We start from the raw sequence: 60948 nt of genomic DNA on the forward strand, positions 1-60948 counted from the left end.
ATCCTAAATCTACAAACCCTTCAAAAATGGCTATGTCACTATCAATCTTTATGAATCATTTAGGAATTGTTGATCCTTGGTGTTCTTTATTCCCACACTCAGCATTTCTCCTTCTTTTCCCCTGTACAACATGCATATAGAAGGATAGATTACTTTTTTATTGACAGAATCTTTCTTCCCTCTGTCACAAAAGCCAAATATTCAACTATAATTGAATCGAATAACGCCCCAGCACTACTTGTTCTGGCATTCCCTCTTAACAATTTGAAATACCCACCTTGGAAATTAGACAAAACTTAATGGCTAATAATGCTTACTATTATTCCAAAATAATTGATAACTTTATAGAACCCAATAAGAAAGATAAAGTTTGCCCTTTACTGTTATGAGAGACACTGAAAGCTGTGAATGGAAGAGAGATAATATCACATTCAATTAAAATGAGTTAAGATGCAAAGACTTAATCTAGACCAGCTCATTAAATCAATAAATACAGTGGATGTTTAGTACTCTATTCCCCCCTCCCTTGAACTTTATGAGAAGAAGCTTGACCTCCAAACTAAAATACAATTTGTTATCAGCTGTAAAGACAGAATGACTCTTGTTAAAATCACATGGACATATACATGATCAAGAAAGCTAGACATCTTTAAGCACACCAGATTAAGAGCCAATCAGTTGTTGAACAAATCCTACAAATATGGAAACCAAATGTTGAATTAACAATTGACCATGGCCAAATTAATGAAACATTCACTTCATTCTACTCAAATCTGTATACATCACAAATAACAAATGAAAGCGCTAATATGGAACATTTCTTAAATAATCTTCAGGCTTTCTATTAACACAATGCATAAGGCTAAGACTGAACTCCCTCTACAACATACAGAGATCATCAATGCAATAAAGGCAAAGCAAAGTGGCAAGGCACCATGCTCAAATAGCTACCGCATAGAATTCTTTTAAAAAATTCTACAATTTTACGTTTAATAATATGTTTAATGATTTTATGTCCTGTGGGTTACTGCCAGAAACACTGACTGAAGCATTAATTATCCTCCTGCTTAAGCCAGGTAAGGATAATACAGAGTGTGGTTCATATAGACCCAGCAATGTGAAGATCTTACCCAAAGCTCTTGTCCTATGCATAGAAACCGCAAAGCATCAAGTGATTTCTGTTGATCAAAGTGGATTTATTTCAGGACAGAACTCTTTTACAAACATACATTGGCTTTTAAATATTTACACTCTTGTGTCACGTGGGGTACCAGAGATTGTGATCTTGCTGGATGCAGAGAAAGCTTTTTGATAGGGTTGAATGAGAATATTTATTAACATGCTTAATAAAATTTGGGTATGGTCTGAATTATATTTCATGGATTAAAGTTTTATACACCTCACCAAAGGCTTCTATAGTTAGAAATGGTAAGCATTCATGGTACTTCCAGCTGTCAAGACTGACCTATCAGGGATTCCCACTCAGTCCACTCTTATTTGCCTTAGCCATAGTGCTCTTATCCATAAGACCCAATTCACTGCTGTCAATAAGTGGAATTCATAGATGGGGAGTAGAGCATAGATTATCTCTATATGCAGATGATTTTTTATTATATTTGACAACCCTGTTCTGAGTATACCTCATATTATTTATGCCTTGAAGAAACTTTGGCACATTTTTGCTACTGAGCTGACAGCTCAGCTGATTCTCTGCTTCGCAACTTATTGGCACATCTCAAACAGGGCAGTCTGTCTAAACTGTCATATCCTGCTTACCCTCGCTGCTTCCTCTGCAAGCCGCTTTACTTTCCCACATGAGACTGACAAGACTGTTGGTCTGTGCGTTTAGTTACTCTGCTGCTCATTATGTCGATCCCCATCCATCATGAGGATCCATGGCAGATTGACTGCGTCATGGATTCTCAGCAGGTATCTGAAGCAGAGGAAGCCAATTCCAAAGAGAACACTGTCCCCATTCACCAAAGCTCTTGTCTGGCAAGTAAAACTTTAAATAAATACTCCCAGAATTAGGGAATGGCCAGTGCCCAGACTCCTGGAGGCTTTGTTCAGGAGTAACATTCAGGCTCCAATTGGAGCTTCTCATGAGGAGCTTTTTTTCATTGTTCTTGGGACACATCCACAATGAATAACCATCTGCAGGTCTTCAATTCCTCTTTTCCCAGGAGGGCTGCTGAGAAAAGGAAGAACTGCTCCCGTAACTCCATTGTAGTTACAGTTCCAAGTACCGCTCCGCCATCCAAACAAGCACAAGTCTCAACCCCTGTAGCCAGCTCCGTGGACCTGGAGAATGATGCCATCTTGTCAGCATTGTCCAACATTCAATCATTGCTTGCCAGCATGAACTCCAGGATTCAAGCTCTGGAGTCCAGTTCAGCACCCTCCATGAATTGGTTTCCTCCAGGCAGTCTGGCAGTTAGGTTTGCCAGTATGGTTCTACAGGGAGTCTTTGCTGCTGCTCTTCCTGCTTACAGCCATTCCATGTAAGCACATGGAAGAGCAGAGAGGGGCTCTCTCTGCTTCAGGGATTTCATGTAAGCACGTGAAAGGGCAGAGAAGTCCCAGAACCATGTGTAATTTATACTGCCAAATGTAATTTATGCAGTATTAACAAACATACTTTTAGTTAGTAAATTTGTCCCCAGCAGGAAAAGTAAATTGTATTAAAATGAATGTGCTCCACGAATGCCTTCATTTGTTTCTATCTATTGATAAAGCTTTCATTTCATTTACATGGAACGATAAGAGCATTAGAATATGAATAGAACTACATCAGAGGCCTAAAATACAGGGTGGTTTAGCTCTTCCAAATCTTAACTACTATTACTGGGCTGCAAATGTTCAAAAACTTATTTGTTGGCATCATACTCCAGATACCAAGTGGTGCCACTGTGATGTTACATCCTATATTTCAAAATCTCTTACAGCTTTGGTTACTTCCAGTCTTCCCCTCTCTATCTCACACTATACTAACTATTTAATAATGATCAATACCCTCAAGATATGGTTTCAGTTGAGACAGAATTTTGGGTTCAAACATTTTCTTAATAAGTCATACCATAATGACCTTTCCCCCCAGCTAGTTTAGAGCTAAACAAAGACAAAGATTAATTTCTAAATTTAAGGATATGTACATAAATGGTATAATTGAAAGCTTCGATGATTTACTACACAAATTTGGCCTTCCTTTGTCCATCTTATTTCTGTATCTCCAAGTCTGCCACTTGCTTCAGTGCCATGACCCCAATTTCACAAACATATTTTTAATTTCAGACTTAGATGATAAACTAAACATCCCTTCTGATTCAAGAAGACTCATCTCTAGAATAAATGATTCTATAGCTTGTCTTAAAAATGTAACCCTTACAAAGATTAGAGCAGATTAGAAGGCCAAGTTAGGGGAGGGCATGGAAGAGAACATTTGGAACAGTGCTCTGCAAAAAATTAATGACAGTACTTCTTCTCAAGTGCAATACACCACATCATTATTTAGTTTTCTCATAAGAATATTAGCAATAGTACTTTTTTTTTATAGCAGTAGGGTTTTTATTGCATTTACTATTTTTTATAATCTTTTTTCTATAATCTGTCCAAAGCAAGTGTCATAGTACCCCTACCAACTTAACCCATATGTTTTGGTCATGTCCTACTTTAGTAATTTACTGGTCTGTGATCTTTAAAACTCTGTTGGGGCAGTTAATATTGATTTCCAATCTAATGCAGCAGCCATATTTGGTATCACAGATAAAAAATACTTTTCAATAGGAAACGATATAAAAATATCAACTCTTTTCTAACACTGCTTGCATGCAGATGAATACTATTACACTGGAAATCAACAAATCCACCGTATTTGATTGAGTGACCTGATGCAATTCGTACAGTTTGAGAAGCTGTATGCATAAGCACACACACACACACACACACACACACACACACACACACACACACATATATATAAATACATATATTGTGTATGGCTAAATGTGACCTTGTTCATAAGTGTATAATACACTGTATATACAATATTTATTTTTTCGTTATTCATCTATGTATTTATTTATTTATTCATTCATTTATTTTCTGCTCCTCTAGTGTGGGTTGGGTGGGTTGATATGCTTTTTATGTTTTGTTTTTTTTACACAAAATACAAATAGAAATGCAAGTCTAAAGTTGTTACTCATGTATTTTTTGACTGTCTATCTATCTAAAAAATAGAGGGTGAGGAGCAGGCCTGCAAGATTCATGGAGGATGAACACAGGAATACTGAGTTCCAGTTGGGGGATGAAACTCAGCCAGTTTATTAATTTATGACCTGCTTTCATGTATCAGTCCAGGCACCGATGTACAACTGACCCTTTCAAGCACCAATATTCCATGATCTCGACTTCATCAAGACAAACACAGGGAACAAAAGAATTGACTTTGCAACGCAGAGCTAAATCTACACCAATCAATATTTATGTACCAAAAAGGAGTATATAAACAAAGTAACAAGTTTGTTGTTAACATGCCAACTTTAGAAGCCAGAACAGCAAAACACCAACAGCAGCGGGATGGCTCCAGAATTTCGAGACCGGGAATGTTTTTCAACAGATTTGATTGCACCCCCTTTTACCTGTCATTTACCTGTTTCACAGATCTTTTTCCCACCTGGGGCTAGCTGGAGTAGATTGCCACCGAGCTGCACGGAACATCAACTACCTCACCAACAGACCACAGCATGCAAAGCTTTGTGACTGTGTCTGATTTGGCAATTTGCAGTATGGGGGCTCCGCAGGGTACAATGCTCTCTCCTTTCCTCTTCACCCTGTATGCATTCGGCTTCAAACACAACACTGACAGCAGTCATATTCAGAAATTCTTCAATGGTACAACCATTGTTGAACATACTGTATATCACAGGGGAACAAACTGGAATACAGAGAGGTCCTCACCAGCTTTGTCGAATGGTGTGAACCACCTGCACATAAACACCAGCAAGACAAAGGAAGTGGTGATAGACTTTGACAGGAAGTTGCCACAGACTATGATGAACATTCAGGGATTGGACATCGTGATCATGGACGAATACAAATACTTTGGTGTTTACCTCAACCACAAACTGGACTAAAAACACAGATTTCCCTTTATAAGAAGGACTAAAGTCGTCTCCATCTGCAAAGGAGACTGAGGCTTGGACACGGTTAGGGGCATTTTATGACAATGTGGTGGCATCTGCATATAATTGTGCAATAACCCAAAGTTACTGTATTTTTGGCAATATTGCAATTTTAGTACTCTTTATATATATATATATGTGTGTGTGTGTGTGTGTGTATAATTTACAATTACAATTACAATTAGTCATTTGGCAGACGCTTTTATCCAACATATGAGTTCACAAACTGATGGCACAGCATTGGGGGCAGTTTTGGGGACTGCTGAGGCCAGGGATCATACCACCGACCTCCTGATTGGTGGACGACTGCTCTACCTCCTGAGCCACAGCCACCCACATATAATGTATATAGCCTTCTACAGTTGATTTTATTTATATCTTCTTTATTGTCTGCAAATTCCCCTTGGGGATGAATAAAGTATCTATCTATCTATCTATCTATCTATCTATCTATCTATCTATTTGTTGCACTTGTTCTATTTTTCTACATCTCCTTTTTATTCTGAATTATTTCAAAACTTTTTCCAAAACTATGCAACTCAAGTTCAATATTTTGGGGAATCAGCTTATCCACTTTCTGTTTGAGAGAAAAGTACAAAATCAAAGGATTTGTCCTCAGGGATCATGAATCTTCTAAATTTCATGGTGATCTGCCAATTAGAGAGTGGTATTTATCATGTGCAATTGGAAATCTGGCCCGATGATGGCATTATCAGAAATGTCTGACCATTAGTTTTCAGAAAACTTATTATAGAAGTGTTGGCAAGAAGGGAAATATGACTCGATAGTGGTGCAAGAACAAAGATCAAAATTGTAGATGCTGCTGGGAACTGAACCAAGAAAAAATTGTTTTGCGGCTGATTATTTTGGCTGATTTTCTGAAGAGTCCAAGGCTTACTATACTCTATTTGACTTGACCTCTATGTGTTTTTGTGCTGAACCTCCATCTATATATCAAGGGTTCATTTGCAAAAAGATGTATCTTTGTTTTGATTTAATTTCCTAAATCATGTGGTTATTTATGCACTCCTGGGAATATTTCATCAAACTGGTGTTGATTTATTCATTTTAGGAAAGGCTTTTATTTGTTTTGCAAACTAACTCTTGTTTTTTTTTTTTCTTTCCTTCTCTTTTCCCTACGGTATCGCTCTTTAACCCAGTCTTCCTCCCTCCTTCCTCTTTTTCTTTGTTCTCACTGATAAACAGAGCTGAAGTGGCAGAATGCCTATAGGCCAGGAAACCACTGACCCTCATAACCAGCTGTTACCATAACACATATGCACAAATGATCTTTAAATGTATAATCGGGTTTACTTGACTTCAGCAATACTGATCAACAATCAATAATCCTTCAATCAATAAACATCTATTGTCCAACTACAACCCCAACACAAACAGCTATAACACAAGCAACTACACTAACCAATGTAAAGGCAGCAAGCAAGCTTGTGGCACATGTGAATATGTTTGTATGTGTGTGAGTGTGTGTGAGTATGTGAGGTGGAAAAGGAGAAGGGACAGAGAAGGCAAGATGGCGGATGTGACTGCATCAGCGACTACATCACGTGAGGTTCAAGAGTGTGAGGCTTGACAAAGAAATAGCAAGAGCAATATGGAGACATGTTTACAGGTCAAGAAGGCACATTGTCAAGCTGAGTTATACTACCATGCTGTCTGTAGCTTTAAGGTGTGTGTGCCAGTAAAGGCACGTGGATGTGTTAGTGTGTGTGTTACTAAGAGAGAGACAGGTAAAGGCACTCAAGCAAAAGCAAAGGAGATCAAATTACCAAAATTGCCATACAAAGTCAGCTCAGGATTCATCAGCTGTGGTGCTGGTCTTTTAAGTGCAGTTTATGTTGGAGACAACGGATTACTAGAGATCATTAATCCTGTGCCTGTGCTTCACATTCACACGCTTAGAAGGTGAAACATGGTGAAATTATAACAATCAGATTGATGGAATCACCAAATAATTTTTTATCTCCCTCTGGCTGCACATTTGTGGTGTTGTGTATTCATGTTGAACTATGGTCATGCATCACTGATTGGTTCAGCTCTTTGTGTTATGATGAGTGATGAGACTAGTGATGTGACCGATTGAGAGTGTATTTATTAATTACTGTACCCTCTGATCTGTATGTCACTTCACTCATCCATTTTGCACTTCTACTTCAAGTACATGATACACCTTTTAGAATCTTGCCATTTACTTAATGTGTTTTACCCCTGTTTTAGGCACTGGAATTCTGGATTTTTAACAACACAACCTGACTACCAAGACCAGCACTCAGCCAACATTTTTTGGGAGCTTACCAAGCAATGGGGACTTAAGATACCCGGCATCAAGGTAAGCTATAAATGCCACACTGACCCCCAATTACTGCAGTGGGTCCACTTGTCTGACCCATGTCAGTAAATTCATCTGTTCTTTATGTAGATTTTACTGTTACTGTCGGTAGAAGCCATAAGAATGCTGTAGCAGCTGCTATCATTTACAGCTGGTCACTGACATTTTAAACTTTTATGCATTTTACTAGAACTCCCTACTTGGCTGTGTCAGCTGTGCCTGCCTGATTGAGAAAATAGCAGAGTTGAAAGGATGAACAGCCAAGCCATACCAGATCCAGGAGGCCAAAAAAGATCATGGACGCCACAATCTTCTGTCCAGCACAAACTGACAACCTGTGCCCACCTGCCGGATGCCACAGGTCTCTGTCCTGGTGCTGAAGATGCTAAAGCTGCCTCCCCAACAGAGTCTGTCACTGCTCACTGTCATGCCACTGATGCCCCTCCTTCAGTCACCATTCCCTATGACTCCTTGTCACGAATTGGGACAAAGCTGAAAACCCTGGTCATTTTCACCCCATTCCATCAGGAGACCTGGTCCCTGGTTAGTTCTCCTTGACCTCCATGACTTCTCTCCCTTAGTGCTTGAACACATCTCATAACAAGGCTTGCCACTGCCCACCCCTCTTCACACAAGCATCGCAGCAAGCTCATCTCCCCAGCATTGACAACTCCCACTCTAACCACGCTCATTATTGTAGACTCAATTGTGAAGAATGTGTAGTGACTTTGTTTCCCATGCACTAAGGTGTGTGATGTCATAGAAAAAAATCCCAATTATCTTGGTTGAAAACCCACACACCCAGGATGCTGTCCTGCATGTAGGCTGTCATGACTAATCTCCAAGCTTTCTTTTTGAGTAAATAAAACATGACTTCATCAAACTCCTCAACTCCCTTATGGACCATAGTAAATGGATCTTTATCAGCAGACCCATTCCCCAACACAACTGGGTCATTTTAGCCGCACATGAGTTTCCACACGTGTCTGAAATTAACTTGTGCAGCCTGCAACACGCCTTGTAATGACAATATTAACCTCTTCTGGAAACATCTAGCTGTTTTTCACCCTGATGGTATCCACCCCAATGCCCTAGGTTCACACAATGAACAATATTTTAGGCTCTATTTGTGACCTCTGCCTCACACTATATCCCACACTGTTCTTACCTGATCATTTCTGGTCACCGTCAACACACTTCTCTCTCTTCTATGAAGCATGCAAGCGTCCCTCCTGTTGCTAGGTGGGCATCCTACTAAACCCTATGTCTCTGTTTCTTGTTAAACCTCAACTCCCACACACACCATCATTCAAGACGGCGGTGCATGCACAATGCGAGGCTCAGTGTCTCATTAGAATTTGCGATACAGTTGTTATTTTCCTACTGGTTTCGAGCCTGTTCACTCATTACAGCTTTGCGAACACTTAATACACCAGACAGCAAATTTTGGGTTTAAGATTTCGATGCACAAGCAGTGTATTCGACAAACTTCAGCTCCCCCAGGAGATCGACTTAGCTACGCTGACCGGAGCTGAGGGAGCGGATGCCACACAGGCCATGCTGGACCCAGGATCCATTGACATGGACTCATATGCCTCCTCTATTCTGGATTACATTAACACATGTGCTGACAAAGTCATCACCCACAAACAGATAAGAACTTCCCCCAACCAGAAGCTTTGGATGAACAGTAAGGTTCGCCTCCTACTAAAGGAACGTGACGCTGCCTTCGGATCTGGTGACACAACAGCCTACAGCTCATCCAGAGCTAACCTGAAGAGGGGCATCATGGAAGCTAAACACGCTCACAAGCTACGTATTGAGGACCACTTCCACAACAACGCCGACCCCTGCCACATGTGGCAGGGCATCCAAGCCACAGACTATCAGCCAAAAAAGACAGCAATGCATCCCTCCCTGACGAGCTCAACGACTTCTACACTTGTTTCGAAGGGACAACAAACAACCAGCCATCAAAACTGTTCCCCACCCAGATGAACAGCCCCTGACGCTCTCCACCTACGATGTGCATTCTGCACTCAGCAGGGTGAACTTCCATAAGGCTGCTGGCCCTGATGGCATACCCGGCCGCATTCTCAAGGCCTGTGCAAAACAGCTGGCTGGCATCTTCACTGACATCTTCAACCTGTCACTGGCCGAGGCAGCAGTCCCCACATGCCTCAAGACCACCACCATCGTGCCAGTACTGAAGCTGTCAGCTGCAGTGGGCCTTAATGACTTCCACCCCGCAGTACTCACCCCCATCATCACCAAGTGCTTTGAGAGACTGGTCTTGGCCCACCTCAAATGCTGTCTTCCCCCCACACTCGACCCCCATCAGTTCGCCTACCGACCAAACAGGTCAACAGAGGATGCCATCTCCATGGCACTGCACTCCACCCTGACACACCTGGACAACAACACCTATGCAAGGATGCTGTTCATCGACTTCAGCTCAGCAATCAACACAGTAATCCCCTCCAAGCTGGTCAACAAACTCAGTGACCTCGGCATCAGCACCTCCCTCTGCAACTGGACCCCGGACTTGCTGACCAACAGACCCCAGTCTGTCAGGTTAGACAAGCACACCTCTGCCACCCTGACCCTGAACACCGGCGTCCCACAGGGCTGTGTGCTGAGCCCTCTCCTCTACTCCCTCTTCACCCACAACATGCCTGTGCATGGCTCCAACTCCATTATGAAGTCCGCAGATGACACCACAGTGATAGGCTTGATCAACAACAATGACGAGTCAGCCAACAGGGCTGAGATTCAGCAGCTGGTGATGTGGTGCAGCGACTACAACCTAACCCTCAACACCAAGCTTGTCAGATCTTGGTCAACTTCTACCTTTGCACCATTGAGAGCATCCTGACCAACTGCATCTCAGTATGGTACGGCAGCTGCACAATCTCCAAGCAGAAGGCCCTGCAACAGGTGGTGAAAACCACCCAATACATCACCAGTACCCAGCTAACTGCCGTCAAGGACCTCCAGTACAAGCAGTGTCTAAGAAGGACATGCAGCATCAGCAGTGACAGCTCCCACCCCAACCATGGACTGTTTGCCCCCCTCCCATCTGGTAGGCAGTTCAGGAGCCTCCATTCCTGCACCAGCAGGCACAGGAACAGCTTCTTCCCCAGAGCTATTACCCTGCTGAACTCTGTCCACCAGCAGCCCCCCTCCAACTCCCACCGCCCTCCCATTGACACTGACACGCCCTCTACCACCTCATGGCCCCCTTTTGACACTGACAGACCCTTTTACCACCTCGTCAGAGCAGAGATAATAGAACCTTGGACTTGGACCTGGGGTGGCTGTGGCTCAGGAGGTAGAGTGGTCATCCACCTATCAGAAGGTCAATGGTTCGATATCACATGACGAAATATCCTTGTGCAAGATACTGAACAGCAAAACCGACTCAAACACTTGCCGTGTGAGTGGGTAACACTCCTAATGACGCTGTGTATAAAAGTGCTTGGAGCGGTCCTCAGGGTAGAAAAATACTATACAAATACAGCCCATTTATCCATATATTTACTGTGTGTGAAGTCAAAGGACACTTACAGTTCTTCAGACAGTGGTCTGCTGGGACTGTGGAAGCTCTGAGAGGGATAGAAAAAGACTAAACAAACTTATCGTGAGATCCTGGACTGCCCTCATCAAGGAGGTAGGTGAGAGGAGGTTCCATGATTGATGTCGTTTTTAATGGAACACAACATTTTGATATTCTTTGGTCTGGTTTCCTCGCAAAGCACAGTACTGATTGTGCCCTAATCAAAGCCATGAATGACCTGCTGTTGTCAGAATCAGAATGCCTTTATTAGTCCCCCGAAGGAGAAATTCCATTCCATTGTTGTCTGTAGATACTAAAGATTGTGTAATATTATTGTTGTTAGATCTCATGGCTGTAGACAACTTCTTAAAAGTAAAGGAAAGTAAGACAGATTTTTTTTTATTTCTGGATCTCCAGGTTTTAAAAATGTAGCTTGTGGCCTAGGACCACTGTCTGGTCCTGCCAAACCATTTGAAACCATTTGGATTTGATAAACAACAACAACAAAACAGTTTCACAATAGATCAAGCACTTGGTTTTTGTGTGTTTGTTTGTTTTTGACATTTTGAGACAATTGAACTTTTATTCCTCTTTGCCTGCATTATTTCAATGCACTAGTCAGACTAATCTGTCTGGCCTTCAGCTAGTGTAAAATGCAGCTGCTCATCTGCTAACAGAAACTCAGAAATCATGCCATATTCCTCAAATTTTGACATCATTGCACTTGTTACCAGTAAAAGTTAAAATTGACTACAAGATTTTACTTTTTGTTTTTAAAGCTTTTTCTGTGACTGGGCCAATTTTGTGGAACAGCCACCCTCTGCATGTTCACTCAGCCTCCACCAATTAATATTTTAAATTCAGGCTAAAACCCCACTTGTTTTCTCTGGCTTTCAGTGTGCCTTATGTATGTTATTATGTGTTGTCAATTTCTGTACTTTCCTTTTTACTGTGTAGGAGTACTTTGGTCAGCCACTGGTTATTTTTGAACTGTGCTATATAAATAAACTGACTTGACTTGTGTGTGTGTGTGTGTGTGTGTGCTCTGGTGTGGCTGTGATACGCAGTCTCAGTCTGTTTAAGGGATCTGTGCATCATCTGCTACAGTGCACCAGGTTTATCTCTGACCTCTTCTCTTCCTGTTTAAAACTCAGTCATAGTGACTGTGGCTCTGGTCTTGAGGCTGTGAGCATGGAGGAAGGTGTGTGAGCATATGTGTGACTTTATGTATGATGTATATGTATGATGGAGTGGACACAGAACATGTCTGAAAAATCTGGTCAGTATTTGAAGAGCTTTTAAGGATTGGGATTTTCTCCATCTCCCTTCAGCTCAGATTGATGTTACTGAATTTTGAAATTTGTTCCCCCAAAATTATTCCTCATGTCCACTGCGTTTAATGTTCCATGTATCCATCATTGTTCAAATGTCCACTCGAAATGTTTCGGAAGCATTCAGAACAATTTCCATGGGGCACTTGGACTTTCTGTAAAGCTGTTCCAGGAACGGTTGCTGTCAGCCTTACCAACAAGGCCCGGAACCCCCCCTGACACTCTTCACATTCCACCTCGGACTCATTCTGTCACATTGAGTGATATAAATATAACTCTATGCGTTACATTAACGCTCAACTGGGACTTCTTTCTTAACAGACTTCTGTATATATATTTAAATTGTTATTTTTTATGCTCTTATTTTAGTAGATGTGTCATATTTTAGTAGATGTGTCATGCACCAATTTCACCAGAAAAAATTCCTCGTATGTGTAAAAGCATTCTTGGCAATAAAGCTTTTTCTGATTCTGATTCTGATTCTGATTCTGATCATCAGTGGTGATCTCTCTCTATCACTGATGCCTCCACTATTAGTTTGCACATTAGTTTATTAGTTTTCCAGACTGATCCAACACTCCACTAAGTCCCACCCCAACAATCTGTTTCAACTGGAATGGCATGATGTAACAATACCATTTCTTCACAGGGGGCCCTTAAAGATTCCAAACTTTCAAGGCACTTTAAAAGGCTCATAGCTTACTTTGTTCTTTTATACAACTGATTATAACAGCACTGGTTGTAGCAACATGTTTTGTTACATTTATGTGATGTCATATAGTGCTGTAAGAAGTATTCAGATCCTTAAGTTATACTAATATCACATTGTGAAAATACTAAAAGTATCATCAACACAATGTACTATAAGTATGAAAAATTTAAGTAATATTTATGAAGTAAAAAGGTTGCTGTCAGTGTTTTACTATCATATGATGTTTTTGGATTAATATTATTACTGTATTAGGGTGCCAATTGTAACTATATACTGCCGGGTAGTTTAATTTACAGCAAAGAAAAACAGCCCTGTTTTTATTTTTAGAGGGTTTTTAAACTGTTGCTATTGTGTCAGAAGTAGGACAGTCTTATAAATGCATAAAGGAACACTTCATTCTTAATTCCCCAGTATTTCTCCAAATTACTAGAGCCATGGTTGAGCTACACACCTGGCTGCACACCGCCATCATTGCCCTCCTCATGGACAGCTGAGTGGCTTTTAGCTTTTTAGCTCTCAGTCTTGAGATTTCATCTTTTAGCCTTTTAACTTAGTTTTAAAAGTTGGACTTGTAACCTTTTTTTTTTTTTTAGCTCTTTAATTTTTAAGTCTTGGACATTTTAAATGTTTTTAGTGTAAGGCCGGCCTTGTGTATTTTAACGATTTAGCTGAGATTACAATAAATGATTTTATCCCAGTCTGTCTATCATGTCCTCCTTGATCACAGTCAGAGCTGCTCTCACCCATGATAAATTCTCATAAAGACCTGCAAACTATAATAAATTTATCGCACCCTTTCTATTCATCAATTTCCACACCCATAACCACCCTTGGGTTGGTTTTACATGAGTCTACAGAGTCCAGTTGGCAAGATCGTTCTGTCAAGTTGAAAGTAATTGTTCAGCACCAAAAATTAAAACTCAGACGAAAGTGTGAAAGTTCAACCAAAGGCAATTTATTACACACACACGCCCACAAGCAAGGATTAACACAAGAGAAGGAAGAGATGGGGAAAAAAGTGACAAGAGTAGATATCATCAGATCCCTGAGCTGTGCAGTGCTGTAGGTCCAAAGGCTCTGGAGAGCCAGCTCCACAGTCCCTCTGTATGCCTCAGGCGTGTTAGGAGCACTTCCCTCTGCTGTTTGTTATTACTGTTTTTTTTTCTTAGCCTAGATGCTCCCCTGCAGTGCATCTGAGGCCAGACCTGGAAATAGCCAATGTATAAGTGCTTCTTAAAAGAAATGAACAAAAAAACATATTGGCTTAAATTTCTCTGGATTCTCATTTATTTCTTTCCTTTCTGGCTATTCTACAAGAGAAGCTTACATGTTCTTCATGATTCAAATAGGGAAAAAAGCACGCTACACATACACAGACACACATATGGGGAAAAAAATGGGAGGTGGAAAAAAAATGAAAAAAGGAAAGGATTCAAATATCAAATGTCTGGTTTCCAGCAGCAGCCCCATATTCCAGACTGCTTCCAGACTCCCTTTCCAGAGTGTTATGAAAACAAGCAGCATGAGGAAGATGGGGAGACAAGGGGAAACAAAATGATGGAGACCATTCATGGAGGAGGAATCTGCAGTATGTGTGCTATTTAAAGAAGCCACTGGGTGCCATAACTTCCCCGACACACTGTCTCCCTGTCTGGGAGCAAACTTGGGGGAGAGCCAGAAAAAACCCTGTGCAGATGAAAAACAACAAGGAAGTTTGTTAGTTATGTTTTCATTTCAAATGGAAAGGTGCAAGCTGTAGTTGTGAGTCCCCTTTTAAGTTGCTCTAAATGCACTTACACACAGTTCCAGGAGCAGTTTACAGAATCATCATATATATATATATATATATATATATATATATATATATATATATATATATATATATATATATGTGTGTGTGTGTGTGTGTGTGTGTGTGTGTGTGTGGTGTGTGTGTGTATATCTATTTATCTATCTATATATATATAGATAGATAGATATATATATATATAGAACAGTGATTTCCTTCACAAAAATATCACAAATACAACAATTTAAGCTTTTAGCAGCTTTTACAAATAGCCCTATTCTGTAGAAATCCATTCAATGAAAATCCACACAGTCTTTGCTTCATTTCATTTTATTTTTTGGCATACAGATGGTAGCTGCTTTCCAAGTTCGTAAGATTGTTTTCTGAGCAGATCTGAAGCCAGAAAATAATATTTTCCATTATATTAGCTGTTGTTGAGGATATGAATCATTTGGGAATCACAACATCATATTTGGCTAAAATATTTTTAAATGGAAACTTTTTGCAAACTCCTGTCTCACTACTCAGGAGTTCCCAGTTTTGCTGAGTGAACTCTGCTTCCCATGAAACATACAACCGTAACCTCCTGACTACCGGTAGTTCAAATTTGTCCTCTGTGGAGGACATTTGTAAACCTGAATATCTCCCACCAACTGCATACTACTGAATTAACTCCTTTTGCTATCTACAGAGAACATTTAGGGCTTTTCAATGATACCAGATGTGAAGGGGTGGGGCTTTGGTACCTTTCTTTTTCTAATTAAGGAAAATGGTGTCCATCAGTGTAAGTGCATTTTATGGGAAGAGAAAAAGTAAGTGCATAGTACTTTTTACTGAGGAAATTTTGGCTTGAAATGTTGTTGGCATGTTAGAGGTAAGTATCTTAGCAACACATTAAAACATTGTCTGAATTATTTTAACTGTATTTTAGCATAGTATTTAAATGTTTAAAAAGTGTTTTAAAAATTTATTTATTTATTTTAAATCCAGAAAAATGTATTCAGTATTCTAATTACCTTACAAAAATTGGGGAATTTAAAAACAAATTGTGATTGGACAATATTTTTTTTTCCTGGTAGTCAGAAGGATATAGCCGAATTATCTGTAGCATTCATCAAAATCAATCTAAATAGTTACTGTTTGAATGGTTAAGTACGGATAACCTGGCTGTGATGCAAAGCAAAGAGTGTTCCACCTAGCCTACACATACACATGTTTTTCCTCCTTGATGATAGCCATTGTACAACATGAACTCTTGCAAACAAAGGACACAACAGCAGACACTGTCGTCACAGGCCAAAAACGCCGTTTTCCCTGTCTACAACACTGCAATCAGAGTTTCTGAATATGTTCACCCTGGAAGGAGTTTTCCAGACATTCTCTTTTCCATGACCTAAAACTCTGCTTGTGTGTGTATTTAGGTTATTACATTGTTTTGATTCATTTATCATAATTCTAGTTAATCTCTTACAGTCAAAGTAAAGATTGATTCTCAACTATCAGGTCTTGGCAATACAGGCTTTAATCTAGCTTGTGTTACTTTACAACAGGTATCCCAAACACAGTCCCTTATTTGGAACCATTAGCCCAATGCAGCTTTTCATTTATAACCATCTGTCAAAACACCTGTGACTCCTGTGCTGCAGGTTAGAAAAAGGCATCCTTTTCTTGTTCATTCTATAAGCCATGAACATGAAGTAACAATATCTTAGTTCATCTGCAGTTTTACAGAAGATTCAGACTCACAGAAGATGCAACCTGAATATACAGTGTATATTTATATTCTTATTCAATTTGAGAGGTAAAAAAAATATGCATATTTATTTATTGCTGGCTTTGACAGATTCAAGCAGCCCTTTGTCCTTTTTTCACAGCCAGAGACAAGTCCTCGCATGACAAGTCACAGTTCATAAATATTTAAGTTGATTTTTGAACATCTCTGTGCTGCATCTGTTTCTTGAGTCTGACCATTTGATGGTCATCAGAGAGAAAATCCTCTCTGCAAAAGAATTTGTTCAGCTTTATGTGTTCCTCCTGGCAACACAGACTTCATAGAGTACATACTGACTGTCTTTGTCATTTTCAGGGTAGCCACCACCTGCTCCAGGTCAGTGAAGGAGAAGGCCAATAGGTTTGAGTTTCAGCATTATTTTTTCTGGTGAGAAATGAAGCCACTTGTCAATGTATGCAATGACAGAGTCATAGAACTTCACAAAGTCCTGGTACTGCTTGTTCGTCCTTGCTTGAAGCATTATTAGAATCAGAATCACATTATTGACAAGTATGTGTGTACATACAAGGAATTTGACTCCCTTGTAATTCAGTGTACTTGTTGAGGAAAAAGGGGGGGAAAAAAAAAAAAGAAAGTTAAGTGATGCAAAAATATAAAATAAACAATAAACAATATATACAAAGAATGATGAAATAAACAAATGCAATAAATAATATAAACAATATGTTAAAAACTGTGCATTAATGGATTATAAAAGGCCAGTCAGTGGATGTTTTGGTGTTAGAGGGTTAGTGAAACTGTATGACTAGCTGTTCATCAGGGTGATGGCTTGTGAGATGAAAGTGTTTTTGTGTCTGGTTGTTTTGGCATTCAGTGATCTGTACTGAATACCAGAGGGAAGAAGTTGGAACAGGTTGTGAGTTGTCTGCAGTGAAACTTCCTGCCCATTTCTTTAGTCTGGAGGTGTGTAAGTCCAGAATGGAAGGCATGTTGGCAATAATGGTTTTCTCAGCAGTCCTTCTAGTCCATTCCAGTCTATTCTTGTCCTGTTTGGTGGCAATCCAGATCCAAACCAGATGATGATGGATGTGCATAGAACAAACCGGATTATTCCTGTGTAGAACTGGATCAGCCACTGTTGAGGCAGGTTGACCTTCCCAAGCTGATCCAGGAAGCACAATCCTCTGTTGATCCTTCTTGATGATTGAGGCTATGTTTGAAGTCTACCTTAGGTCCTGGTATCCCAGAAACCTGAAGGTTGCCACAGTAGAAACAATGTTGTTCAGGATGCTGATATCAGGTAGTGTTGAGGGGCTTCTCCTGAAGTCCACTGTCATCTCCAAAGTTTCAAGCATGCTCAGCTCCAGGTTGTTCTGACTGCACCAGTGAACCAGCTGTTTGACTCCCCATCTGAATGCAGACTCATCACCGTTTTGGATGAGACCGATGACTGTTAATCACGCAAATGTCCGAATACGTATAGACCTATTTGCATGTGAGTAATTACGACCATAGAAGCATTCTGAATTTCCCCCTGATCAGTGTTAATTTTGACAAGAATTTTGAATTTAGTTTTAGTCTTAGTTGCTTACTGAAAATAATTTAAAATTTAGTTTTAGTCTTAGTTTGGATTCTTAGTTGGATTTTGAACAATGCATTTAGTCAGTAGGCTGAGAATGTGTTATAGACTTACCATACTTTTCTAAATCATGTAAAAACGAATGCCTTAAGTGTGCTAGACAAAGTGCAATAAAACAATTATATTTCCTCACAAGTCATCCTATTTATTTTCTGCATACATGGCACTGAGAATGGTTGTACAGTAAAAGTGAAGCAGACCCTGTAGACATGGCACACTGCCTTTTTCATTTGCATACAACCTCAAGAGATACAAATACTGTGAAATTATTTGGTCCAACTTATATTCCTACTCATTAACTGGGGGGGGGGGGGGGGGGGGGGGGGGGGGGTGTATGTGTATGGGGGGGTTAGGAGGCTGAGCAAAATGCATAGATTAACATGAAAAAGACATTCATAGCAACCTAAAACAGACTGGCAAAAGTGCTTAGATTGCTGAAAGACTGACTTGAGACAATGAGTGGCATTGACTCTGCAAACCGCTCCATCCGTATTGGAAATAATACACATAGTCTGCCCGAATACAGACAACTTTTTCGTCTCGTCTTTAGTCATCAGGGCACGATGAACAGAAATTTCGTCTGGTCTTCTCTCGTCAGGGCGTGATGAACAGAGATTTCGCTGTAATTTTTGTTACCAATGTTTTTTTTCATTTATATTGTGGTTGCAATTTCATGCAATAAAATGACGTCAATGAATACTTATCGTACTTATCCCATCAAATTTTCATTGACAAAATTAACACTGCCCCTGAGGATCATCTTATCCATAATATTACATCATAATTTATTATATATTGGATTTTGTGTCATTCATCTGAATCTGCAAAGCTACTTAAGTCATAAATTTAATGGAGTCAATGTTGAAAGCATTTACTCAAGTAAAACACAAGCCCCTCGAAATTGTGCGAAAGTACAGTATTTGATTAGTTACTTTCCACCCTGGTTGTAAATGTATTCTATGTTATGGCTAGTGTCCTTTCTCTCCAATTAATACAGAAAAACTGATTAATGCTGTTTCTCAACCACTCTCCAGGAAAAATGCTGTACTGAATATAAGTGTAGTCAATGACTTACAGTAATTAATGTACATAATGCATCAATATTGACTACAATTCCTCCAAATGTACTCCTGAGAGCTACATGAACTGCGTGACTGCAAGATCAAAGAGGGTTGCATCTCTTTTGTTCAATGCCACTGTTTTCTGTCAGCCAGTTATATAAGGATTCAGTCTGTGTATGGTGGAAGAAGGTGTTGGGCAGATCTGGTATACCTGGTTCAACGCAAAATAATGGTTTCTTGCGGAAACATCACATGGGACTGGTGCTTGTCCTATTTGTCCTCCTTTGCCTGCTTGGGCAAGCTAACAAGTTTCTTAAAAACTTCTGTTTCCAATTTTAAAAAGTAATTGCCTCAGATTTACAATTGTCTGCCCCAGACTTTGCTTTCATTTATTTTCAATTTACTGGTATATGGCCATGTTATGCCACACTGTTTACCGCTGAGGAAGCAATGAAGGTCATCAGACAGCAGCTAACACAGGACATCAGCTGACAAAATAGAATCACCCTCAACTTGGATCAGATCATCTAACTGCTAGAGTGGTGCCATCATGCCATCCATTTTATGTTTATATGTGAAAAGAAGATGGTAAGATGCTGTTCCAAGACAACTATATTCTCGTAAAGAATGACTGGAGCATAGACACCACAGTGTACACAAAACCTATTCACACAGACCAATAACTTAATTTGAACTCTAATCAGCACTCACAGCATCAAAGATCAGTGGTTCAAGTTTGCATCAGGTTTGGGTGCACTTCTGAAATGCCTCTTGAGCATTGAGAGAACACAGTGACGTAGCACACTTTTACAATCAAACTACAGTATCACCGAGAATACTGCACAATAAAAATATTGCATAGTTGTCCTACATAAAGATTTTACTCAGATGTGAGAGACCATGCATGGGAGAAATGCATCTGATTATATAGTGGTTCACCACAATTCAGTGTTGTGCAAGTTACTGAAAAGTAGTAATTAGTGAAAGTTACTAGTTCTCTCAAAAGTAATTGAATTGCTGTACCAATTACTGCATGTAAATGAGATACTAAGGAAGGTAACTGTTATGTTACTTTTAAATGTCTTTAATTCTTTTATATACATAGCCTTATTATTTTGTGTTGCTTTGTGTTGTGTTCCAACCATCAAAAGGTAGCATTAAGTAGCTTTGTGAGACAGTAGGATTTGGTAGAAGAGAATCCACACAATGCTGGATGTAACTGACCTTTACTACAGTAGTTAATAAAAAAAAATAAATACATTTGATGAAGTCATGTTTCTTCAATTTATATTAGAAACATTACAATCACTATGATGAAAAGCAAGTTCACATTGTCTCGACTGTCTGGACCTACCATAAGATGGGTGGGTGATCATAAATCAGAATATTGGAGGAATATGCTGCATTTGTCTGCTATTATCTGCAGGTGTGCTCAATTGATTTCAGGGACATTAATGCTCACAAACTAGTGGCCTGCATCCATCACAGCAGCACTGTCCTGGAAACATCTCCTCCCTATTTTGCTGGGAGCGGGAGCCAGTAAAACCTATACCATAACTGACCTCTTTTTGCTAACATATATCTAAGCAAGCATGTGAGAAACTAGTATCAATGATAATCACTGAAATCAAAATAAAATGCTGATTAAACAACAATAGTTCAGTAGTTCAAAAACACAGAACGAATAAATGTAATGTATCAATCAAAGTTTGTATATTTTGGAGTCATCTTCTTCACCCTCTATGGTATGTTTTACACACCATCACTGCAGAGAGATTCAAAAGCTGCTCCAGAATCAGAATCAGAATCAGAATCAGAAAAAGCTTTATTGGCAAGTACGATTTTACACACACACAGTGGTAATAATGAAGCGAAGGGTAATTGGAACTTCCTCACCTGTACTATCTTCAGTTTATGAAAAGAAGCTTATGCATAACTGGTGGTCTAAATTCATGGTGATTTATGGTGATATATTTAAAAGCAAGCACTGGGACAATTGTGTCACAAAACATCTGTCCTTGGTTTTCCAGTTCCAACCAGTCTGATGTGACAGGTTATTATTATTGTTATTATTAAAGAGGTAAAATACTGTAATCAGCTAGCAGGGTCTATAATTTGTATTAGCAATGGCCCTGATGCATACCACTATTATCCAGACAAAGTTTGTTGGATGTTTATCCTTCAAACATAATAAGAAATAAAGGCTTTGAATGTCTGGAATTAACTTTTTACATTTGCAAAGCACAGCTACTACTCATTGTCTCAAGTCAGTCTTTGTCAAAAAAACAAAAAAACAAATTACTGTCCATGCAAAGCCAAACTGTTCACTTATAAGAGCCAGTGTGTGTGTGTTGTGTGTGTGTGTGTGTGTGACACTCACAAGAAGTCCATTATCTGAGAAGATAGTGAATAGTGATTGGACAGTAAAATCATTCTTTTTGAGCTGGGAAATGTTCATTCCTACCTCCGGTGAAGTGCAGAGTGAAATCTTCCTGATTTCCATTTATATTTAAACAAAAACTTTTGTTTACTTTTGTGTGTTTGGCATACTGTAACTTCAAGTGATTTTTTTTTTTGTTTTGTTTTGTTTTGTTTTGTTTTGTTAGCATAAAACATGTTTGTTATAATGGTAAAAACATAATGCAAAGGTGGGTAGAAAAAGCAAAGGTAGAAGACAGCATCTGTTTTAGGTAAATGTTCAATTTTCTGCCCAACAAATATAGTTTGTAATAGTTAACCAGTTTGTTTATGTGGTACATTAATGGAGAAATACTAAGATGAATAATAGTATTTGTTTTCAGTAGTGTCTGGTGATATTTTGAGACATATATTTTTCCTACAACAGCAAATGCACAGATCCCATGTGCAGAGCCAAACCCAGACTGAAAGTATCCAGCTGGAGCCTATCCCAGCTGTCAATGGGCGAGAGGTGGGGTACACCCTGAACGGTCGGCAGTCGATTGCAGGGCAACATATAGAGACAGACAACCATTCACACTCACACTCACACCTAAGGACAATTATTAGTCACCAATTAACCTAATAAGCATGTTTTTGGTCCGTGGGAGGAAGCCAGAGTGCCCGGAGAGAACCCACGAATGCACGGGAAGAACATGCAAACTTCACACAGAAAGGCCCTGCCTTTTTCTTTGCTAAGTGTAAAAAAGGTCCAGCGGTTTCATTCAAAATTTGAATAAGATCAATAAAAACCAGATTTATCACAATTTTTGTTTTAATGGGTCTAGCAGGATTCTCTCATCCTCAGTGTTTCTGCTGTTCCCCCCTTTCTAATGTGTCAAATTTGTTCCCTGTTTGTCTCTCTCCATGATTGAGTGTAGCGAGCATCAACATGTGATTTCTTGGTTAAGAGGAAAGGCAACATATGTAATGACTGCAGGGCGTTGTGAGGCAGTTCCCGCCAACTCAACTGCACATCAGGTGTGAATCCATTCATCAACTACACCTGAAGCCTGCAGTATACAAACCAGCCTTTAACTCTAGTCTTTGAGTGAGTTGTAGTGGTGCTACAGTCGGGTGAGTCTCCTCGTTCTTTGCAATGTCCTCTTGCCGTCTTGAACCTGTCGAAGCCTATTTTACCTGTTGTTCATGTCAATTGTCTCCTGCTTTCCTAGTTTGGCAGCTACGCCCTGATCCTTGTCAGTCTCCACCAGGGGCAGAATTGGCCCTGGGATTTTGGACCAGACCGGCCCACCACATTTGATAACGCACACCTTTTGGTCGTTTCGGTCTCTTGAATGTGTAAGCCAACTGTGCAACTCTTTAAAACCACATACCTTAAGCCATGCAATGAGTTAACGGGAATCAGTGAGAGTGGACACATTAAATACTTCCAAAAAGTGTAATTTATTAACACTACAAAAAAGTATACTCCACCACCCCATTACAGTAATGGATCTTTAAGCAGAATTCATCCTATTGGGTGTACCTATGTGTTTCAGGGAGGAAGAAAGGGGCAGACAGCCGCCCGCACCAATAGGCTACATAAACACTGAGTAAACGCAGCAGCAGTGGGCCGTTGCAGAGTAGAGCAAGAGGCTGAAGGCTACATACACAATGTCTTATAAATACCTGCGTATACAGGTATTACAAACTAACTAGAATACAAACTAACCTGGCCATGGAACATTAGCCAAAAATGTTATTGATGTTTTATCATTATCAGATTTACTAAGGGGTTGGGTTGCTTTACTCATTACAAGTGTTCTGAAAGCAGTCCAGCTTACCGCAGGTTTTACTGCATGTCCATGTTCAATGTCGCCACCACCACCACTGTCATCGGCCACAAGAGCTGATGAAGGCCCTGCTGTGGCAAACATATCAGAAATTTTTGTGCATTTGGCAGCGCTGGCTTGAAGAGCAATGAGGGGGTGAGTTTGTCAGTGTCAATCAATGGGAGGATGGTGGGGGTTGTATAGGGGGCATGAGGTGGTAGAGGGGATGTTAGTGTCAGTGGGAGGGTGGTGGGGGTTGGAGAGGGGGCTGCTGGTGGACAGACTTCAGCAGGGTAACAGCTCTGGGGAAGAAGCGGTTCCTGTGTAACTGCTGGTGCGAGAACGGAGGCTCCTAAACCTCCTAGCAGATGACAGGGGGGCAAACAGCCCATGGTTGAGGAAGGAGCTGTCACTGATGATGCTGCATTCCCCTCTTAGACACTGCTTGCACTGGAGGTCCTTGATGGCAGGTTGAAGATGTCAGTGAAGATGCCAGCCAGCTGTTCTGCACAGGCCTTGAGAATGCGGCCGGGAAAATACCATCAGGGCCAGCAGCCTTACAGACATTCACCCTGCTGAGTGCAGAATGCACGTCGTAGGTGGAGAGCATGAGGGGCTGTGCATCTGGGTGGGGTGCAGTTTTGATGGCTGGTTGTTTGTTGTCTCTGTTGATGCAAGCATAGAAGTTGTTGAGCTTGTCAGGGTGGGAAGCATTGCTGGTTGGTAGGGCTGTCATTTTTGGCTGATAGTGTGTGATAGCCTGGATGCCCTGCCAGATCAGAATCAGAATCAGAATCAGAATCAGAATCAGAATCAGAAAAAGCTTTATTGCCAAGTATGCTTTTACACATACGAGGAATTTGTTCTGGTGAAATTGGTGCATGACACATCTACTAAAATAAGAGCAAAAAATATAACAATTTAAATATGTATACACAAGTCTGTTTTTTGTTGTTTGCTATTTTCCGGAAACACAGTCTGTTTTTTCAGAAAGAAATCCAAGCTGAGCGTTAATATAACGCATAAGGTTGTGTCTATGTCAATGTGACAAGGTGAGGCAGAGGTGGAGTGTGAAGAGTGTCGGGGGGGTTCCGGGCCTTGTTGGTAAGGCTGACAGCAGACGGGAAAAAACTGTTCTTGTGGCGTGAGGTTTTGGTCCTGATGGACCGCAGCCTCCTGCCAGAGGGGAGTGACTCAAAGAGTTTGTGTCCGGGGTGAAAGGGATCAGCCACAATCTTTTCTGCACGCCTCAGGGTCCTGGAGATGTACAGGTCCTGAAGAGATGGGAGATTGCAGCCAATCACCTTCTCTGCAGACCGAATGACACGCTGCAGTCTGCCCTTGTCCTTGGCGGTGGCAGCAGCGTACCAGACAGTGATGGAGGAGGTGAGGATGGACTCAATGATGGCTGTGTAGAAGTGCACCATCATTGTCTTTGGCAGGCTGAATTTCTTCAGGTGCCGTAGGAAGTACATTCTCTGCTGTGCTTTCCTGATGAGGGAGCTGATGTTCGGCTCCCACTTGAGGTCCTGGGAGATGATAGTTCCCAGGAAGCGGAAAGACTCCACAGTGTCAATAGTGGAGTCACAGAGGGTGATGGGGGCAGGTGAGGCTGAGTTCTTCCTGTTGTCCACAACCATCTCCACTGTCTTTAGAGCATTGAGCTCCAGGTTGTTCTGATTGCACCAGGTCACCAGATGGTCAACCTCCCACCTGTAGGCGGACTCATCGCCATCAGAGATGAGTCTGATGAGGGTGGTGTCGTCCGCAAACTTCAGGAGCTTGACAGACTGGTGACTGGAGGTGCAGCTGTTTGTGTACAGGGAGAAGAGCAGAGGAGAAAGAACACAGCCCTGGGGGGATCCGGTGCTGATGGTCTTAGCGTCAGAGAAGTGTTTCCCCAGCTTCACGCACTGTTTCCTGTCAGACAGGAAGTCTGCGGCGTTGTTGTGGAAGTGCTCCTCAATGTTTAACTTCCCTGATGCCCCTCTTCAGGTTAGCTCTGGATGAGCTGTAAGCTGCTGCGTCGCCAGATCTGATCACGTTCCTTTAGTAGGAGGCGAACCTTACTGTTCATCCAGAGCTTCTGGTTGGGGGAAGTTCTTATCCGTTTGTGGGTGGTGATGTTGTCAACACAAGTGTTAATGTAGTCCAGAACAGAGGAGGCATATGAGTCCAAGTCAATGGATCCTGAGTCCAGTGCGGTCCGGGTGGCAAACAAACTCCAGTCTGTGTGTTGGAACTGGTGCTGGAGTGTGGCGTGGATAGTGGATAGCAGCATACAGTTCTTTCATTCCTACTTTAGCATTAGCATCTGGGGGTATATAAGCTGCAATTATCACAGTGGATGTGAACTCTTTAGGCAGAGAAAAAGGCCTGCACTTGATCATCAGATATTCCAGATTAGCAGAATGGTGGCTTCCAGTGATAACAGAGTCCATACACCAAGTTTTGTTCACGTAAATACACAGTCCTCCATCCCTGGTCTTACCAGAGTGCTCTGCATTCTGTGAGCTCTGAAAATGCAGCGTCCATGCAGCCCTATCATGTTGTCTGGGATGCTGTTGTTAAGTCACACTTCACTGAAGATCATGATGTTGCAGTCCATAAACATCCTTTGTGATGTGATCCAAAGTCGTAGCTCGTCCATTTTGTTCGCCAAAGACCGAACACTGGCGAGGAAGATAGTTGGCTGCGGTAGCCGGTGCGGTGTTAGCTGTAACTTAGTCCATAGACCTCTGCGCTTCCCTCTCCTTTGTTTACAATCTTGACGCTGCCGACAGTCGCTTTCGGTCGGCATAGCTGAGTTGCTCGGTCTCGTCCTGGCGATTTCTTGGGGGAGCTGAAGTTTATAGAATACACACTTGTCCATAATGAGTTAAGAAATTTCAACTTAATTTAATGAGTTCTTGGTATTCCAACTGAAGTGCTTAAGCCAGTTCAATGAAATGGAAATTTCAATGTGTCAACCTAACTTGACAATATGAGTTTTACAATGGTAACTGGATCATGAACTGACCGTGACTCTTGGTGTGGTGGCAATATTAATGCGCCACAAAAATAGTGCTTGAAATTTCGTCTTGATCTGATAAGGGATTAATAATTGTCATATAAGATCTTTTAAAATATTTCAAATCAAATCAAATGAAACTTTATTTATATAGCACTTTTCATACATAATGCAACACAAAGTGCTTTACAAGAGTCAAAAACAATATAAATACAAACAGAACAACACCAAAAACCCAACCCTCCCACTCTCCATATGTACTAACACAGCAACCAACAACAGACATTCTCACCACAGACAGTAGCAGGAGTAACAAGACATGGCAAGGCACTGAGGATTGAGGAGAAAGCCACCTTTGGGGCCGTCCACACCGAGAGGAGTCATCACGGACTATGAGCATCATGGACTATGAGCACAGGGGGCACCGGCACCCGGGCCCCCCCGACCCTGACATACCGGCGAGTCCCCACACCAGCGTAGGGAGCCCCCCCACCAGCTGGGCAGAAGGGGCCTGAGGACAGCACCCCTGGCAGCAGACCAGACACAACTCTCAGTGTGGAGGACCCCCCAGAGGAAACACTGGAATTAAAAAAAAAAAAAATTAAACAGTTAAAAGAAGAGAAGTTCATAAGATAATAAGTAGATAAAATAGGGTAAAATAATACAAAATATAAGACATCAGAATAAAAGGTATCAACATGAGATAAATGATAAAAACGTAAGAAGAATTTAAAGGTCAGTTAAAAGCCTGATTAAAAAGGTGTGTTTTTAACCTTCTTTTCAAAATATCAACAGTCTCTGCAGTCCTGAGTCCCTCCGGCAGGCTGTTCCACAGGGGTGGGGCATAGTGGCTAAATGCCGCCTCACCATGGGTTTTTGTTCTGGCTTTTGGTATGGATAAAAGGCCGGTGTCGGAGGACCTCAGGGTCCGCGAGGGTTGATATGGTAAAAGCAGGTCAGATAAGTAAGAGGGCGCAAGGCCGTTAAGACATTTAAAAACAAGTAAAAGAACCTTAAAATCGATCCTGAAGTGGACAGGGAGCCAATGCAGCGACTATAAAACTGGTATAATGTGGGCCCGCTCTCTGGTCTTCGTCAGCACGCGTGCGGCTGAGTTTTGCAGTAATTGGAGGTATGAAATGCCCTTTTGGGAAGACCAGAGAGCAGGGCATTACAGAAATCTAAACGACAGCAAATAAAAGCATGCATTAGCACCTCTGTGCTGGCCTGAGAGAGAAACGGGCGGACTCTGGCTATGTTCTTGGTACGGTGGCACGGTGGCGATTCTCGCTGCGGGCACCGGGGGTGTGTCCTCCACCATGCCTTCGGTGCCTGCTGCTTGAGGAAAAAGGCCTTTCTGTGTGGAGTTTGCATGTTCTCCCCGTGTTCACCTGGGGTATCCTCCATAAAAATATACCCCCACTAAAAACATGCAAGAGGATCACCACCTGACCAATGGTGACGACGAGATGGGTCCCCGGGCGCCGGTCTGGCTGCCCACCGCTCCTGGTCTGCCACAGAGGAGGGACGACCAGGATGGGTGAAAAGCGGAGGATAAATTTCATCTCGTGTGCAGTGTGGTGTGCATGTGTGTGACGAATAAAGGGGAATGTCTCCCCCTGATTCTTCTCTTCTTCTTCTTCTTCTTCTTCTTAAGATGATAAAAGCCTATTTTTGTTATATTTGTGATATGTGGGATAAAAGTCAGCTCAAAGTCAGAAATCACACCCAGGTTTTTTACAGATTGGGTTGGTTTAAAATCATGTAGTTTTGGTAAAAGTTTCTCAGTCTGGCCTTCAGGACCTATAACTAAAACCTCTGTTTTGTCCTGGTTGAGCTGTAGGAAATTCCCTGCCATCCATGACTTGATATCTAAAATGCAGTTAAAAAGGGCATCAATTGGCCCTGTGTCATCAGGAGACACGCAAATGTACAGCTGTGTGTCATCAGCTTAGCTATGGAAACTGATGCCATGCCTCCTAATGACGTCTCCGAGAGGAAGCATATGAAGGTTAAAAAGAATTGGACCTAAAATTGAGCCTTGGGAATCCCACACCTAATTTCATGGGTTCCTGAGGAACAAGTATCCATACTTACATAAAAACATCAGTCTCATGAGATAGGAGTGGAACCATTTAAAAACAGTACCAGAGAGGTCAACCAGGTGTCTGGGTCTATTTAATAAAATGTGATGGTCTACTGTATCAAAGGCGGAATTATTTTAAAATGCTTCAGGAGCTCCACCCAGTTGCAGCTGCCAATTAACAGAAGAAGAGGAGGTGTAGGCTGCGGTCACAAAGAAGGACACAAAAGGAGACTCTGCCATGCGGAGGGAAACCTGCTGAGACTGAATAGGCTGCGGTGACGGACGTGAATGTGGTGAAGGTGGCAGTCACATTCAGTTTTTAATGGTAGTGAAAACTAACGCCAATCCGCATCTTCACTTCGGGTGTAGTGAACCAAACGATTGTCACTTAATAATCATTAGCTCTACATGTGGTGAGTAATGAATGAAAACTACCTCGGTATGTCTAGCTAAGCTAGTCTGTTAGCTAACGTAGCACACAGCGCTTGTCCCAGCAGTCTGTAATTTGTTGAGGAGGGAGTGAAGGTTTGCTACCGTGAGTATAAACACTGTTAGCTTGTAACGCCTTATTACTGGTGCGCCAGTTATGGCCACGGTCATTACTGGTCCTTCAGGTTGTAGGGGAATTAGGTCATTAAACCTTTGGGTTTAATGTTTGCACTCGTTAATATAAAAGGGGCACCAACCTTCCTCAGCTCAAAAGGATTTTATTTATTCTTTCCTTTTATGCTGATTTAATAACAATTAATGAATTAATGGTAGATCAGTCTCATCATCTAAAGCGTAAGCTCTCGATACAGTGATCGTCTATGTCCAGCTCAAAAGGACACCATCTGACAGGGACTTAAATGAAAAGTATTATTTATTTGACACAAGAATGAGAATGAATATGAATAATGAATAATATGACAAATGGATGATGTAACACAAACAACTGGATGAAGAAACTATAGCAAAATAATAAAAGCAATGAGTTTGGCAATAGTGAGAAGTAGTTTTGAGGAAAAATGAGGATGCGAATGTAGTGTTTATTTCTTGAATGAATGACTAAGCGAGTATAATGAGAATTGAGATTGTTATAGCCTATGGCACCAGCTATTTATTCAATGCAGCATGGAAAATGCCTACTTCGGTGCCAGTGTGGCACAATGACCTGTCCTGAATGGACACGAAGGGGGGGGCCCCGCTTGTGGCTCTGATCTGTGCTGCGGGGGAATGGGAGAACCAGTCAAACCGCGGTGGAAAGCCAGTGTTCTACAGAGATGCTTCAGGGGCTGGAAGGCCTTCGGTGTTGGTAACAGACAAGGAGCGGCTCTTTCAGCCGCTATTTGACCCTGGCAGATGGATTGAGGCTGGCTGCAGGACTTCGGTCCAAAGAGGTTGACGACCGTATGGCAAAACTTCTCGGTTGATCATAAGGTTGAAAGTACTTTCAATGGCCGGTCAAAAATATCTACAAAAATATTATTATGTGATTCGGCTTTAATGGTTAAGGAAAAGAAGAGTTCAGCTTTAACTCTTAAAAAGTTACGCGGTTTAACGTGGCGAGCAAAAGTAGACAAAAGATTACAATGACAATACAATTACAAGACAACCGACGAGCAAAAATTGACGTTACAAAAACTAAGGAAAAACTGAACTGCCGAAAAAGTGCATTGAGTGAAGAACAAGTAAAGAGTCAAAAAAGAAGTGAGCATAGAACAAACAAGTAAGTGCTTGCTGCAGGCTGCGGGGGTGATATACCCTCTGGCGCTCTGGGGCGTGTCTGTGACAAACAGGCCTTCACTCGCTTTAGAATGATTAACAGGTGAACGCTGTTATTTCATCCTATAGAGAGAAAACATTAACTAACGATTGCATGTGATGGACTCATCTGCTTCTCACTATGGTCAGAGTCAAACATTCTTCAATACTAATACTAACTTATATGATAACTAATAATATAACTAACTAATAGAATAAAGAGACAAGGAATGGCAGATTATATGTGCAGAATTGAGCACTACTAATTATAATTGTCTCATGTCAAGTATCTAAAACTTAACCGCTACTAGTCTCTAGATGGCAGTATGGTTCCATGGTAAAATCCCGGACAAAAATGCTTATGAGAGTTAAGATCATAGTTTTGTCATTTTACAAGCTTGGAACACGGGAAAAGCATTGATACCATACAAATTGTGAGTTTAGTGCTGTGGGAACATCCAAAGTCGAATCAAACATATTGTTTGCATTATCATGATGTGGTAGAAAAGAAAGCACACAGATACACAAAACAGTGCCACAGGAATGTCTGATTTACAACTTGTTAATGTTATCTGGGTCTGGGGGCCTTTTGAGACCTGTAAATTGTCCATCCTGAAGGTTTTAATGCCTTCATCTAGTGTGGAGCTGGAAGAACAACTTACCATCTCCATGAAAACAGTTTAAGTGATAGGTAACCCTTTGTAGTTGAAATGTTTTACCACCCCCAGCTCTCCTGAAGGAATGCGAGAGGGAAAGGTGAATTGGAGGTCTATGGTTTCCAACAAGGTCATAAAAACCAGAGCTTGCCCATCACCATTTACCACTGTTTGTTATATCATGAAGCTTTGACATATCTAACAGTATTTAGCGGCCGTGTACTCTCTCTTGCTTTGTGTAATCAATGGGTTAAAACATGTCACTGTTGGCACTGGCTGTTTATTCCTGTACCTGGAGGAGGAGTATTCAGGCAATCTCCTTGACGTACAGACACGTGCTCTCACAAAGAGACAGCATTGCTATCCTCCTGGATGCATGATCCTTGTCTGCAGAGGAGTTGTGTTCAATGAAAAATCATCAACTATAAAATAAATCGGTTTCAATAAGATAAAGCAGTGAGTTATGGCAAATGGAATCACCCTAATTATGTATTAACTCCGTTACAAGTATATATATAGATCGCACTGTCACACATACTCCCGCACACACTTTCCATCCACACACTTTTCAGTCATACCACTAACACATGAATGTGAAATAAATTCAAATTAAGTGTTTTTGCTCATGTTTCCATTTCACGTGACAAAGGTTTTTATATCATAGATGAAGGTGTTGTGCATTTTTTTTTTTTTAGGTGCTGCTGTCCGCAGAAGTTTGGCAACAATTGGATGAAGTGGAGCTGTAAGTTTTGCATTTTTGCCACATGCAATCAAAAAACCATAGTCACTCATTACGAAGACAGACATGGACGTGGAAAACAGGGCTTGAGCTGCATTTACCCCAGCTGTCTAACTGTGCTCCAATCGCATGTGGATTTTGCAAAACATATGAAGGAGCATAAAAAGGGATCAAATCCAGTTGCTAAACTACGCTGTGAACTTTGTACTTTTTCCACTCCAACCAATATAAAGCAATATTTTCTTCGTTTAAAGACAGATTTGAGAACTCGAGAGACTGTGACTTGTCCATTTGAGGGGTGCTCTTTTAAGTCAAGGATAATTTCAACTTTGACTGCCCAAAGGAGTCGATATCATCAGTCTGCTGATTTTGCCAATTTCAAATCTGACCTTGTTGTAAAATGTCACAGTCAAGCCTTTGTAAATGATTCTTTGTTTCTTTTCTTTGTTTCTTGATTGTTGTTCTGTCAAATGGGACCCTTGATAATCTCTCTCATGCAGACATGTGCATTGATAAGATGAGCCTTTATTGTGAGTGGAAAAATTAATCTTGGGCAAGATTGTTGTTTCTTGATTGTTGTTCTGTGGAATGGGACCCCACACACACTGTCACACACTCACTCACTAACTCACTCACTCACTCACTCACTCACTCACTCACTCACTCACACTCTCTCTAATGTTCATTAACAAGGTGAGCCTTTCTTGTGAGTGGAGAAATTGATCTTGGGCAAGATGTTTCCTTATTATTATTGTTCAATAAATGTATTTGAACTGTAAGTCTATTCAGTGTGATCTTTAGGAAACTGGTTAACTTGCCATTATGGGCCAGATTGACTAAAGTTTTGCGTGTATTAAAACATGTGCAAACTCATTGCACACGCAAAAAAAAAAGATAAAATAAATAAATGTACAAACTGATTTGCTAACAGTGCGCACAAAGGGTTGGATCTTTCAAAGGTGCACAATAGCGCATCTGCATCCAGTTAGTACGTCTGCCGCAATGAATATTCAATATGGGGCGTTTACACGCAATTGTGCGTGTGTTGGGAGGAGAAAATGTAAATATATTAATTTAACACCCGCAACATGATTTATCAAACCTGAGAGCAGTTTTGCTCATAGAAACTGCATCTATATTTAACACGTGTCAAAAGGAGGTGCAAATGGTTTGTATGCGTAATTGAGCACACATGGCTGCAAGGAGACATCGGAACGATGAAAGGAGATGCAGAGAACGCATTTTTCCCTCGTCCCAACATTTTTGGAATGAATGAGGAAACACTCCATAAAACATATCGCCTATCCAGCATTGCCATTTTGGAGTTGTTGGAGGAACTCAGAGTGGATTATGAGCCAGCCACGAGAAGGAGTCACGCAGTACCTGCAATGACAAAACTCCTTGCAAGTTTACTTTTTTTTTTTTTTTTTTTTGCAGCTGGGTCATTCCAGCGTACGGTGGCTATTACAGCTGGGATCTCCCAATCCCATTTTTCAGATTTGCTGTCTGAAGTCCTAAATGCCATGTTGCGCTGGATGGCCAGGATGATTAGGTTTCCACTCACTCGGCACTCATTGAACGAGTTGCTGTAGCTGGATTTCCCAGAATTATAGGAGCGATTGACTGTACCCATGTATAGCTTGTGCCCCCTACAGACACTGAGCATGTATACAGAAATCGCAAACACACACATTCATTGAATGTGCAGTGCGTTTGTGATGCCAAAGGGATCATTACCAACATTGTGGCAAAATATCCTGGGTCAGTACATGATTCTTTCATTCTGAGAACATAGTTTAATAACTAGGTTCCATCAAATCTCCTCCATCCAATCTCCTCTTCGACTCGTTCCACACGCCTCATACGACACGCAAGACATTGATTGAAAAAAAAAAAAAAAAAAAAAAAAAATTACCTTAACGCATGGAGCAGGAACTCTTCCTTAACCCTTCGGACAGCGACCTGTTCGACGAGGAGCCAACTCCAGAAGTCCCCGAATCACCTCCATCTCCGCAAATCCAGCGCCGCCAGCAAACCAGGATGCGCTCAGAAGTTCACTTCACCTGACGATCTCAGCCCTCATCATCCGACAATTCCCACACAGTCAGCCCGTCGCCCGCCATCAGCCACAGGGGAAGATACCGTCTCCGCTGCCCAAAAAACGCCGTCCCCGACAGAGGCCTCTCTCCCACATGCACGAGGTCCAGGCACGCAAACGATAGGCGACGCCGCCGCCATACACACGCGCCACGGCATCACTCCGATCGCTCCTCAGCGTTTAACTCACCCAAATGGACAGTCGCCCGCCTGAGACACGCTCTCAAGCAGCGAAACATCCGCTTCCATAGCTCCGACAGAAAAACAAAGCTCCTCAAACTGCTCAACGACTATTCGCAATCAACAACTCTTCCTTCCCGGGCGTCCCAAGCGCTTCCGGATTCCCCGCACAGCGCCGTATCCGGCGCCAATGACGTCACAACGCACCGTCCGCACGACGAAGCAACTCAACAGTCTCATCAGCCCTGATTCAGGGTCAGGTCGTATCAAGCAACACTCATGCTCACCTCCCTCCTGAGCCCTCTAATTCTCTCTTCCTCCCCCCCCAAACTTCACAATCAACCCTAACCCTAACCCACAACCCAACCACGCTTAACCTGTGTAAGTACCTCAACACTCCAATTAACATTTGCACTTTAGCTGCTGCCCTAAAGAACCACCCCGACCGCCAGTTCGTCAATTACCTCATCCAGGGATTGACCCACGGTTTCCACCCGGGTTTGCAGACCATGCCTGATTCTTCTTATATATGCAACAACCTGCAGTCAGCCAGATCAGATCCAGACATCGTAGACAAACTCCTCGCCGCAGAAGTGAAAGAAGCCTTCATGATAGGCCCCTTTCCCAGTCCACCCTTCCCCACATTCAGAATTAGTCCGATTGGCATAGCCACCAGGAAATATTCAGGTAAATAGAGGCTCATTATTGACCTCTCATCCCCCCACGGCTCATCCGTTCCAAGCATCAACAGCCTAATCCCTAGTCCAGACTTCTCCATGCAGTATTCCACAATTGACCACGCCATCTCCCTCATCCATCTAGCAGGCCAAGGAGCCTGGTTGTCCAAAGCAGACATTACCAGCGCTTTCAAAGCTCTCCCCATCCACCCCAACTTCTGGCACCTTTTTGGCATTCACTGGAAGGGTGCATACTATTTCGTAGTGCGCCTCACCTTCGGATGCAAAAGCAGCCCCAAAATATTTGATTCCCTCACAGAATCACTCTGCTGGATCCTCACAAATAACCACAAAGTCCCATACGTCATCCACCTCTTAGACGACTTCCTTACCATCTCACCACCTTCTTCCCCCCCAGCCAAGGCTCTCACCACCCTCACCACCACATTCCACGAACTGGGAGTCCCCATCTCCCCAGACAAAACAGAAGGTCCCAAAACATCCCTAGACTTTCTCAGCATCACACTCAACACCGTCTCACTCCAAGCATCACTGCCCCCCGAGAAAACCCATAGAATCGCATTACTCATTTCGAACTTCCTCCTGGCCCACAGGTGCACCAAACAGCAACTCCTGTCACTCCTAGGACACCTCCATTACGCCACTCGCATCATCCGCCAAGGCTGTTCATTCGTGTCTCACCTCCTCTCCATCGCCTTCTCCGTCCCATCCCTCCACAACTACGTCACGCTCGACCAAACATGCAAGATGGAACTTAAACTGTGGCATCAGTTCCTTTCGTACTGGAACGGCATCTCCTTCTTTTACAACAACCACGTCACTGCGCAGGAAGACATGCACCTGTTCACAGATGCAGCCCCTTCCATCGGTTTCGGCGGCTACTACAACGGCAAGTGGTTCTCGGCCATGTGGCCTGGCGAATTCACATCACTCTCTCCTTCCTCCATTATATGCGAATTATATTCCATCGTGATAGCAGCCATTCTTTGGGGGCACGAATGGTCAAAAAAGATAATCGTCATCCACTCCGACAACAGCGCCGTCGTAAACATCATCAACAAAGGAAGATCGCATGTCCTAGACATCATGCAATTCATTCGCAGGCTCACCTTAATGTCAGCTCAACACCAGTTCATTATCCGAGCATCCCACATCCCAGGTCACAAAAACTTAATCGCTGACTCACTTTCTCGTTTCTCCTTCCAGAAATTCAGGCAATTGGCTCCTACCTCCGACCGTTTTCCGACGCCAGTCCCACCGTTTTCAGCCACCATCTTCAACTAAGACCCGAGATTACGGATTGCTTCTCAAGACGCCATCCTAAACAGCGTCTCCCCCCGGACAATTTCCTCCTATCTGACTGGATGGAATTGCTTTAAAGCTTTCCATGCCTCCTTCAGCCTTCCTTTCCCATCTCTTGACATCCTTATCTTTACCAACTTCATCACGTTTGCCCACTCGACCCTAAAGATCAAATCTTCCACCATACAAGCCTATATCAGCGGTATAAATTTCATCATCAAGCTAGCAACGGGAGCACCTTGCCCTGCCTTATCCCACTCTCACATCTGAATGTCCATCAAAGGTCTTCACAAGACTGAACCACGCTCAGAGCCAAAACGCTTGCCTCTCACCGCAGACCTTCTGGCCCGATGCATAGCCACTCTGCGCTCAGGTTATCTGTCTCCTTTCATAGACAAAGTACTGGAATCTATGTTCCTACTAGCTTTCTTTGGCTTCCTCCATTGTTCTGAATTCACCGCCACCACTCTGGACTTCCAACCATCCCGGCACGCGGCCATCTCCGACATTTCCATCCTTTCATCCGACTCTCTCGTCTTCCACCTAAAACACAGCAAAACCAATCAGTCCAGCCCTCCCCAGCCCATCCACCTCTTTCGACAAAATTCAATCCTAAGTCCTTATGAACCCATCCGCGATTACGTTAGTTTAAGACTAACCAATCAAGCTTCACTTGAGTGGCACGGTGGCACAGTGGCAACACTGTCGCCTCACAGCAAGAAGGTCCCGGGTTCGAATCTCGCTGCGGGCACTGGGTGTGTCCTCCACCATGCTTCGGTGCCTGCTGCTCGAGGAGGGCCTTTCTGTGTGGAGTTTGCATGTTCTCCCCGTGTTCACCTGGGGTATCCTCCGTAAAAATATACCCCCACTAAAAACATGCAAGAAGATCACCACCTGACCAATGGTGACGAAGAAGATGGGTCCCCGGGCGCCGGTCTGGCTGCCCACCGCTCCTGGTCTGCCGCGGAGGAAGGACGACCAGGATGGGTCAAAGGCGGAAGACAAATTTCACCTCCGTGTGCTGTGTGCATGTGTGTGTGACAATAAAGGGGAATGTCTCCCCCTGATTCTTCTTCTTCTTCTTCTTCTTCTTCTTCACCCCGAGATCCACTGTTCATCTCAGAAACAGGCCACATAGCCACACGCTTCTGGTTCCACCATCACCTGCGCCAAATCTTATCCAGCCCGAACTGTACTCAGGCCACTCGTTCCGCATCAGTGCTGCTACAACCGCTTCTCGGCAGGGCATTCCTGATCACATCATTAAAATCCTCAGTCGCTGGTCTTCTCCTTCTTACCTCACTTATATCCGCAACAACCCGAGAGACATCAGAAACGCTCAAGCGCAGCTGTCGCTTGGAAGTTCCTTTGGGGCTCAACCGGCGTGACCCAAGGACATCCGAAGAGACAGCTGCCCCACCCTGAGTCTCTTCCTTCACTGCCTCCTCTCGCTGCTGAACCTCCAGCCACACCGATCAGTCACTCCAATCCACCCAGCAGAGTCTACCATCCGCTCTTCTGCTCTCACCCCCTTTCACCCCACCCCTCCTCTCCTCATCCCTCGACCCTCACCCCTTCATCCCTCACCCCCGACCCCACCCCCTCATCCCTCGACCCCATCCCTTCATCCCTCAACCCTCATCCTTTCTCTCCCCCTCCCCTTTCCACCTTTCGATCATCCCTGCTCTGCTCCATCAGAAGACGCATTAAAAAATGATTGCAAACTTGCATCCCTGCGACGTGGTCTTTGTTAGTGAAAACAGTTTTGTGTTTTCCAAGTTGCGAGAGGGGGAGTTTGGAGATGGCTGGCTTAGGAGTCAATTTGTAAAATCTTTTGTAAAATAATTTATTACATTAAAAACAAAGGGCACCCCCCCATTATGGAGCAACAACCCAATACTGCAGGGATACAGACATATTTAATATTGTCTAAATGGTTAGAATCCTGATTCTTTTTTTTTTTTTTTTTTTTAAGATTTGATAGTTTCAATCAGGACTGAAGTGGATTAACAGATTAAAGCAAAAAAAAAAAAAAGTTCAAAAATATATATATAAATATATATATTTTTTTTTAGCTGTATGTTTTAGTGGCCACAAACCACATTAGGGTAGTGAATTTGCCACAGCTGTATCATTGACTTTTAGAAATATTCAAAATCTCCAAAGTTTGCGTTAAAGTAAGAAATCTCCCCCAAAAACCGTTCAATTTGCTGAAACAAGTTATGGCCAAAAAACGGATGAAAACGTCCCCAACAACACATGGGTATGTTATTGAGTGGAATACAAATGCAAGACCGTTCCCTCTGGCTAGTGTGACCCAACAAACTGAAGAGCAGAGCATTGCACAGTTAAGCAAATCAACATTTATTGAAGAAAAAAAAATTGTTGAAATCACTTTCTAAATTCCAACATTATTATCAAACGAAATACTCAGTCTCATTAACGTCTAATTGTGTTAAGCCCCACAAAATCATATTAAAGACACATTGTTTCAGTCAGAAAATGTATTAGGCTAGAGTTATGTAGCGTGAGGGTTCGATGTGTGGTGGTTGGATCGCTCCCGTTGGAAATAAACAGCAGGATGGAGATGGATATTTTCTTATGCAGCACTTTACTGATATCCACACTTCTGCGGGTTCACAAGAACTACTTTCTCTGGTTACACTTCCTTGTTAGGAGTCACATGTCTGTTAACCAACCAATGAGATGCTAGAAAGACGTAGGCTGAGGTAAATGTGCGTGAGACTTAATGGCAGACCCAGTAAATTATTGAACTGTTTTTAACAAAAATGCTGTAAATATTTTAACTTTTAAATATGTAAATAATACTTTTAAACATAAATATGTAAATGGTTAACTGTACAAATGTTGCAAAAATATTTTTAACAAATTACTAAAATATATGAATTAACACTTAACTTGTAAACCTTAAATATAAATGAACTTAACTTGTAAATCTTACAATTATAGCATTTATGGTGTTAAAAAAATGAAAACAAAACAGCTCTTCATCATATAGCCTATTTTACACAAAATGAATATGCACAGCCAATATAAGACAGCTTAAATGTGACAGTTGAATGTATTATTTGTGTTTCCTTTTACGCAGGTGGAACCCGCCATGCACACCTCTCCTCCCTCTCCGGTCCCCGGCTGCCGAGTTGTCACTGTGTGACTTGGTCAGCCCGCTTCTCCACCTGGATTGAGGGCAGTCAATGTCCGCATCCCTTCCCGTAGCCCTCTTGCCACAGAATTGACGGCCATTGTCAGGGCAGATACTGCACTGACCATCTGTCTGCAGTGCATGGCAATGGCCTGAGTGTTGCACCTTACCGCCCGTGCCAACGATGACGCCGCTCGCATCTCCCGTGCAATTGTCTGAAGGGCTGCAGACTGTTTCTTTTGTTCCTGCAGCAACTCCAGATCAGTGGCCTCTGGGCCCTTTCGAGGCTCTGCAGGGGTAGCGGCTGCTCTGGGGGGATCTGTAAAAAAGAATTTTTTTTGTTAGGGTTTTGGGATTTGACTTGAAAGACAGCAAAATGTAACCACAGGAGGTACATTCATTTTTCACTAACTAAATAAATATCTTTTCAGAAAAAAAGTGTGTTTGTACAGTATTATTTTGCGTATTATTATTTGGTCCAGTGTGTCATACCCAGCAGTTCCTGTGACTTGCTCCTCATAGAACGTAACTGCACCTGCACCTCAATGCTGGTCAGAGGCATTTCATCCACTGTGCCCCCCACCTGTTTTATTTGCAGACCTTTTATTGTACGCCCATTTTACTCTTGTTCGTCTTCTGATATCTTGATATCTTCTTTTCACTTCATCCACTGTTCGGATCGTTTTGCCAACACCATTTACTTTTTCACAAATTTCTTCCATATAGCGTTCCTTTGTCCGACAGTCAGATTTCTTTGCTATAGCTCAATTAAGTGTTTATTGGCTTCATCTATCAACACCTCTAATTCCATGGGATCAAATTTCACTTTGCACTTTCTTCAAACTCACCATGCTGCAAACCATGAAGCACGCAAAACCCTCATTTAAATAGGGTGTCTCCAACACGTTTGCACCTGTTGACATTTACGCAATCACTCTTAGCAAATCACCCGCAAACCGCGGTTCAGCCCCACGCACAAAATTCTAGATTGCACAAGCAAACTAGACAATTTCCCCTCGGCAGGAAATTTTGAGAGTGATACAGTGCGCAAACGCCGGGGTGTGTGGTTAGTGCTATAGAGGTCAGTGTCCAGTACTAAAGACAGAACACTGACCTCTATAGCACTGCAGAGCTATTAAAACACACAGAGAAACACACACATCTCAGCTGTGTGTGTTTGTGTTTGTGTTTGTGTTTGTGTTTGTGTTAGTAAACACCACAGACGACACTGCATGAGATCCTTGTAAATGCTATAGAGGTCTACTGGGCCACATTTGAGGATTTTTACCCTGGTTACGTGCGTTGGCGTTAGTGTGTGTCTGTGTTTGTGTGTGTATCTGTAATCACATGAAGCTTCATATGTGTGTTTGGGTGTGTGGGAGAGGAGTGCTCAGAGAAGTGCTGAGGCTCAGAGGTTGTCACGGCAACTTCAGCTGGTTGCCATTGACGATAGGGGCCCCCCAGGCAGACAGACAGGGGCAGACAGAAAAGCAGAGAAAAAGAGCCATTTTCTGCCTCTGCACTGCTCTCACATTTGGGCTTATCCTGAGAGAACGGTAGCTCCTATCAGAAAAAAACACAGACCATCATCGCTGTAAGGACTTCCTGAACGTTTTGCTGTGCTTTTGGTGTTTCTACACCAAATATTTTGCAGACACTTGTGAGTTTCAAACAGGGGTCCGTTCTGCTTCTCTCAAAAAATCTTTGTATTGGAGTCAATGAGGAGCAGAGACACACGTGGCCGCACTTAGACGCGCTAATTCAAGTCTCTCTGATTTTTTGAGCACATTGTGAGAGACAGAACAAATTTGTCTACAAATGTGGAAAAACAAAAACAAACAAAGACAAAAAATCTGGAGTTTTTCAGGCTCTCTGCCACTCTGACCGATGACATCACGCACTCTAACGCGAACATTCCGTGCAATACACACCCATTATAATCTCAAACTTTCTCCAAAATTGATCATGGTCATTGAACAGTGATTGATCAAAAACTATACGACCTATCAAAACGTGGAATAATACACCAATACACAAGACTTGTGTCTACGTTTTAAAGTTGGAATGGCATCTCTAGGTGAACATATGCCGGAGCAGCAGTCCTTTTTTCACCTCATCCCCATCACTTTGAATGGGAAATTTTCATGTGACTAATAATAAGTAGTAGAAGCGGAAACGCGCAGAATAACAAGAGTGTTCAGTGCTCAGCACTGTATCACTAATTAGTACATGCAAATTGGGATCTTAGTAGATCCGGCCCTATGAGTCAAGACAAAATCAAAAATTGAAAACATTAGTTTCCTCAATTTGCAACCTTAAGATCAAAAGCTGCTTTAAAAACAAGAGTTAATGTAACTTGTATGTAAAAGTGTAAGCTGAAAGGGTGTGTAATTGTGTGCTTTATTGACAAGACATAGCAAGTTTTCTCAAATGGGGGATGTAATATAGTTAGTAGTTTGAACTCAAGTTATCATGTTCAAATACTACAAAATCACAAGTTAAATAACTTGTATAAATGAACTTTGTGAGTTGAAACAACATATAAGTTAACAAGAGAAAGTTTTATTTAATGCATAATATAACATACAGTAGTAAGTCATTTCAACTCAGAGTATCAAGTTCAAACAATAAATGGTTATTAATTAAGCAATTTATATAACTTACCTTCCCGAGTTGAAATAAAGCTTTACTCAAAGTTGGGTTTACTCATGTATTTAAGGCAGCTTTTGAACTTAAGTTTACAAGTTAAACCAACCTGAAATTTCTCACAGTGTATGCCTCTATGTCAAAAAAAAAAAGAAAAAAGAAAAAAAAAACTATTAAGCTTATCTGTGAGCCACACTGTTGCACTGGGTGACATGTTGTACATAATAATAATAGTATTAATATAGTGTTGGGATCTGGTGGGAACAGGTTTGGTTATAAGCTACTGGTTATCAACTATTAAGGATTGTTTTTGTTATTGGTACCAATAACTGCATTAATATCAGTAACATTATTAATATTAATTAATAATAACAAAGCACCAGCCTGGGTTAAGAGACCAATAACAAAACAGTGGATACAGGCTCACAAAAGGGCTGTTCACTAAAATGCAAATGTTTAAAATATCATTTAACATTTATTACGTGAATCTGAGCACTGACCCTCACAATCAGCTGTTACTGCACATTCACGGATTAGTTTTACCTTTCTGTCTATGTAGATTATTTTGTTGAGATGTTTTTTTACATTTCATCCCAAAATTTCCTCTTTCCTTGCTTTGTTATAGTTGTTAATTAAAATTATTAGCATTCAAAGTACTTTTACGTTCAAACTGTACACTGTTGTTACATTAAACTGTGGTTCACTGTTAAACGCTTCATTTTCCTCTTAACAGAATCTCTCAGTCCTGCTGTGTGTTCTGCTCTGCTAAACCTATTAGCTCCATAAACTGTAAGCAGTTACCTCTGTTAGCTGTTAGCTCCATTGACTGTATTAGTTCTGTTAGCTGTTAGCTCCATTGGTCAAACATACTGCAGTATTCTGCTGCCCATGGCTACAGAAAACAACTAACCAGCTCTCCTCCTACCAATTACAACATGGATTTGTTGTTCACAGTTTGGTATTGTGAGTTTCCTTTCAGATTAATGCCTCATATTTTTCATTGGTCTCATTCTCAGTCACCAGCAATGCTAGTAACTATAGTAACAGAAGAGAGCACATTCTCCATTGTTGTCAGCGCTCAGGTCAGATTGTCATTTGCTAAGCAAAGCTAAGTTATGTTCATACATACATACATACATACATACATATGTATATACAAACAAATCACTTTCATCCTAGAGGCATCCTGGTGAAGATCTCTGTTTATCCCAAACAAATTTTCTGTTGTCCCTGGGACACCGAGATGCTGTTGGTCTCAAACCCTGAAAGTCTGATCTGAAAGTCTTGCTACCTTGCACTACACATAGTATATATCTGCATTGCCACAACCCTCACCTCTCCCTTAGCCTTCCATACATCAGTACTTTCTGCCCAGTCCCTAACTACCCCATCCCTAACCCAGCCCTCCTGCCCCTTGGCACCACCCCCCATCAGGTCATTGAGTTTATCCCTAGCTTGGCTCGTCATACTGATGGACAGGGACAGTTGGGTTTCCTGGCTCCAAATCAAGGCCAGCACTCAGTCTGGGAGACAAGACTGCATTCAATAAGGGGGTCCATTCCACAGGGGAGAACTAGGAGTTATTCAATCCACTACTGCCTCTCACGTGGCCCTGCCTGAACAAAACACACACACACACACACACAGTTGGGGGGGAGTCACATACAGAGGCATACAGCAAAAATGCACGCACATTGCACTCAGATCAAGATCAAGTAAAATACAAGTTGGCTGAGCTACAAAGATATCATATGTGACTGTGATCTGAGTTTTCATTCATCTCATTTAGATGAATATCAGGATCCTAAAACAACAAACAGCAGCTACAATGGATTCACTGAGGAAGATACATATCCCCTCAGTTCCACAAATATCCCATCTACTCTGGCAGCAGCCTTTTATCTGCATAATGATGCAATCATCTCTTTTAAGATAAATTTCAGAGAAATACTTCTTGCATTACTGCAATTTGGCTTGTGTCAGACCTATGCAATAATCAGGAGGAGGCCAACAGTGTCATGTTTTTTTTTTTTTTGACTCAGTGAGTCAGATGTCAAGTTCAAACTACATAATACTGAGGCTGTTGTTCTATGTCCACTTCAAAGGGTGTAGTGTTACTTCTGAGCCGTAGAGTGCTGAAATCAGCCTCAGTGTTAAACAGATGAAAACAAAGAACAAAGAACGATTACCATGGCCTTGAAAGAGCTTTGGAATAATATCACTTTTTAAAATAAAACTGTCTATGAAAAAGCCCTACATTTTAAAGTCCCTGTCTAGTCATTGTAATTTTCATTGACAACATATGGATTGGTGACACATTATTGGTCAAACCAACATAAAGTGTGGTTCCCAGGAGACCAAGAACCCTTTGAGAACTGTGGAATTTTACCTGAATTTTGCCCGGAGGAACAAGGAACCAAGATTTTGTTCTTGTTGAGTAGTTCTAGGTGTTAAAACAGTCTATGCTGTGGGAGCAGTACATCCTGATCATTCAGGAACAACGAGGTTTGAGTTTACAGAGCTGAACACTGCTCATCTGCTGACCCAGCAAAGCATCATGGTGGAGAGACATACCCTGGAATTTTCAGTCTCTTTTTCCACCTCTGGAACTCTCCTTTGTATTCATGTATTATATCAATTCAAACATGCCAGTGGCAATGCAGTAAGCTACCATGATTTTTTTCAATCTGTCATTGGACTAATGTATCTAATGTTAATGTTAAGTTGCTGCCTGTGGTTTTTGTTAGGACCCAAAGATGCAGACCAGAGATGGTATAAGAAAGTAGAATGACAATTTATTTTAACAAGAAATGTACAGCAAAAACCACACACAGAAGGAGTGGGAAAAACAAACATAAGGCGCACTCTAAATAAGTGGGAAAAGGACAAACAAAAACACACTCAAAAAGTAGAGTGGAGTAATAACTAAGGGAGCTCTGATGAAACGGGTTTAAGACAAAGCACAATGCTGACGAGGCAGGAAGGCACTGAAACATAAAGCACAAAATGAGCAGCAGTCCAAGAGATGACCAACATTAACATTAAGCACAAGCGGAGAGAGAGCTAACGCTGAGTACTCACACGGCACACACAAGGAAACCGTCAGGGATTCAGAACAAACTGGCAACAGGCAAAGGAGCGCCCTCTCTTTTTATCCTGTACCTAATCAGGCTCATGCGTGTCAGGTGTGCACCTGAGGGGGCGGAGCTGGCTGGGTGGAGAGCCCTAGACAGACAGGGGAAACAGACAGACAACAAATCCCACTGGGGAAAAGGGAAAAAGAAACATTATGAACAGACAGGTCTGTAGGATTGTAACAGTTATTGGTTCTTTAGATGTGGTGGAAATACACAGAGGAATGCACAAAAGAAACATTTAGTTGTCAGTTAAGTTCCTGAATTTAGTTCCTCTGGCTCTCTTGTTCCAGCAAGTATTTGTATTTGGTGAAAGTCAATGTCAAAGTAACTTTATTGGTCTCCCCGGGGAGAAATTTGTCTTGGATAAAGGAAAATTGCTGCGTCAGATACACCATGCAACAAAGACATACAAACACAGAAGAAAAAAAAAAATGTCAGTAAAAGTACAGTATACATAATTAATTGGGCTCCTTAGAAAAAAATGAGCTGCTGTCCATGGACAACAAAAGGCACTCTGCCATATGCTGTATGATTTTCCAGGTGCTTAAGAGTGAGGTGCATTATTGTTGATATGGCGTTATTTGTGCTTCGATTTTTCGTGTATGCAAATTGATGCTTATCTAACATGGGTTCTACTTCTGTATGGAATACGTCAATCATAACCCTCTCCATTGATTCTAAAACATTTGAGGTGATAGCCACTGGCCGATAATGATTGTTCTATTCGGGACATGCCTGTTTGGTTACTGAAATTATGATTGATTTTTTCCAGAGTTTTGGTACCGGAGAGTTGGAGAGTTCTTCAGCAAAGGTTTTTAGAAAAAAGGCAGACAGATTGTCCAGGCCAGTTGCTTTGTTAGACTGCATGCTTTTATATAAGTTTGTTACAGTGTTTGGTTCTATCACACAAGTTCACATTACAAATTACATTCTCTAACACTGCAGCATATTCATTGGCATTATCAGTATTAAAACGCATATAAAAATCATTCAGTTCGTTTGCCCTTCCTGTGTCATTCTGGGCAAACGGGCTTCCTTTTAGTGTCCATATTGGTCATTTGTCCCACAGTTTCTTAGTGTTAGCTTCTGACAGAGCCTGTTCTGCTGGTTCCCTGTATTGCTGCCGAGCTGCTTTCATTGGTGTATTTAGGTCTTTTTGTGCAACTGGGACTCCTGCTTTATCTCCAGATTTAAAAGCTGTTCTCTTTCTGTTAATGCATTCCTTCATGCTTTTTGTGATGAATGGTTTATTGTTAGGATATCGTTTGACAGTTTTCTGGGGACTGTCAATGTCTGTATCCTAGAGAAAGATGTCCCAGTCTGTGGACAGGAAACATCCCTTCAGCTCCTCCATTTTATCACTGGACTATGCCTTCACAGACTGAAACACTCACTGGACTTGAAAACTGACTTATACTGTAGGGAGCAGCTGGATTGCATTGTCCTCAGAGTTATTCAGGGGAGGTCTGGCTCTGGCTGTATAGGCATCCTTGATATTGCCATAACATTTGTCAAGGATGTTGTTGTTTCTAGTGCTACATTTAATGTATTGATGAAAGCCAGGCAAGGTTTTGTTAAGGCTGCAATGGGCAAAATCGCCAAGTATCAGCATGGCAGTGTTGGGTTTAGTCTGTAGATGGCGATGGACACAGTTAGTGATTGCCTGCGCGGCTCTGCTGGCGTTCCCACTTGGTGGAATGTACACAACATACACAAATATGTACGTAAATTCCCTATGGAGGTAACATGGCCGCAGGGTCACACACAGCAGCTCCAAATCAGGGTTGCATATTTTGTCTCTTACTGCGAAGTTACAGCACCAACCTTTGCTTGGTGCCCAGTCCATGATGTCGTAGTAGCTCCCCCCGTGCTTCATAAGAAGAATCAGAGGGACAATCCCCTTTATTTGTCACACAGATACATGCCCATATCATGCCCACACACGCCATGCACTGGTGAAATTTGACTTCCGCCTTTAACCCATCCTGGTCGTCCTTCCTCCGCGGCAGACCAGGAGCAGTGGGCTGCCATCCAACCGGCACCCGGGGACCCAGTTCCTTTTGTCACCATTGGTCAGGTGGTGATCTTCTTGCATGTTTTTAGTGGGGGTATATTTTATGGAGGATACCCCGGGTGAACACGGGGAGAACATGCAAACTCCACACAGAAAGGCCTTTTTCCTCAAGCAGCAGGCACCGAAGGCATGGTGGAGGACACACCCCCGGTGCCCGCAGCGAGAATCGAACCCGGGACCTTCTTGCTGTGAGGCGACAGTGTTGCCACCGTGCCAAGAATCATGCAGCAGAAATCATCAGACAGCAGCACTCCGCTGTCCCACAGTCCTAGCAGCTCTGCTTAGGTTAGCAGACCAGAGCTGATGGGCCTGTCTGCAAAGCACTAAATGACCAGGCCAGACAGGATTAGCCATACCAACGCAAGCTCCACTGTCCTCCAGTTCACTTTGCACACAGGCAGCATACAGTTCACGGCACGAGTCATGTCCAGCAAATTTGCACACTGAGTCCATCAGTGACAAATATGAAACAGAGACCCAACAGACACCATGACAAATAAACAAACAAAATGCATCAAGAGCCCTCCTCCTTGTCGCCAACAGTGCAGTGCCATGTTGGATCAAGTGAAAACATAGACTCTCAAAGGGTGTGGAACTCAAGATTTTTCGTAAAGGTATTCCCTCATTATATCTTGTTGTTTTGATGAAGGTGGTGCAGAGTGCATCACCCCAAAATCTCTAATAGGTGTTAAATTGGGTTGAGATCTGGTGACTGTGAAAACTAGACAGTATAGTTTCGAAGGAGTAATTGGACAAATCACCATGTACCTCCAGTGCCAACATTGAGTATCAATGCACAAAGCTGTGTGTCCTTTATGTCCTTTAATATAGAGAAAAGTTGTGGTGTGAAGGTTGGAGTGATGGATGAGTTTGTAGTGCATCTGACTTTCATGCAGTAGAATACGTCCTGTCATGCTCGAACAATTAATCTCTGTTTTGAACTCTTTTTAATCTTTGCCATAGTCATTTCCTAACCTTAACCAGTCTGCAGGTACCATTGCATTATTTTATAAAGAGGTCCTTTTATTTGTATCAGTGTGACTATGGCTCCCTCTGGCCACTCTGACTAAAGAGCCAGATGTTTGCCAGAGTGCAGCTAAACCAGAGTGAATGCTGGACTAACATTCATCAGGTTCACCAATCCAATATTAATGTTGCTTTGTAACTGCTGGATGAATAAATAAGCAATCTGTTCACACACACACACACACACACACACACACACATATGTATATACAAATCCACGAAAAATTCCTAACAAATGCTGAATGTACCTGTAACCCACCTGGTGTGTCTTTCACCAACCCTGTAGGTATATCTAAGGTCTAGGCTCTAAGAGGAGACAGGCACACAATGGAGCAGTAAAGGAAATTAAATCATTCTAGTCCTTCCCTTAATAACTCACACCAAAACCGGATAACTTCAATGTTACTGTATTGAATCTTTTGTTTCACTTTTCTATTTTTTCCCACTTCCAGTCAGAACCATAAACTGCCATAGATGTTTCTTTCTTCCATTTACAGTAGTACAATTTCCATTGTCTTTACGTTACTGTAACATTTAACCTTGTACACCGTTCGGGCATGAACAAAATTACACTCACAACTAGACAAATTTCACTCCGAGAAAAGTTGTTACTGACTCTTGTATAGTTGCCTTTAACCAAAACTTAATATAACTAACTAAATTATTCCAAGTTTGCAACTAAATTTAGCTAGAACAATTATGTTCAAACCCAGTGCACTTAAACCGCAAACTTTAAATTGTTGAGACCCAACAAAAACAAACAACCAAACAACAACAAAAGCATATGAGATCTCACAAGCCAAAAATATATGCTTTGTATAAAGACAACAAGGTGAGTATGAATTAGTTTTTGGTTACTCAACCCAAGTTTGAGGTATGTCCCTGTTTAATTTGAGTGCACTCAAGTTCCTACCGCCCCTTGTGAGGAAGACTGTCTATCCTGGCTCCCCAGAGGATGAAAAAGATGAAGACGGCTGAATGAGATCAGTAGGGGAGATGAAGAACGAAGATGGGGCAGCGATTATCCAGTTAGAAATGATGAAAAGGGACGCTGAGGTGGAAACCAAGACGCAGCAAGATGAAGGCACTTGAGCAGTTCAATCCAGTCTGTAGATCAGCCTCAGCAGAAAAAAAAGCGTGCACCAAATGTGCAGGGAAATCATTGATTGTCCTTATCAATAGTCCGCTTTGTGTCATTCTCCCTTTTATCAATGTTACACCAACACACAATATCACCATATACTACACATAATAACATTTAACTCACGCATCTATGTTTGAACATAACAAAATTCACACAGCTTAATCAAATAGCTCACTAAGAACAAATAACAGTGCAGCAATTATATTAAACATGACCGTGTGCGCCTAAGTTAGCTGAATCAACTAACCATTATCTCAACATTTCTCTACTCCTCTGGGGCCATGATGTCACCAGCACCCAGGCAGATGTTGATGGTCACAAACAGCGTGCATGATTAATGAAGCAAACAGTTTCCTGTTCCGATAACAGTGACCATCACGGCCGCTTGGAGGCTTGATTCTCACATGGCAGCCGTTGATTGCTCCAGCAGCTTTTCGAAAAGCTGTGTGTCTTGCTAGCCCTGCAAACCCCTGAGTTACTGCCGCCAGATCTTCTGCAGTCTTGGGGAGGTAGATGACCCTGTGGCGAATGGCCACCACCTCCTCAGTAACTCGATGGACAATGTGGTGAACAGTGGAGCGACGCATCCCAAACACCCAAGCACAGGGTGGTGCCCTGTAGGATGTCCCACTCACCAGCCAGAGGGGGAAGACCAAGATCTCTATTGTGGCACCCCATCCATGTCGCCTTTCCTGGTGGAGAAGCTCCAGCAGCATCGCCAGGGACTCTCTGCTCAGCCTAAAATCTTGTCTGGTGTCATGATCATTGAAAAAACTCGCAAAACAGGAACACTGATGTTTATGCACATGTACATCGGCCTTGCCTGGATGGAGAAAGGAGGGTAAGGACAGGAGGATTAAACGGCTAGCGTTTGTCACTAAACAGTATCGTTTATTAACGGGTATATTAATTACCTCGAACTATGTTAGCTATGTATGAACATATGGGTTAAAATAGCAGGTCAATGTTACCTCCCCACGGCGCTCTCCCAGCCGGAGATAAACGAGCCGCCGGTGTCGCTGTTGCCGGAGCCACCTCTCCTCTTCCTCCAACAAAAAATATATTTTAAAAAAAAAAACTTCTAAACTTCTAGAATCTAAAAGAGGTTAATGATACCTTGGCTGGTAAAAACCTTAAAATTGTATCAATAAAAGAATGAAATAAATAAAAGGAAATTTACACCCCCAGGAGTTCCAGAAAGAGCATGTAAAAATTACTGTTTGTTGTCAAGAGAAAATAAATATAAATAATTTAATATGGGATTACCAATGTATTACTATAATAAAAATACTGGATTGATTAAAGAAGTAGGCGCAGTAATAAGACACACACACACACACACACACACACACACACACACACATATATATATATATACACACATATATATATATTATTAAAAGTGATAAAAAATTTCATGTAAGCATACATAAGTACAAGAGTATAAAATAGCAATTTACAATAAATTAGGTGAAAAGTGCTGTACAAAAGGGAACAAGTGCTAAATAAGTGCTGTTAATAAAGTTTTAAAACACAATTGTAAGTTATATGGCGCTCTAAGAAATTAAAACAATCCAGTATATGGGTATAGAGTAAAACACATAAAATTATGGTAAACAATCTAGAATAAATACGTAGATACATAGATGGGGGGGTGGTTGGAAGAGAAAAGGTTAAAAGACAGGGATGGATGCTACTTAGAATTTTTCATTGAGTCCTGTTAGATTGATGGTTTTGATCAGGTGGATCCATCTCCTCTTGGCCACCTGTCGCTGCGCCATGGACCACCGCTGGTTGCTCTCCAGACCCACACTGGTGGCCGTGGAGTTTAAAATGGGTGTATAAACCCTTGTGCCATTCCCACTGCTCATCTTAAAAACGTGTTTTTTAATTCTTAAAATTAATTGGTTGCCCGTCTCGCCCACGTATAGTTTGTGGCAGGCCTTACATTTAATGGCATAAATTACATTTTTCATTGTGAGTTTCATGTCCTGCCATATTAAAACCAGTTTTAGCATAAGCCTTAAAAATGTGAGGGAGACAGACAAATGCAATTTCTGAGCCTCGAAGTGAATTCTCCTTCCCGGTGCTCCTATTTAAATTTGTATGCACCAGGATATCTTTTAAGTTTTTATTTCTTCGATAGGTGGAGATCATGCAGCACCCCCTCAACAACTCACAGGTCGCCCCTACCCCCCCAGAAAATTCCCTTGGAGAGATGTAATAAGTTTCAGTGTGCTCTCCGAATATGTCATCACTAGGGGGACGAGGGACAGGTCGGAGGGTCCAGTTACAGTGCTTTTCTTGTTTTTGTTGTTGTTAAAGGTACCGCCGACCCCCGCGTTGATGCTGCGGAGGAAGCACTTCGAGTAACCCCGAGGCCTCAATGCACTGAAGAGGGTGCTGGTGGCCTCCTCCACATGCTCCGGGAAGGTCCATATCAAGTGGAAGCGGATCAGCTGGGATTTAATCAGACCTCTGTACGTGTGCCTGGGGTGATAGCTGGACTTGTGGAGGAGAGCGTGGCAGACATGAACTGCTGAGGCAAATAATAAGGCCGCATCCCCACGACTAGCAGCTCAATGTCCGGGCTACAGAAATGTTCCTTAATGGTAAAATGTCCGGGATCACACCATTTCTCGTTCACAAACAGCGCAATCCCTCATCCCTTCTTCTTACTGCTCTGAGCCACGTCTCTGATGCACATAGCTGAAGCCGGGTACCTCCATGCTCCAGTCTGGGACGTCTGAATGCAACCACAACTCTGTGAAAGTCATTAGGCTGCATTGTCGGTATTCCCATTGAGTCCTGACCAGCACGACGAGCTTGTCTGTCTTATTTGCTAAGGACCTCACGTTCACAGACGGTCTATATCTCCATGCCTTCTTCCTCCGTCTTTTCAGCTCGTCTGGGACGACAATCCTGTCTCTGGCTCAGGATCACCTGCTCGCGTGTATAGACAATGCCCCCACTCCTCTCTGTATGGCCCTCCATTACAAAGAGTATAAAAAGTAACAGAAAGGCCACCAAAAATGTTGTAAAATTGTGCGTGAACATCGTGACCTAATTTCTAAAAACGCAGTAAGAAAATAGAAAAAAAAAAAAAGAAACGTAGAAAAACACACTAAATGATCAAAAGACGAATGAAAACAACGGAGCTACTGCAACAAGCTGTCACCTAACACAGCATCATCTTGCATCATCTCGCCATCTTCTTTTCCTTGTCCCCATTGCCAAGTGCTTGCTCATGTGGGAATTGTTGGATCTCTGTACATTACAGAGTATGGTCTCAACCTGCTCTGTATATATATAAGAATCATGAGGCAAATTTGGCTGTGATTTGCTGCCATATAAATAAATGCTGCAGGTGGACAGAGTTCAGAAGCTGTTCCCGTGCCTGCTGGTGCAGGAATGGAGGCGCCTGAACCTCCTACCAGATGGTAAGTGGGCTAACAGTCCATGGTTGGGGTGGGAGCTGTCTCTGCTGATGCTGCGTGCCTTTCTTAGACACTGCTTGTGCTGGAGGTCTTCGATGGTAGTTAGCTGGGCACCAGTGATGTACTGGCCGGGTTTCACCACCTGGTGCAGGGCCTTCTGCTCAGTGGCTGTGCAGCTGCCGTACCATACTGAGATGCAGTTGGTCAGGATGCTCTCAGTGGTGCAGTGGTAGAAGTTAACTAGGATTTGACAAACCAGGTTAACTTTCTTCATTCTCCTCAGGAAGTAGACACACTGTTGAGCCTTCTTTATCAAGATGGAGGAGTTGAAGGTCCAGGAGAGGTCCTCAGATATGGACACCCAGGAGCTTGGAGCTGAAGACAGGTTCAACCTCAGCCCTGTCGATGTGAATGAGGATGTGACAGCAGATGTGACTGCGGCCTTTGGTTTTCCTGTAGTCCACCATGAGGTCCTCGGTCTTCTTGGTGTTGAGGGTGAGGTTGTAGTTGGCACACCACATCACCAGCTGCTGAATCTCAGCCCTGTAGGGTGATTCATCATTGTTGTTGATCAGGCCTATCACTGTGGTGTCGTCTGCAGACTTGATGATGGAGTTGGAGCCATGCACAGGCACACAGTCGTGGGTGAAGAGGGAGTAGAGGAGAGGGCTCAGCACACAGCCCTGTGGGACAGCAGTGTTCAGGTCAGGGTGGCGGAGGTGTGGTTGTCTAACCTGACAGACTGGGGTCTGTTGGTCAGGAAGTCCAGGGTCCAGTTGCAGAGGGAGGTGCTGATGCTGAGATCACTGAGTTTGTTGACCAGTTTGGAGGGGATGACTGTGTTGAATGCTGAGCTGAAGACGATGAACAGCATCCTCGTGTGGGTCTTGTTGTTGTTGTTGTTGTTGGGGGGGGGGGGGGGGGCAGGCAGCATTTGAGGTGGGCCAAGACCAGTCTCTCGAATCACTTTGTGATGATGGGGATGACTGCTAAGGGGCGGAAGTCATTAAGGTCCACTGCAGCTGACTGCTTTGGTACCAGGTTTGTTTGTTTGTCTGCTTGCTTTTATGCCTATAACGTTTAACTCAATTATTGTTATGTTCCAATGTACAGCACTTTGGCTACCTCTGTGGTTTTTTAAAATGTGCCATATAAATAAAGTTGATTGATTGATTGACAGTAGCGAGGAAAAACTTTCTTTTATCAGGCAGAAACCTCAAGCAGAACCAGCCTCAGAACCAGGCAGGGAGAGAGACAGAGACAGAGACAGAGACAGAGACAGAAATGCAATCACAGTAACAGTGACAGCTCTAACTATATGGAGTATATATAGGATAGAATATACATATATGATATATTTATATGTGTGATATATGTACGTATTAGTAACAGATAGTATATGTACGTAATACAGCACTACGCATGTAATAATGATGGAAATATGACTAACAGTAGTAGCAGTTGCAGTGGATGTCAGGCAGAGCCATGGCAGGAGTGGTAGCTATAATCCACAATCCAGGTTCAACCACTATCCATGGGAAACTGCAAGACAACAAAGCACGAAGGCTCCGAGGAAGAAGCTAAGTTATCAACATGCCTTCATAGGACATGAATGCATACTCCTCCCTCTGCGATGGAGAGGGAGAGAAGAACAGAGGAGCTTGGTGCATCATTGGAAGTCCATCAACAGTCTAATCCTATAGCAGCATAACTAAGGGTTGGTCCAATGCAAGCCTGAGCCAGCCCTAAAATCAACTCTAAGGTACTAATTTCTTTCATTCCCATGGATGAACTAAACTGGCCAATGGCCTGATTTAACACAGGGGTGGATTGATGACCTCACTGCTCAATCTCTAATCATCATGGATGATGCAGATCAACTGGAGGACTGAAAAGGATCATGGTGGCACACCTGGGCAAGGCCTGGCCACTGCCTCTGTCTACACCCTGCTTCCAAGTCTGAACCCCCACAGATAAAAAAGAAAAAGCAATCAATAAAACTCTGGGAAATTTCCAGCCTTGTAATGTGACTGCATAAAACATAATACTAAGTGCAGGACTGACTGCATCCTGAGTCTTGAGCTACTGCAGTTCCAAATGTTTGAACAGGCATCCAGGAACCCTGGCAAAGTAATTTGCTTGGAAAATAAGGAACAAGTGAAGCGTGTGCATGTCTGTGTGTATGCGCGCATGTATGTGTATGGGTAAGACAGAGAAAGAGAGTGAATGGTTTCCAAAAGGCCAATACTCACACCAGTATCTTGCATATTTTGCACCAGAATTTAGTATTTCTACATTAAACCTTTTCCAAAAGCCTTCAATAATGTCCCAAATTTAGTAGTGCCATCAGAATTTTCCCTCTTATCGGAGTGTAAATTGCATATGGATATTGGATCGTGTACACACGCACACACACACAGTTTTTCATCACTTTTGGGGACATCACATACACTTACATTCATTTCCTGGAGACTTACCATAATTATAACCACTATTTGCCTAACCCTATCCTTAACCCATCCTAAAATTTTATGATTTAAATTATGGGGACCTGCATTTTGTCCCCAGAAGTACAACGAGTCCCCACAATGTGACCGTGTAAACAGATTTATGTCCCCACCCACCCACACACACACACACACACACACACACACACACACACACACACACACAGTATATCAGTCTAGAAGGAGACAAAGCCCAGCAGAGTTGAAGCACATTAGCAGGAGAGACAGCTTTGTGGAGTTTCCATTCAGCCATGTCATATTCCCCAACACATCTTTCCAGAGCTCCTGTCCCTTATTGTACACTGACTGCATTCTATCCTCAGCTAAAGACTACACTCCTAATTTTACATTTTGTCCCAATTATTGGATCCTTAACAAAATTTTGGTATTCCACAGACGCTCACAGAACAACCTTCACTAAAACTGCAAAATACTGTGGCTACATTGATCCCTCAGGACCCCTCAGAGTAAACCTAATTTCTTACCCATTTCATTCACATATGACTACTTTGCATTAGCAATTCTTCAATATGTCAGGTAGATGTTTACAACCGGTGTTGTATGGCTGCTTATTCTTTGAGAATCTACATGTGCATCTTGTAACTACAGAAAGGCTCAGGCATGTTTTAGGTAAGGCAACTAAAGACAACTGAGATGCAAAGATACATTTATTTGGTGTGTAAAAAGAAGTTTATTTTCTTCATAGACATTGTTAACTGACAATTGGGGTACTTGGAGACCTTGGATGAATATGAAACTGTCCCAGTGCATGATCACTACAAAAGAACAAAATAAGAAGTCTGTGGACATAAAAATGTAAGAACTTGACAGCGATTCCCAAGAAGAATCTCAGTCAGAAATATCCATTGAGCTAATTCTGGTGTATTAGATGCAGAAGGTAAAGATTACACTTTGTAAAAACCTGATAACGTACGGTAATCATTGGGGATATAACGATATCAAAAACTCACAGTACAATAATACCTCGATATTAAGGCTGCAATACAATATCTATTGCAACATTTAAATAAAGAAAAAAATGCTCTATTTAATAAATTAGTGCATAAAGCGTTTTTTATTCATATGAAATTTGTTTTTGACTTTAAGTGCTTCATAAAATAAAATAAAAGTAGCTAGCCATGATCTAAGCATAAGCAAAAAATTGATATGAATTAGACCATGTACAATTTTAAAACAAAAACACTGCAACAGTCAATAACAGTCCCTTTATAAAATAATTAGAGCTCTTCCATGGCATGACCACATCCATGATCAGTTTATGCGTGGCCTACATTCAAACCCGCTTGTGAAGTGAGGTTCAAAACATGTGCAAAACATTTATGTGTGGGGATAGTCCGGCCTCTCTCATTGTTACATCCATATATCATGCATTGTCTGTAATGACAGCAATATTGTGATGATTGTCGGTATTCTTCATGTCGAGTTCCCCCTCCAAAACAGCAGATTTCAAAACCTCAGCTATGTAGCGTGAGCTGTGACTGTAGACTGTGTGTCTGAATAGCTTGTGAAGTCCACCCATCTGTGGTCACTGGGATGCACTCGGCTTCTTTGATGCTCTGTGCTACTTCAGTTTTTGTCTCTTGGTACAGAGCTGGTATCACTGTGCGACTGTAGTGTTGTTGACCATCGTCCAGCACTATTTGCAAGTTTTTTTTGTGTTTGTTAGTTTCCTTTTCACCATTGTCAGTTCTTGAAACAGGAAAACTGAAATGGTGCCACGTATTTGCTCTAAAAGTTGATCGAGCATCCTCAATCTTTTTTTCGTTATAATCACATTCATCCCTAATTGTCTTGTTTATTTTCAACAGCACTTGATTGTGACCTAAAATAAAATAAAAAACCTACATCATAGTTACATTATCTGGGAGAAACTCTGTAAAGGTAAGATCACAGGGGCATTAACTTTTCCTAAACAGTAGAGGCACAGCATGTGTCCTTTAGAGTTCAATCCAATTCTGATATCATTAAGATATTGACCCAAATAGCTGGGACAGGAGTCAGTGTTTACAGCGTGACGTATTCATTTAAATGTTCACATTTACATGCATGCAGTATCAGCACAGCTGTTTTGTTTCTGACTTTGCTATATAGCTGGTGTCAAGACACCTCACTAGTGGTTACAAGTATAAGTCAGTACAAAATGACAATCACCAACACAAACCACCATGTTCTGAACAGACACATTACAAACACTTACAAAGGCTGATACAATATTATGGTAAAGATCTAAGCATATGAAAAGGAAAACCAACAACACCACCCTGGGAATTTCACCCAGGGAATTTGGGATAAATATAAATGGTAATCAAGAGGCACGCAGGTAAGTAATACAAAGAAGGGCAGGAGATGTGGTTCAAAGATTAACAAATACACTGAACAAAAATATAAAAGCAACACTTTCGTTTTTGCTCCCATTTTTCACGAGCTAAACTCAAAGATCTAAAACATTTTCTATATACACAAAAGACCATTCTCACTCAATTATTGTTCACAAATCTGTCTAAATCTGTGTTAGTGAGCACTTCTCCTTTGTCGAGATAATCCATCCCACCTCACAGGTGTGGTATATCAAGATGCTGATTAGACAGCATGAATATCACACAGGTGTGCCTTCGGCTGGCCACAATAAAAAGCCACTCTGAAATGTTCAGTTTTGCTTTATCGGGGGGGTCTGTGGGGGTCAGAAAACCCGTCAGTATCCATTTGCCTCACGCAGTGCAACACATCTCCTTCGCATAGAGTTGATCAGGTTGTTGATTGTGGCCTGTGGAATGTTGGTCCACTCCTCTTCAATGGCTAAGCGAAGTTGCTGGATATTGGCAGTAACTGGAACACGCTGTCGTATACGCCGATCCAGAGCATCCCAAACATGCTCAATGGGTGACATGTCCGGTGAGTATGCTGGCCATGCAAGAACTGGGATGTTATCAGCTTCCAGGAATTGTGTACAGATCCTTGCAACATGGGGCCGTGCATTATCATGCTGCAACATGACGTGATGGTCGTGGATGAATGGCACAACAATGGGCCTCAGGATCTCGTCACGGTATCTCTGTGCATTCAAAATGCCATCAATAAAATGCATCTGTGTTCGTTGTCCATAACATACGCCTGCCCATACCATAACCCCACCGCCACCATGGGCCACTTGATCTACAATAGCACCCCATTCGTAGGTGACACACAGCAAAAGGTGAAGTGCACAGCAAACCAAACTCCAGAATCACACAACACACGAGGACACCACCACCTGGGACACCACCACCACTGTCGGCTCTCAGCAGCTATAAGGAGAAGGGAGAATACAATTAGTTCACACCACACGAAAAAGAAATATAATAAGTATTCAGATACCAAAAAAAAATATAAACAGCCTAGGGCTGAAACTCAGCTCAACCCGCAGATAAGGCAGCCGCGTACCTATACCCGCATGGAGAGCAGAGGAGGAAATGGAAGGCCAGGAAGTGGGAGGGCCTTCGAGCCAGGAAGTGAGAGGGTGAGGGAGGGACACAGTCTCCTTTTATACCCTCAGCTCCTGCACTGATAGGCTAATGCGCTAGGTAAAGTGCAGAGCAGCAGACTCGCCTGCGTTCAGCCACAGCAGCCTATCATACTGCTACATTAATATTTACATTTTGGAAGAGAAAACAGAAAATTGAAGTACTCAGGCATGTATTATGGGAACTGTCGGCCATCTCTAATGATGCAATGCATGTAGTGAGTCTATGTTGTCTTATGTAGGGGAGCATCACACCATTACAGATTGATACTTGGTATCTGTAGCTCTGTCGATATCCATGTTGAAGTATCAAGTACCCACACTCGATTACATGATGTATTCCTCCCCTCCACTACACCTCAGTGTACCAGTGAGAATTTCCAGTTGTATTTCAGCCCAGATTTCCTTTTAATTATTATTGTTCATTATCTGAAGTAGGATTTTTACATGCATTGAACCACAATGGAATAGTTGTTACTCAGTCTGCATGTTCTCATCCCTGACCTCAGACATGCGTATGTACAGACACACACACACACTCCACACAAATATACTGTATATCATATTCAGGCCGGGGTTAAACCTCCCCCCTATAGCCACCCACACCATATCCACACGGATCTCCCTGTTACACACCAACCTACCATGAGAGAAACAAAATCTAAACTCTAAACTCTAACTCCCCCCAACAATAAACGGTCAGTGATCGAGGGGGGAGTGTGAGTCACTGCATATGTACTGAAACTTGGGAGAGTCAAAGAGAAGTGTGTGTTTGAGGATTGTTTGGGGGGCAGACATTGGTATGTGTGCATGTGGTGGGTAGCTGATTGGGTGAGGTCATCCAACTTGCTTCCGGTTTGCACATGGAGTAATGGAAAAAATCTTAAGCTCCCACTGCTGTTTCAAAACATATATATACTTTTAATTATTTTTTATGCAACAGTTAGTTCCAACCAAGTAATTTGATTGGACAAGAGACATTCCATGAGTGCTGATATTGAGTACAACAACAATGGGACTTTTTACTGATAGTATCACTCTGCTGTAAAGGTGTTCTAATAACCGTTAATTAACGTTACATCAGTTGTTAACTATCTTAGATTGTGGCAAATTTTGCACCGCAAAGATGGACATATTTCCACAAATAACATTTGATCTAAATTATGAATTGTCATCAGACTCACAGGAGGACAAAGGGAAGGAAGGAGGCGCAAACCAGGTGTGCTGATATGATATCAGCCGACCTCGACAAATTAGAGAAGAGCAAAAATGAAGCTAACACTGTAAGGTAGACAACCTGGGCTCTGAACTGCCTTCAGACTTGGCTGAGTCTAAAAAAATATCCAGGTCAACTTTCAGTTAGTTAAGAAGGCCGAGCTGAACACAGTGTTGAGGCAGTTTTATGGATCGATCCGGACAACTAAAGGGGAGCTCTACAGCATCAGCAGCTATCTTGGACTTTGGGCTGGATTAAATCGTTATATCAACGAACCTCCGGTTAGCTGTTCATGGAACTTAATGCAAGACCCAGAGTTTATACCAGCTAACAATGTTTTCAAAGGAGTCGTCAACGAGATAAGGGCATGGGACAAACAACACACCACCCGCCGATCTCACCTGAAGACCAGTGCATCTTAAAATATTCTGCAGCGCCAGTCCAGACAATCTGTAAGGCTTACTGGAAAAGGTCTGGTATGATATTCAGTTACACTTTGGACGCAGGGGCAAAGAGGGGAATCGTTCGCCATGCGTCGACACGTTGTCCATGTGTTGCTGTTTTGATCGGGATATCCCAATTGGTTATAACTACCATGTATACAGGAATAACCCTGTTTGCTCACACATGTAAAATATTGACTGCATGTAAATGTAGTCTGTGTGTACTGCAGATGTACTTTTTGCATTTGCTGCATGTGGTCTGTGTCACAACATGAAGGAAGTGTGTCTAAACAACACGATGCACAGATCTTCAGTGTGAGTTTACCATCCTTATTATGTTAACAGCTAACATAATAAGCTCCAAGGCCCTCTGAGCAGAGAATCTTTTGCTCATATTGCTGGTGGAGATTGTGGGTGAAGTGACCTATGATGTATGATACATCTGGTACAGTAAGAGAAAATTTTCCCAGGTTCCAATGCTTCAGAGGGTAAAAAGAGCAGGAAAACCTGTATTGTGTGTGTGTGTGTGTGTGTTTGTGTGTGTG

At 42.1% G+C, this 60948-nt stretch overlaps 1 protein-coding gene across 1 annotated transcript; it reads left to right on the forward strand.

The window, feature by feature from the left end:
• The first annotated feature begins 33736 nt into the window (after positions 1-33736).
• LOC143324302 (uncharacterized) lies at positions 33737-36072 on the forward strand. Its single transcript, XM_076736662.1, has 4 exons — positions 33737-33865; positions 34242-34350; positions 34511-34683; positions 34786-36072. The coding sequence occupies exons 1-4, from the start codon at positions 33737-33739 to the stop codon at positions 36070-36072; spliced, it is 1698 nt and encodes a 565-aa protein (XP_076592777.1).
• The last annotated feature ends 24876 nt before the right edge of the window (positions 36073-60948 follow it).

This window comes from Chaetodon auriga, chromosome 8 (assembly GCF_051107435.1).
Source record: "Chaetodon auriga isolate fChaAug3 chromosome 8, fChaAug3.hap1, whole genome shotgun sequence".
Classification (NCBI taxonomy): Eukaryota; Metazoa; Chordata; class Actinopteri; order Chaetodontiformes; family Chaetodontidae; genus Chaetodon; species Chaetodon auriga.

What these genes read in the sequence shown, in the direction of transcription:
- LOC143324302 (XM_076736662.1), top strand. Translation starts at nt 33,737, where the DNA reads ATGGAGCAGGAACTCTTCCTTAACCCTTCGGACAGCGACCTGTTCGAC. An exon ending in AAACCAGGATGCGCTCAGAA is followed by an intron (nt 33,866 to 34,241) that starts GTTCACTTCACC and finishes GGGCGTCCCAAG; the next exon opens with CGCTTCCGGATTCCCCGCAC. An exon ending in CAGCCCTGATTCAGGGTCAG is followed by an intron (nt 34,351 to 34,510) that starts GTCGTATCAAGC and finishes TTTGCACTTTAG; the next exon opens with CTGCTGCCCTAAAGAACCAC.